The 72089-nt window shown below is 31.8% G+C and overlaps 3 protein-coding genes across 3 annotated transcripts; 1 reads left to right on the top strand and 2 right to left on the bottom strand.

Annotated features, from left to right (window-relative positions):
• The first annotated feature begins 23201 nt into the window (after window positions 1–23201).
• Window positions 23202–24990, top strand: LOC139840580 (UPF0481 protein At3g47200-like). The gene is made up of 2 exons (XM_071830840.1): window positions 23202–23810; window positions 24268–24990. Exons 1-2 carry the CDS (start codon window positions 23202–23204, stop codon window positions 24988–24990), a joined length of 1332 nt encoding a protein of 443 aa, XP_071686941.1.
• A 63-nt stretch (window positions 24991–25053) lies between these two features.
• On the bottom strand, window positions 25054–33834 carry LOC139843253 (protein SHORT ROOT IN SALT MEDIUM 1-like). Its single transcript, XM_071833322.1, has 21 exons — window positions 33712–33834; window positions 33387–33487; window positions 32169–32297; window positions 31470–31733; window positions 30888–30982; window positions 30086–30652; window positions 29953–29995; window positions 29318–29410; window positions 29181–29236; window positions 28957–29074; window positions 28578–28789; window positions 28433–28496; window positions 28167–28340; window positions 27972–28005; window positions 26807–27888; window positions 26603–26677; window positions 26415–26489; window positions 25784–26323; window positions 25655–25696; window positions 25501–25563; window positions 25054–25404 (listed from the first exon to the last, which is right to left on the bottom strand). Exons 2-21 carry the CDS (start codon window positions 33474–33476, stop codon window positions 25318–25320), a joined length of 3903 nt encoding a protein of 1300 aa, XP_071689423.1. The 5' UTR covers window positions 33477–33487; window positions 33712–33834; the 3' UTR covers window positions 25054–25317.
• Window positions 33835–34126: 292 nt separating this feature from the next.
• Window positions 34127–37355, bottom strand: LOC139840579 (uncharacterized). The gene is made up of 3 exons (XM_071830839.1): window positions 37145–37355; window positions 35932–37041; window positions 34127–35871 (listed from the first exon to the last, which is right to left on the bottom strand). Exons 1-3 carry the CDS (start codon window positions 37353–37355, stop codon window positions 34127–34129), a joined length of 3066 nt encoding a protein of 1021 aa, XP_071686940.1.
• Window positions 37356–72089: the final 34734 nt, after the last annotated feature.

Genomic DNA, 72089 nt, shown 5'->3' with positions numbered 1-72089 from the left:
CATGATGTGAATTTGAAAAAAGCTCCTAACACATACCTAAAAAGTTGAATTGTAAAATGGGCAGGTCGGGAATATTTATCTAACGGATCAAAGTAGGTACCTTTTGTTAGGCTCGGAATGGGTTAGGAGAGGTTCCAGAACGTTTTTGATAACCTAATCTCTTTTGATACATGATTTAGAGGGTCTTATGCACAATAATACACTTTTAACAACTTTATCCATTTGACTGACTTCCTTTCTAGCTTTTCATATGCATTACCAGAAGCTCGTTAGATGAAAACCAGTCCAAGTTTGAGAGATTCAATAGTAGTGGGTGAAAAAAACCACCTCCACTATGAATATATACAAATTGAAATGGTTCTGACAATAATATGTGGCAAAACGATCAGGTTCATTCTACCTGCATTTTTAACATATCAGAGGCATTGATTCGCTTCTTCTACCTGAAATTCCACATCATGGGTTATATTGTGTTTATAGATAAAGAACTTATTTTATCAAAAAATCAATAATGAATTTTATAAAATTCGATCATACATTCTATCAAATACCTGGCCCACATATCATATTATTTTATTTATTCACAACAGCTACAATCGTTAAACCCGTTATAGAAATCTGAATTAGTGGCTAGCTGAACCAGGGTCTAACTAATTTTGTACGGAGTATCTCAGTTGCATATCGCATAAATTGAAATAAAAGTACATAATTTCATAACAAAGACAAACCTGGACGAATTTCATTTGGATGATATTCATTAACAACCTCAATTGTGTAATACAATCAACAATCATCATCGATCTAAACTGATTTTTCTTTCTTTTTCGATCTGGTGTCAATTTTGTTGAAATATTGTTCATCTTCAATGATCGTAAGTATATTGATAAACTTTGCAGCACAACAATGTAGTGGACTTGATTATTGTTCAACTTCAATGATCGTAAGTATATTGATGAACTTTTCCACTCATGTTCAACCTTGGTAGCGTCGAGGATTTTAGGGGAAAGTTATGGTTGTTTTCTCTGGATGTTGTGAATGAAGTTCATGTTTGGGAACCCCTAATTTTGATTATCCCGTGTTTTTTCCAATAATCTTAAGGATGTTTTAGTCTCATTATTGCTAAACTTTGGGATTATGAGGTCATAATCATTACATGGCCTTTTTAAAGGTTTAGATTAAGTGAGAATTTATGAATGAATGACTAGGATTAAAAGTTAAAAATTTAGATGACCTATTTTTGTGTTTGTTTAAACGATGATAAAGAATATATTGCTTCCATCAAAGAAGTTCATCATTGGTCTACAGGAAACTCGTCCATTCACATTTCGTCTCATTGATTACATCTGATAGTCTTTCCTTTCCGGATCGTGTTTGGAATGAGACGTGCGATTTACTTTCTGATGATTTGACACGAGAATGCCCAGAGCGTTTAAGGTCTAACGGTATGCTACATTTATAATTAATATTCATGAAATTTTCAAATATAAATATTTTCAAAATGATTTAAAATACTAAATAAGTTAACTTTATGCAGATCCAGAAACATTTAAACGTGTGCTACACAATATTGCTCTAGCCAGAATAGGAAAGGAACTTAATAGTGCAGGGTACACCTTGCGTAACATACCAAATATGCCTTTTCCAGATTTAGAATTCATACAATCATCCTGTAACATGCTCATTCAAGATGAGATTTCTTATGATATTGATGCCCTTAAAGCAGAACATCAAAACTTGAAATCTACTATGAACAGATTCATGTATATGATACCATCGTGGATGCAGTCGATAAAGATGGTGGAGTATTTTTCCTATATGGTTACGGTGGAACAGGAAAGACATTTATGTGGAAAACACTTGCTGCTGCTATTTGGTCTCGTAGTGACATAGTGATCAATGTTGCATCCAGTGGAATTGCCGCTTTACTTTTAACTGGAGGTCGCATGTGATAACCCGGAAATTTCCAACCAAATTTAAACTTTATCTTTATATTATTCTGACACGATAAGCAAAGTTTGTTAAGTTGAATCTCAAGAATTTTAAACTGTGTCCATACATTCATTTAAACCTCGACCAAGTTCCAACGATTCACGAACCATTAAATTGAACGAACATGATTATATATGTATATGTGTATATATTATAACTTGAAAACATTAACAAAGTATTAGGTGTATAATACTTTATATAAACATATTTGTTTCAAAATATATTCTAATAGTTATCAACGGAATTAGAAGATAATATCAAATGACTGATTTATCAGATACATTGTGATATGATTACGGGTCTATGTTATGAGGTTCACTGTGATTTAAGAAATCTATTCTTTTTGACAACATTCGGAAAATGGTAAAGTGATTTATAAGTAAGAACGTGGAGTGTAAATAACTTAGATGTTGGATATCGACAAGTTAAGTAACTCAACATTTTTCATTAAGATGATTTCATACGTTTATTTAACCTTTGGACTTTATCTCATGCTTCACCAACAGACTGTAATTTAAAAACTTGAAACCTATTATGAATATATATGATTCTACTTTTCTAAAACGTTTTATGATATAACAATTTCCATTATTTTAACCTTTAAACAAAATAATTCTTAAATATATTTAGTTTTGGAAAACAAAATTATCATATTTATTTGATTTAGTTTTAAACGTACAAAAACGTTTTCAGTTTAAAAAGAACTTTATTATTAAAATGTATATAACTTTTATAAATATCTAGAATTACTTTTGACAACTCATTATTTAACCAGTATGATAAAGATAACGATATTTATATTTTATTTTATTAAGTATATATAACAATTTAAATTAATATTATATATATTTATACGCGTATTATACGTACATAGTTTTATACTTTTACTATACTTAAACTTTACATTTACTTTATTTTTACTTTACTTTAACTTTAATAATTCACTTTAATAATTCATACTTTAATAATTCACTTTAATAATTCATACTTTAATAATTCACTTTAATAATACATACTTTAATAATTCACTTTAATAATTCATACTTTAATAATTCACTTTAATAATTCAAAAATCTATTATAAATATAAGTCAATAGGTTTCATTATTTCATAGAAACTTGAAAATATTTTTTCTAAACTCTCTCAATCGATTTACATATATATATTTACTCCGTATTATTTCAAGATATTATTAGTATACATAAAATATTACGACGGAGTACTGTCTGAGTGATTTTGAAATTGTTTTTCGAGCGGGATAGAGCTAAGGAAATTATGGGTTATAGCTATAGAGGTTATGGGTATGGTTCGGAAGTATTGCTCGTAAGTCAAACTAGTGTTTATCATCTCCGTTGTGTCTACGTACTTTTCCTGCAATATTGAATCTCAATATTGATACGTGAGTACTCATAATTTAATTTTTATATATTAATAGTGTATCCCTGACTAGTGCTCGAGAATATAGGATTATGCATGCTTGTACTTTTGATATTGCCATTAGATAGGATATGTTGAATCCTGAATTAGTTACGTATGCAGTTGAGATAAGGTATAAGATATGCATGTCATTGGAAAGCTAGCGAAAAATTAAGAACTTTTCATTTAGATATCGAATGGTTTCGATGAACGGATTTGAAGTTATAGTCAATTGAATTTTTTATTATTATTAAAAATGATTATTATTATCGTCGTTATTATCGTCGTTCTAGTTTTATATTATTATTATTACTATTATCATTATCAATAAAACGAATTATCATTAAAAATTGTTATTTTTATTATTATTACTATCGTTATTATCGTTAAAGTTATAATTAGTATTATTATTATTATTATCTAATTATTATTATTATTATTATTATTATTATTATTATTATCATTATTAATATTATATATATATATATATCATTATTTAAAAATGGTTATTGTTATTGTTATTATTATTATTATTATTAATTATTATCATTAAAATAGTTATTAGTATTATCGTTAATAATATCATAGTAATTATCATTATTAGTATTATTGTAGTTAAAACTAATATTAGTAACACCTAATTATTTTGATTACTATTATTATCATTATTATGAACATGATATAAAAGACGATTAAAAGCTATTAAACGAAACGATTAGGAAATAATGAGTATGAGTATCATGATGAAATTAAAATATTATAAGATATTGATTTAGATAAAATTATCGTTCTTATTATTTTTATCATTACTATTATTATTAAAAGTATCGTTAGTATTAAAAACTATCATTTTAACAAAAATTATCATTTTAATAGAAATGTCATTGTTATTTTAAAATATCATTATTAATATCATTTTAAATAGAATTATTATTTTAAAGCTAATATTAAAAAGTATAGTAAATATTAAAGTTATCATAATTAGAATTATCATTTTATCATAATGTCATTTTTAGTAATTATAAATATTGATATTTTTATTAATAGAATAATAATAATTATTATTATTATTACAAAATAATATAACTTTTACTTACTATTATTATAGATATTATTTTATCAAATAAATATGTGATACAAACATATTTTACTACGTGTAATAAAATTACTTTAATAATACCTATCATATTATCTTTATGATATTAAATGAACTCTATAAATTTTATTACTTAATATATATAAAAGTATATTTTATTATATAAATTTTAATATAAAATTTTATTTATTAATAAATGAATTATATTATTTACTCTAATAAATCTTTTAAAAATATAAAACGACGATATTTAAACTATATATTAATCATGTATAGATTTTGGAAATTATTTTGAGTCAAATTGACTTTTGTTGACCTTTACATATTATTCTCGAGCATTAGGATTGTGATACACTATGACTTGACCTAATTTGTTAGACAAATATTGACCAACACATAAATATATATAATTAATTTAGGTTCGTGAATCCGAGGCCAACCTTGCACTTGTTCAATGACGTTATATGTATTTTTACTACGAAATACACTATGGTGAGTTTCATTTGCCTTTTTACCCTTTATATTTTTGGGCTGAGAATACATGCGAAATTTTTATAAATGTTTTACGAAATAGACACAAGTAATTGAAACTACATTATATAGATGAATGATCGAAGTCGAATATGCCCCTTTTGCTTGGTAACCTAAGAATTAGTAAACCGATCTACTAATTGACGTGAATCCTAAAGATAGATCTATTGGGCCTAACGAACCCCATCCAAAGTACCAGATGCTTTAGTACTTCGAATTCGTTTTTATCATGTCCGAAGGATTTCCCGGAATGATAGGGGATATTCTTATATGCATTTTGTTAATGTCGGTTACCAGGTGTTCACCATATGAATGATTTTTGTCTCTATGCATGGGACGTATATTTATGAGAACTGGAAATGAAATTCTTGTGGTCTATTAAAATAATGGAAATGAATGATTATGATAAACTAATGAACTCACCAACCTTTTGGTTGACACTTTAAAGCATGTTTATTCTTAGGTGTTAAAGAAATCTTCCGCTGTGCATTTGCTCATTTTAGAGATATTACTTGGAGTCATTCATGGCATATTTTGAAAGACGTTGCATTCGAGTCGTTGAAATTCATCAAGATTATTATTAAGTCAAATATAGTTGGATGTACTATGAAATGGTATGCATGCCGTTAACTTTCGTTGTAAAGAAAGTTTGTCTTTTAGAAACGAATGCAATGTTTGTAAAATGTATCATATAGAGGTCAAATACCTCGCGATGAAATCAACTATTGTGTATCGTTTATAATGTATATGAACGGGTCCTTTCAGTTGGTATCAGAGCGGTGGTCTTAGCGAACCAGGTCTGCATTAGTGTGTCTAACTGATAAGTCGTTAGGATGCATTAGTGAGTCTGGACTTCGACCGTGTCTGCATGTCAATGTTAGACGATTATTGCTTGAGTGCCAATAGCGTACATACACTAGAACTTATATAGAACATAAACCTAATGTAACATGGGCTAAGAGGCCCACTGGACTCAACATAATAATCGTCTAACAGTCAAAAGTTTTGCTTATCGTTTTTAGTCGGAAATCATCTGCTTATCATTCTTAGGAAATTACCTGCTTATCATTACTAGTCTAGACACGTCTTGCTACATTAATTGCATGAGTAGTGTATAGACAAAATTCATATCTTAGCGTATCTGCTAAATCATATCTTATCGTATCTGTTACTTTAAACTTTACCTGACATATCCCGCAAATTCCTCCATAATCTACGAAATCTTTCGTTCTATATCTATGGATATTCTATGTAATTAGAATACCATCCGATAACCGAAAATCATTTCATATCAAAAAATCCTTATTCAATCGTACGAAATGGAATTCATCATTAATTCAAGTTCCTCGGATTTCGAAATGGAATCCCACTCCAGCTCCAAAAGCAGTGTGACCGGAATGGATCAACTAATCAGCCATCATCTATTCTGGATGAATTGGGGATGGGTTTGTAGCCTCCTCAATCATTGGAGACAAGAAGAATGTCATCCCTTCCATCCACCACATTGCCCTCTTGACGAAGAACCTGAAGCACTTACCGACGAACCAATCCGAAACACCATTTTCTCTCTCATTTCCAGAGTATCTCGTCACGATTATATACTACATCAAATTCTAGATTTTATTTATCCGCTCGTCCGAACCGACAATCACCCCGGTGTAATAGAAGAAGTCAACGAGCTTCGCGCTCGGGTAGTGGATTTGGAGAATATGGTGCAAAGATTACAAACACCAGCAGCAGCACCAGCAGCATAACCAGTACCACCATCATCAACGCTAACAGTACCATTACCACCTCCAACCACAACCGCGTCGTAAACCTCAACTTCACAATCTGTCCCACGAGCATCAACGTCATACGCACCATAGATACCAAGGAGTACCAACAACAATAACTGACGAAGTATTAATTCATAACTTCATTGGAGAAACATTCCGTGGCGATTATGTGATCTCTAAAGTCTTAGAAATTATCTAATCTAGCCCTAATCATAAATCAGTTAAGCGAACCAAAATGATAGAAGGAAGAGTAGAAACCCTGACAAAAATGGTGTGTGGTTAACAAGCTAAACTTCTTTTACCAACAGCATCAACAGTACCGTCAGCGTCACCAGCATCGTCAGTGCAGTCAGCATCAGAATCAGCAACACCTATAACATCACAAACTCCGTCAGTTCAAGAATCACTGTGGACATCATTATGAATCAATAACGCGAATATTTTATCAACGAGTTATGAAGAATTAACTCATTCCCTCTGAAGAAATTATATGTATATTTTATATATATATATATATATATTTTGAAATAAAAATAAATCTTTTCGTGCTAAGCTATTGTGTGTGAATCTTAACTACTCGGTTAATTCATATTACAAATATGCAATAATATACGTCATTCGTCGCAACTTAACCATCGTTAACTACAATCTATGTCTCAATTCAACAAATTCCAATTCATAATAAATCAAGTATATATTTGATTTTACACTTTCATCATCGATGTACCCGAACCTTTTCAGATAACATCATTCGTACTTTGCGAAGTTCACAAGAATTTAACGAAAACCAACATCACGCCTCAACAAATAACGAAGTATTGATTCATAATTTCAATATTATTGAAGAAATACTTATATAATCTCTAAAGCCTTTAAGGGATTATTCAATTCTAGTTCCAACCGTATATCGAATGAGTTTAATTTAGTATTAACTCATTAAAATCTATGTTACATCTGAAGAGAATATATACATATATATTTTCATAAAGACTGTAATAAAAATTCTTTTGTACAAAATATTAATTGTGAATTTTTTTTTAACGGGTAGGTAATACCCGATAGATATATAAATTCACAATTAATATGTTACATTCTTCGAATCTGATTTAGCAAATAATCAACTATACTTTCTACTTTCACAATAATATACATTCTTTCATAGAAATCAAAACAACCATACTCATTCAAACTCAATTACATATTCTGATTTTGAAACCTCAGAATTCAATTCGAGATATAACCGGTACCATCACTTTTAGATTCCTACATCTTTCAGAGCTATACTTTGACTTCAAAACTGTGTTAGAACATCAAATTATATTAACGATTACAATGTGTGTTCAAACCCTTCGAAAAATTTCTGAAGATATTTCAAATAATGAGCAATCGAGATGATGATCCAACCACATATTACCCACAGTTATGTACTTAAAAAGCTCTCGAAACCAAAGTCATAATTCAACACATATCTGTGTCAGATCCTTTGGCATTTATTAGCAAAAATAACTTTGTAATTTCTTTTCAAAGTAGGAAATTCTATCACAGCTCCAGCAAGACAACTTCGATTTTTCATTCGGAGTAGTCTTATCATAATCTTGATATATATGATTACCCTTTTGTTACCAGAGAACCTTTCATATTCCACCACATTAGCAATAAACTTATTCACAACTTCACTGATCTTTGACCTTCTGAAGAATCATTATATTTACCGAAACCCCATCATTTAATCATTCGCATCTTGTAACGAGAATTGCCATACGAATCATCGGGAATTAGCAATCAGTATTTTGAAATCCCGCATCATGTCTACACCAACAGTTATATGCGTATATATAACGTCTATCTTCTGGACTTAATTTGAATGTGAAGTTTCTGAAAAACACTCCGAACTACGAATTGGTTCTCCGAAAATGGAAAAATACTGATGAAGCAGCAAAAACTATAAACGACTTTAACAGTAAAAGTTTGATGATAATAAATAAGTGTGCTGGCAAAGCGCAGAAAAAGAGAAGTCTTGGAACTGAAAATCGGATTGAGCAAAGTATGAAGGAGGCTGTGGACAAATCACAAAGACTGAACCTGACTTCAAAGAATCCAAATGATTCAGTACCTGCTGAAGTCATTAACGAATACCTTGCTCCTGACTCTAAACCCCTGCGGACAATATTCTTCATCATCCTCTGATATTAGAAATTCTAAGATATCATCGTATCTTTCATTATAAATATCCTCCATATTTCTGAAGATATTTTCATAATTATTCTTATCTGAAATCATTTACCTCTTCGCGCTATCTGTATTACATCATAAAAGAAACTATTTTTGTTTCTAAATTCTGAAACATTCGAGTTTAAAATAGGAATACTTTTGAAGTAGTGTTGGGAGCTGAAGCATGAGTTAGTATAATATAATGACACTTGATCAACGTGATTATATTACAGTAAGTCATGCCGAGTTTTTAAATGGAACATGATGATTCACAGATCATAACATCATCATGTGCCATGTTATACGACTCATGTATTCTACTTAATCTCTAAAAATATCAAGAAAATATTTTCTTGATGATTCGATCTTTTCTGAGGTATTCTGATAATTTGACAAATCAAGATCATGCCATTACGATTTCCTTCTTAGAACATTAACCATGTTTATTCCGAAATTTTTATCTGCGAATTATGGACCATTATAAGCGGTACTTACTCGCAAGAAGAAGAAACGAAAGGACAAAACTCCGAAACAGAAATTGGGATATAAATCGCAGTAAATAAAAGAGAGCATTAATTGGAGATGACAATGATTATAGAAGACATAAGCAAGGACATCGAAATATAAGGGAAGATATAAAACTCAACAACAACCCAGAAATTACAAACCATATATATCGATGCATATAGCAATATAAAGACACGAGAGAACTAAAAACACTATAAAACCAAGAGTATAGTAGAAGTAAATAGATTCTTCCGGCGGCAGATGAAAAAGACGAATGACAGATATGAAAGTTAGGAGTATATCAAGAATCAGAACTGGATGGAGCATATTAGCGAATGCTATAAAGTATGAATTGAGGGAGAAAAAATAAAAGGTGTGAGTTGTGGAAATAAGGAAACGAAGAGGGTGGATATATAGTAAAATATCTGACAGAGCAATCAAAACAGATTATCGCATTTAATCAAGCGGATCCTAACTTCCTTAATTACCAAAGAACCAAATCTTATTACGAATATTTTCTCTAAATTCCTTGAATTCCGGAAATCAACCGTGACTATGTCATTGGTTAAAAAGAACGTGCATTTACTCATTTCATTCTTTTGTGATAACTTCACTCATACTCTTCACAAAAATCAAATTGCTTTATCTATATTACTTGATGATAATAAAACTCTAATTTTCAACTCGTGTACGTTATGAAAACATACTTATTGTCAGCCATGACCATCCCATTCAAATTTCAGGACGAAATTTCTTTAACGGGTAGGTACTGTGACAACCCAAAAATTTCCAACCAAATTTAAACTTTATCTTTATATTATTCTGACACGATAAGCAAAGTTTGTTAAGTTGAATCTCAAGAATTTTAAACTGTGTCCATACATTCATTTAAACTTCGGCCAAGTTCCAACGATTCACGAACCATTAAATTGAACGAACATGATTACATTTCTATATGTGTATATATTATAACTTGAAAACATTAACAAAGTATTAGGCGTATAATACTTTATATAAACGTATTTGTTTCAAAATATATTCTAATAGTTATCAACGGAATTAGAAGATAATATCAAATGACTGATTTATCAGATACATTGTGATATGATTACTGGTCTATGTTATGAGGTTCACTGTGATTTAAGAAATCTATTCTTTTTGACAACATTCGGAAAATGGTAAAGTGATTTATAAGTAAGAACGTGGAGTGTAAATAACTTAGATGTTGGATATCGACAAGTTAAGTAACTCGACATTTTTCATTAAGATGAGTTCATACATTTATTTAACCTTTGGACTTTATCCCATGCTTCACCAACAGACTGTAATTTAAAAACTTGAAACCTATTATGAATATATATGATTCTACTTTTCTAAAACGTTTTATGATATAACGATTTCCATTATTTTAACCTTTAAACAAAATAATTCTTAAATATATTTAGTTTTGGAAAACAAAATTATCATATTTATTTGATTTAGTTTCAAACGTACAAAAACGTTTTCAGTTTAAAAAGAACTTTATTATTAAAACGTATATAACTTTTATAAATATCTAGAATTACTTTTGACAACTCATTATTTAACCAGTATGATAAAGATAACGATATTTATATTTTATTTTATTAAGTATATATAACGATTTAAATTAATATTATATATATTTATACGCGTATTATACGTACATTGTTTTATACTTTTACTATACTTAAACTTTACCTTTACTTTATTTTTACTTTACTTTAACTTTAATAATTCACTTTAATAATTCATACTTTAATAATTCACTTTAATAATTTATACTTTAATAATTCACTTTAATAATACATACTTTAATAATTCACTTTAATAATTCATACTTTAATAATTCACTTTAATAATTTAAAAATCTATTATAAATATGATTCAATAGGTTTCATTATTTCATAGAAACTTGAAAATATTTTCTCTAAACTCTCTCAATCGATTTACATATATATATATTTACTCCGTATTATTTCAAGATATTATTAGTATACATAAACTATTACGACGGAGTGCTGTCCGAGTGATTTTAAAATTGTTTTTCGAGCGGGATAGAGCTAAGAAAATTATGGGTTATAGCTATAGAGGTTATGGGTATGGTTCGGAAGTATTGCTCGTAAGTCAAACTAGTGTTTATCATCTCCGTTGCGTCTACGTACTTTTCCTGCAATATTGAATCTCAATATTGATACGTGAGTACTCATAATTTAATTTTTATATATTAATAGTGTATCCCTGACTAGTGCTCGAGAATATAGGATTATGCATGCTTGTACTTTTGATATTGCCATTATATAGGATATGTTGAATCCTGAATTAGTTACGTATGCAGTTGAGATAAGGTATAAGATATGCATGTCGTTGGAAAGCTAGCAAAAGATTAAGAACTTTTCATTTAGATATCGAATGGTTTCGATGAACGGATTTGAAGTTATAGTCAATTGAATTTTTTTATTATTATTAAAAATGATTATTATTATCGTCGTTATTATCGTCGTTCTAGTTTTATATTATTATTACTATTATCATTATCAATAAAAGGAATTATCATTAAAATTGTTATTTTTATTATTATTACTATCGTTATTATCGTTAAAGTTATAATTAGTATTATTATTATTATTATCTAATTATTATTATTATTATTATTATTATTATTATTATTATCATTATTAATATTATACATATATCATTATTTAAAAATGGTTATTGTTATTGTTATTATTATTATTAATTATTATCATTAAAATAGTTATTAGTATTATCGTTAATAATATCATAGTAATTATCATTATTAGTATTATTGTAATTAAAACTAATATTAGTAACACATAATTATTTTGATTACTATTATTATCATTATTATGAACACGATATAAAAGACGATTAAAAGCTATTAAACGAAACGATTAGGAAATGATGAGTATGAGTATCATGATGAAATTAAAATATTATAAGATATTGATTTAGATAAAATTATCGTTCTTATTATTTTTATCATTACTATTATTATTAAAAGTATCGTTAGTATTAAAAACTATCATTTTATCAAAAATTATCATTTTAATAGAAATGTCATTGTTATTTTAAAATATCATTATTATTATCATTTTAAATAGAATTATTATTTTAAAGTTAATATTAAAAAGTATAGTAAATATTAAAGTTATCATAATTAGAATTATCATTTTATCATAATGTCATTTTTAGTAATTATAAATATTGATATTTTTATTAATAGAATAATAATTATTATTATTATTATTAAAAAATAATATAACTTTTACTTACTATTATTATAGATATTATTTTATCAAATAAATATGTGATACAAACATATTTTACTACGTGTAATAAAATTACTTTAATAATACCTATCATATTATCTTTATGATATTAAATGAACTCTATAAATTTTATTACTTAATATATATAAAAGTATATTTTATTATATAAATTTTAATATAAAATTTTATTTATTAATAAATGAATTATATTATTTACTCTAATAAATCTTTTAAAAATATTTAAAAATATAAAACGACGATATTTAAACTATATATTAATCATGTATAGATTTTGGAAATTATTTTGAGTCAAATTGACTTTTGTTGACCTTTACATATTATTCTCGAGCATTAGGATTATGATACACTATGACTTGACCTAATTTGTTAGACAAATATTGACCAACACATAAATATATATAATTAATTTAGGTTTGTGAATTCGAGGCCAACCTTGCACTTGTTCAATGATGTTATATGTATTTTTACTACGAAATACAGTATGGTGAGTTTCATTTGCCTTTTTACCCTTTATATTTTTGGGCTGAGAATACATGCGAAATTTTTATAAATGTTTTACGAAATAGACACAAGTAATTGAAACTACATTATATGGATGAATGATCGAAGCCGAATATGCCCCTTTTGCTTGGTAAACTAAGAATTAGTAAACCGATCTACTAATTGACGTGAATCCTAAAGATAGATCTATTGGGCCTAACGAACCCCATCCAAAGTACCGGATGCTTTAGTACTTCGAATTCGTTTTTATCATGTCCGAAGGATTTCCCGGAATGATAGGGGATATTCTTATATGCATTTTGTTAATGTCGGTTACCAGGTATTCACCATATGAATGATTTTTGTCTCTATGCATGGGACGTATATTTATGAGAACTGGAAATGAAATTCTTGTGGTCTATTAAAATAATGGAAATGAATGATTATGATAAACTAATGAACTCACCAACCTTTTGGTTGACACTTTAAAGCATGTTTATTCTTAGGTGTTAAAGAAATCTTCCGCTGTGCATTTGCTCATTTTAGAGATATTACTTGGAGTCATTCATGGCATATTTTGAAAGACGTTGCATTCGAGTCGTTGAAATTCATCAAGATTATTATTAAGTCAATTATAGTTGGATGTACTATGAAATGGTATGCATGCCGTCAACTTTCGTTGTAAAGAAAGTTTGTCTTTTAGAAACGAATGCAATGTTTGTAAAATGTATCATATAGAAGTCAAATACCTCGCGATGAAATCAATTATTATGAATCGTTTATAATGTATATGAACGGGTCCTTTCATCGCACAGCACATTCACGCTTTAAAATTCCCATAAATGTACAAGAAGATTCATTTTGTTCTATTAGGAAAGATAGTGAACTTGTTGCATTATTGAATAAAGCTAAATTAATCATATGGAATGAAGCGCCTATGATGCATAGGCATTGTTTTAAGCATCTGACCGAATTATGTGTGACATAATAGTGTCACCGAATAGTAATGCTCCATTTGGTGGTACAACAAAAAAATTAAATTGTTTCATGGTGTGAATTTGAAAAAAGCTCCTGACACATACCTAAAAAGTTGAATTGTAAAATGGGCAGGTTCGGAAAATTTATCTAAGGGGTTAAAGTAGGTACCTTTTTTTTGGGCTCGGAATGGGTTAGGAGAGGTTCCAGAACTTTTTTGATAACCTAATCTCTTTTGATACATGATTTAGAGGGTCTTATGCACAATAATACACTTTTAACAACTTTATCCATTTGACTTACTTCCTTTCTAGCTTTCCATATGCATTACCAGAAGCTCTTTAGATGAAAACCAGTCCAAGTTTGAGAGATTCAATAGTAATTGGGTGAAAAAAACCACCTCCACTATGAATATATACAAAATGGAATGGTTCTGACAATAATATGTGGCAAAACGATCAGGTTCATTCTACCTGCATTTTTAACATATCAGAGGCATTGATTCGCTTCTTCTACCTGAAATTCCACATCATGGGTTATATTGTGTGTATAGATAAAGAACTTATTTTAAATCAAAAAATCAATAATAAATTTTATAAAAGTCAATCATACATTTTATCAAACACCTGGCCCACATATCATATTGTTTTATTTATTCACAACAGCTACAATCGTTAAACCCGTTATAGAAATCTGAATTAGTGGATAGCTGAACCAGGGTCTAATTAATGTTGTACGGAGTATCTCAGTTGCATATCGCATAAATTGAAATAAAAGTACATAATTTCATAACAAAGACAAACCTGGACGAATTTTGTTTGGATAGTATTCATTAACAATCAAATTGTGTAATCCAGTGAACAATTATCATCGATCTAAACTGATTTTTCTTTCTTTTTCGATCTGGTGTCAATTTTGTGGAAATATTGTTCATCTTCAATGATCGTAAGTATATTGATAAACTTTGCAGCACAACAATGGAGTAGACTTGATTATTGTTCAACTTCAATGATCGTAAGTATATTGATGAACTTTACCACTCATGTTCAACATTAGTAGCATCGAGGATTTTAGGGGAAAGTTAGGGTTGTTTTCTCTGAATGTTGTGAATGAAGTTCATGTTTGGGAACCCCTAATTTTGATTATCCCGTGTTTTTTCCAATAATCTTAAGGGTATTTTAGTCACATTATTGCTAAACTTTGGGATTATGAGGTCATAATCATTACATGGCCTTTTTAAGGTTTAGATTAAGTGAGAATTTATGAATGAATGGCTTGGATTAAAAGTTAAAAATTTTAATGACCTATTTTTGTGTTTGTTTTAATATAAGATGGTATTGATTAACAACCTCAATTGTGTAATCCAGTGAACAATTATCATCGATCTAAACTGTTTTTTCTTTCTTTTTAAATCTGGTGTCAATTTTGTTGAAATATTGTTCATCTTCAATGATCGTAAGTATATTGATAAACTTTGCAGCATAACAATGGATTGGACTTGATTATTGTTCAACTTCAATGATCGTAAGTATATTGATGAACTTTGCCACTCATGTTCAACCTTGGTAGCGTCGAGGATTTTAAGGGAAAGTTAGGGTTGTTTTCTTTGAATGTTGTGAATGAAGTTCATGTTTGGGAACCCCTAATTTTGATTATCCCGTGTTTTTTCCAATAATCTTAAGGGTATTTTAGTCTCATTATTGCTAAACTTTGGGATTATGAGCTCATAATCATTACATGGCCTTTCTAAAGGTTTAGATTAAGTGAGAATTTATGAATGAATGGCTATGATTAAAAGTTAAAAATTTAGATGACCTATTTTTGTATTTGTTATGTTTGGGAACCCCTAATTTTGATTATCCCGTGTTTTTTCCAATAATCTTAAGGGTATTTTAGTCTCATTATTGCTAAACTTTGGGATTATGAGGTCATAATCATTACATGGTCTTTTTAAAGGTTTAGATTAAGTGAGAATTTATGAATGAATGGCTATGATTAAAAGTTAAAAATTTAGATGACCTATTTTTGTGTTTGTTTTAATATAAAGTATAGATTTTAAAAAATTAACAAATAATTAAAATACATTAATTAAAATACCATTACAATAGATTTGAAAATTACACAAAATTTAAAACGATAAACCAACTTAAACATAAATTAGAAACAATAAAACTAAGCTTCGTCTTCGATTTCACTTCATCTTCGTCTTTATTTTCGTCTTCTTCATCTTGTTCGACTGTGATGGAAGCTACACGGAAATTAGGTAAAAATTATAAATAAATATAAAAAAAAACATTAATTAAAATTGCATTACAACTAGTTTAAAAATTACACTAAATTTTAAACAATACATTAACTTAAACATAGATTTAAAATAATAAAATTGTGTGTCATCCTCGTGTTCGTCTTCATCATCGTCTTGGTTTTCGTCTTCTTCATCATGTTTAAATTCAAATTCAATATAAGTCTTAAGGTGTGGCCTAGTGGTTAGTTCGTTTAAAATCTTCAAAGGTGGTTCAAATTCAATCTCCACTAATTAAAAGGTCATTGCCTTCTAAAAAATTAAATTAATATACATTCGTCCTAAAGTTGACTTGAATCATTCTTTCATAAATTTGAATTTAAATATTTGTATTACTTTTTATATAATTTTTGATTAATTAAAATAAAATGAATAGACCAGATTTTAAACGTATTTTCATTGGAATTTTCCATCAAATATTAATATAACTAAATAAAAAATAATTAATGTCAAAATGGAAACTAAGACAATTAATAATATATTAATAAATTGTTAATTTGTTCCTAATTAAAACAACACTACAAGCATTTGAAATTGAAAAACTAATAAAATATAAAATATAAATAATGTTAATTAAGATATTTGGATAATGGCAAGGTATTGGTGCATTGGTGGTTCCCATAAAAGAGGTTTCGAATGTCTATGCACTTGAGCCTTAATCAATCGAGTTTTACCAGCTCGTTTAGGAATATAATGCTCATCCCTGAAATAATCGGGTGGGTGGTGTCAGCACTGCGTTCAAACTCCGTCAATGACTCGTGACCCCCTTTAATAAAACTAAGATATATCGTTATTTAAGTCTTTTAACATATTTCCAATTAGTTATAGGCAGATGTCAAATTTTTCATCAAATATTTTTTTTTTTTTTTTTTTTTTTTTTTGAAAAGCAAGAATTTATATAAAAGAAAAACCCGAAGCGTACAAGATTGGGAATCCCTTACAAAGACATGAGACTACCCAAAAACTCGTAAAAGATACAACACGAAAGGTAGCGGAGAAAGCTACTCAAGTATTAAAATGCTATACAAGATCAAGATACACACGTGGATCAGACAACCATTGAAGCCAATCTAATTTCCTTCCTTTAAGCTTTAGCGATATCCACTCGAAAGATTTAACTTAAACTTCGTTGAAAGTAATCGGAATACTCCAACTTTTATTTTGGAAAGTTTTCATATTCCTGTTCTTCCAAAGTAAATAAGCACAAGTCCATACGACTACACGCCACACGTTCACGCCAATTTCACTTGCCGGAGACATTGGTTTACCAAGAAGAATACCGAAAGAATTTGAGTTTGGCACAACACCTTGATTCCACCAATTAAAGACACGAGACCACACATTAAATGAGTGATTACACGAGATTAAAATATGCTCCACCGTTTCAATATCATTGTCACAAATTAGGCATCGAACACTATGAAGATCAATCCCTTTTTTGTTAAGTTCAACCCGTACGGAAATCCTTTTCTTTAACGCTTTCCACATGAACACTTCGATTTTTTTTTTAACCAAATTGTTTCTAATTGTTGCTTGGGATGCCGGAACCAACTCTTGTACCTCCTGTATGCTGTTTCTAATTGGGCACCGTTTCAAATATATGGGTTTTACAAAAACTAATACTCCGGAGTAGATTTTATTGACCTCCCAAACATATGTATAAACTTAATTTGAATACATCTAATGTATAGTCATGTAGGTAAAAATATTAATTGTAAATAACCACGTCGTAGTATTTGTTCTGCTCAGAAAAATATATAGATTCTTAAAACAAATTAAAATATCAATTCTTTGAACATGAACATCAAAGAGCAGCATGGAAATTGTCATCAATGATGCCCAAGAATCCATGGGAGACTCGTAATTTCGTTAATATACCCAAATAACCTATTTTAATTAGTGGTTATAATTAGAATAGTTTACTCCGATGTTTTAACTAATTCAATTCAATAGATATAATAACAATGTACCAAATCGTGCTAACTAATAAAAAAATCTTGTAGAAAAACATATATAGATACTATCGATTCGATCTACACACTATATTGGACACATAATTTTCTTACTTCGAACAAACAGAATTTAAATTGCACACACCAAAATATCTATTTGTGTTACATAGTGATCTTACCAAATCTGATTGAATAGATCTAACGATCTTTGAATCCCGACAACATTGAAAACACACAAAAAACTATTGATACATCCAAAATTGGCGTCTTGTCACATCTACACTATCGAAGTCAACGCAGTGGTCAAACACATGGGGCAAAAATTCTTTCGTAACAACCAGTTCTTGATACATTCAACATGAAACGAATGTCCACAATCCAAAGTAGCCGTCGCGCCTTTTTCTACATAATCACCCAAACAAATAGCACAAATATCCCCTTCTTCGAAAACAACCGTTTTGCTCACATTCAGATTTTTTAAAATCTTTTTGTCTGATAACCCCGAACCACTAATGCCATCGTTCGCTGCAGATTCTTCGCATGAACTCGATGAATCATCTATTCGTTGATGATGTAAAGCAATAAGGTTGTTTCTTAATTGATTTAGTTTATTGTTGATGTCTAGATATTCATCAATCATGTCCTCTTCTAGTCGTTGTATCTTATTATGTAACTCTAACAGAGGATCCATATTCATCGAAAATTCGAAACTGAAGACAAGAACTTAATTAACCAAGAGAATTTATTTGAATAATGAGAAAATTAAGATTGAATCATGCAATATTGAATTGTAATGTAGTAGATATATATGTATATGATTTTGCCGTATGTTAATTTATCTACAAATTTGGTTGTTGACTTGTATTACAAGGAAAAAATCTCTAACTAAATCTAAAATATTTGGAATAAATTAATACGTGGAGTATTAGTTTTTTATACTTGACTGTAAATTTTTATTATAGATTCAATTTTCAATAATAATTAATTTATAAATTTATACGCAAAAAATTAGATAGATACACGGTTCATATTTATGGTAACTAATATGATGATTACATTTGACACAATCTAATAAGGGATTAGTAATAAAATTAATGATTTTTGTTTTTATTTCCATATTGTAATTAGCTTGTAATCCACTCCAATTTTTAATCCAATCCAATTTTGAAATGTACTAGTTTGTTGTTACATAGAAGATAAGGTTAGTAAACTGTATTATATATATGATGATTACATTTGATACAATCTAATAAGGGATTAATAATAAAATTAATGATTTTTGTTTTTGTTTCGATATTGTGATTAGCTTGTAATCCAATCGAATTTTGAAGTGTACCGGTTTATTGTTACATAGAAGATGAAGTGGGGATAAACCGCGTTAAATTCTTATGCTGTTTACGTTTATCGCTTATACTTTATTTATTCGTTTGTTATCGTGGGTTAGTGATTTTGATCAATCACTTGTCTTGTTTAGGATCTAAAAATTACTAACGAGTGGTACTAGAGGTTCAAGGTGATTAGACACAGTGGTGGATTGCGAGTGTGGTTATCTATATAGGTTGATGATTAGGATTTTCTTCAGGTGAACGAATGACGGATATAGGGTTTGTTTGCAACGTATATCGAGATAAAGGGACTTAGTTTATGTTGTTCGCGATGAACTCAATGAGTATACTCTATGTACTCAAAAGCCGATCAGTTAGGATTGGTCCATGATTTTGATTTAGTGATGACGTAACATAGTCGGTCACGTTATGTCGATGGCTGTTTGCCACAGAAACATAGTTGGTGATAGGATAGATTGGTTTTGTTGCAGGAGAATTTTTTTGGAAGATCCGAGTGTCGCATCTGAGTTCTCATTCTTTGTGATCCCCTTCGAAAGAATAAGTGTACTTTCACATTTGTATGTTCATGCGCAGCTGGAGGAGAAAGTTCATATCGGGTTCGTTAACCATTGGATCACCGTAAATTTTGGGTTGTAGGTAGCAGACACAGAAAGTACGTGGTAAAAATTTGGTGATGATCGGACAGTTAGATTTCATATATGAGTTTTCGAAGTTGATGCAATTTCTGGAAGGATAGGGTTTGATGACGAGAGTGACTAGACGGTTTTGTCGTATGAATTTCGGGTGATATGTGCTGGATTTTTGGATATATTTGTTTCTGCGGGAGGTCTGGAGGGTGTTTTCTTTCAGGATAGGACTATTGGGTAAAGAAGGGGAACACATTCGTATAAAAATTGGCGTTGAGAGTTATCGGGGAAGTTTGTTACTTGCGGGTTTTAAAACGGGATGACCAAGTGTTTGGTCGGAATTCCAGGCGTGTTAGAGCTTCTTCTCACCAAGGAAATTGGTTGTAAAAGGGTGTCGGATAGAACATGTTCGGCTGGCGGTAGTTTGGTTAACAGCTAGTACAATAAAGAAACACGTGTTTTTCTTCGAGTAACCAATTAGGTGATGGAGGGAGTGGATATTTTTGTAAGTCCCGGAACTTGAGCTTTATGGATTGTCGTAGATGTAGGAAACTCGGTGTGAGTTTCATAACCGGCGAAAGTAACGAGCTAGTGGGAGTTAAACGACTAGTGGAGTTGTGGAGATGGTTGTGCGACGTGGTTCTCCAATGTTCTTTAGTGCGTTGATTCAGGACTAAACTAGGACTTCAAATACTTGTTTTATCCTATAATGGAAAAGAACCAAGTGGGAGCGTGCTTGAGATTAAGGAAATGGGTTAGTGAAATTCATAGCGCTATGAGGGGGTCGGTGTACCAGCGCGAAAGCAAAAAGTTAAAAAGTGGGAGATTTCAAGGTGGTGAGTGCATTCTCGTCGGGTGCCTTGATGAATAGTCTACAAAGGCGTTTATCGGGAATTTATGATTGCTGGGAAGGAAAATCACATATAAACGGGAAATTATGTACTAGTGATCCTTGGCATGCCAGTGACATGGTTGGACGTGTCTAGATCAATGATTAGAGCAGTGTAGTCTCTTGGGTAAATCCCCTAATTGAAGTCTCGCACACTTCAATGTGTCTTCTAGTGTAAGAAGATGATCTTCTTGTAAGAAGATGATGGTGAGAAACCGAGATGGCTTAAGCTAGTAACTGAAGATTGGATTATTACCCGACTGTGTTTTTAGTGCCTAAATACTTCCTTCTCTCGTATTGTAGCGATATGGAAGTGCGGCATGACCAGGATAGTTTATCCGGGTTTATCAAAAGGAGTCATAGTTAGCTAATCGGGAATAATTATAATTAACAGTTGAGGCAGTTGTTGATTTCTGATTTCGACAAGGTGAGGTCGAATAACTCTTTATCGAAATCTGTCAGCCCGCGTAGGTTGGAGTGTGCGTGTCCAGAGTGGTCTTGGTGGTATACATTGGGTCCCTTGACGTTGTTGGAATAGAGATCGGTGTTCGGGGTATGTTCAACATCTTTAAGTGAGAGATTGTAGAGTGTGAAGATTAGAACAAAAGAAAAAAGGTTGAAGCATCTCGCGAGTCGCGAGATCAATCTCCTGGGGCGCGAGATTTGAATGGCTTTGGTCGAGCATTCTTACAGATTGCGAGGCATGGCTAGTATGTGAGGCACCTCTCGCAGATCGCGATGCTGCCTTGAGCATAAAGTCAAATCAGTTTAGGAACCGTTTTCGATTCTTCTGTATATTGTAACCCTTAGTCTTCTATAATTGTGTGCACGAAATTAATAGTGTATAAACTCCGATTTGCACATGTGGACTAAATCATTCTCCGTGTTTAGAGTTGAGATATAACCATGTTAAATCCTTGTGTCGTTTACATTTATGTTTATCTACATTTATATGTATCCTTTATGCTTTTTTTATTTGTTTGTTGTCGTGGAATAGTGATTGTGATCAATCACATGTCTTGTTTGGGGTCTACAAATTCCTAAGTCCTAACAATAGTTCATCTCAAGAAATGATCGAGTGAGTGGGTTTTGATATCACGTTCGAACCCCGTTAGTAACTCCTGATGGCCATTAAAAAACAATTACCCCGTACAACTTTATTCGGAATTTGTAGAATGTTTGCTTGAATAAAACTCACGTATTGATAGACTTGTCAAAAGTTGTGTCGATACTTGCAACCGTGATCTACCGAAAACAAAGAACGATTCTAAAACATGATTCATACCAAAAGTTTTAAAATTAAATTATTGCTTTAACAAATTCATTTATTCATTTATTTTATTTAAAAATTTAAAAAAGAGTGTATAATAGAAGCTAAGGTACAAAAGCTTGTAGGTTAGGCATTAAGACATATTCCTAAACCAATACGCAGTATTTTAAACATACCTTTTCCTTCCTACGAAGGCTAGAACACCATCCCTTTGAATCCCATATAAAGCAATTTATAAAAAATTAAAAACATCAATTAAATAATAGGAAAATGTAAGGAAAAAAATCTTTCTCCACATGTAGCTCACATATATATGATTATATATTATGCATATTCTTACTTGCTACATGAGCTAGTTACCAACTGGGACTAAACAACTAAATGGAGATCAAGTATTTTTTCCATGCATGATCATCAATAAATATATACACGATTTTAATTTGTATTCAAAATAAAAAGACAAATTACATCCCCAACTTTGCATTTGTGCACAAACAACAAATGAGAGAAAATGAGTGGGTGATGAATGTGAATCAAGAACTAAAAAACATGGGCGATTCGTCATCTGAAATGGAGCAATGGAAGAAACGATCAATTTATCGCGTACCCTCTTGTGTAACCGATCTCAACAAAAAAGCATACAAGCCACAATCAGTCTCATTCGGTCCATACCATTATGGCGAATCGAATTTAGAATCCATGGAAGAAAATAAACACCGAGCGCTCCTTCATTTTCTCAAAAGATACAAAAAGCCTTTCGAATGCTATGTCGATGCTGTAATGGAGATAGTTGAGGATCTTAAACACGCATACACTTCACTAGAGCAAAAGTGGCATCTAGACACGATTGGTTTCACGAAAATGATGATTTTGGATGGTTGTTTTATGCTTGAAATATTGCGTGTAGCGACTAGTCAAGATGGAGATATTGATAATCCCGATGATGAGGTTATTGATGATTATGCACCGAATGATCCAGTTTTTAGCAAACATGGAAAGCTTTATATCATGCCTTACGTCAAACGCGATATGCTCATGCTTGAAAACCAGTTGCCAATGCTGCTTTTGAATACACTCGTCGTTGATTCAAAAGACGGAGACCCTAACCAGGTATATTTCGATATGTCCTAAATTTATTCTCCACTTTCAATTTCAACCAGAGGCGGGGACAAGGGGGGACGTAGGGGTGCTCAGCCTCCCCCAAGACCCAAATAAAGCTCAAATCTTAGTTGTATTTTATGGCCAAATAATTATAAGTCTCTCTCAATGACCAAGTCTCAAATGTATTATTATGTCCAAATAGTTGTAAATTAGTTGGCCCATTTGGTCAAGACTCATATAATTTACAAGCAGTCCATTGTCACTTTTTAAATTAGTTTGTAAATTATAAATATAATATGTGTTTATCGAGTAAGCCACCCTCATCTCTCAATTCTGGCTTCGCCTCTGATTTCAACCAAGCATGAAAAAGTTTGTTAGTCAACATTAACTTTTACTACTAGTTAAAAGAGTGAACATTAGACTTATTCAAAACTGTGTTTAGACGTTTTACTTCATCTATATGCAGCACGATGAAGAATTAGTAAACCGAATGATGCAAAGATTCTTCTTCCCGTACACTCGGATCACAAAAATGGGACGATGCTTGCACCCATTGGATGTGTATCGAAGGGGTCTGCTATGGGAGAATCCACACCACAAGAAGAAAATTGTTGCAAAATCATACCACCGATTAGTCATTGAAGAAGGTGACGAGATAGTCAGATCAGCCACCGAACTATACGAAGCAGGAATCAGATTCAAGAAAAGCAAAACAAGAAGCTTAAAAGGTATAGGTTTTGAAAGCGGGGTCCTCAAGCTTCCTCCGATCTTGGTGGATGATGCAACTGAGTCGTTATATTTGAACCTGATAGCGTTTGAAAGACTCCACGTTGGTGCAGGCAACGAGGTGACGTCATACATATTCTTCATGGATAATATTATCGATAACGCAAAAGATGTTAGCCTTCTGCATTCGCAAGGTATAATCCAAAATGCTATCGGGAGCGATAAGGCTGTGGCCAAATTGTTTAATTCGCTATCGAAAGATATCACGTTGGATCCAGATAGCGCACTAGACGTTGTGCATAAACAGGTTCATAATTACTGCAGTAAACCATGGAACGAATGGCGCGCAAATCTCATACACACATATTTTAGGAGCCCATGGGCGATCTTATCGGTTCTTGCAGCAGTTTTGTTATTTGCACTCACTATTGTTCAAACTATCTACACTGTTTTCCCTAAGTAGCATGATTTCATTACTCAAAATCAGTAATGAAATGGAGTTACCTGTGAAAAACATCTTCACATTCGAATATAGCCTTCGTGATTGTGTTACAAATGCTTATAAAGATCTTATTGTTGCTCAACAATGTCAATGACCACACATTTGAACTAGATTCCGCTTACAATACAGATTGACAAAGACAAAAATAGTTAAAACAAACATAAAGGTACCAAATCCAATTAAAACACGTCGCTTTCTAAAACCGTCTTCATCAAAATAAAAAACAATCATAAAGCTACCAAATCCTCTTCATAACGAATGAACCAAGATCTACTAAACTTTATGAATTCAGATGTCCATCCTCACCAGTTTATTGTATAAAATGCGGTCATCCCTACCGGTGTTGCTTTCTAGAAGTGCACTTTGAACGAGATCCTGACAAATATAAAACATTCAACAAAAGTGTCAAGTTTTATCAGTGTAAAAATCATAATTGCGACTTCTTTTTCTTTAGCAAAAGAAAAAAATTACCTTGACGTCCCTGTGTGACAAGAAATTACCCAAATTGTGGATGATTAACCGCATATCTTCAACCTAAAAAGTAACAGAATCATTATTACTTAAACTTAGCCCAACCATGAACATGCAAAAGTTGGAGCTGAAATAATGATTCAATTCAACTTACCCTGATATAACCAACTCGATTTCGGTCAAAAAACCTGAAAGCCTGTTTCAAAGTAGAATCTAGATAATTACAAAGCGGAATACCTATTATCGAAAGACTACAACACCAAGATATACAAAGATAACAAACCTGCAAAAGCTCCTTGTCAACGTTCTCTTTCTTTTTTGTTTCCACCTTTTTCTTTTTCTTTTCCTTTTCCTTTTCCTCTGCATCTTCCAACTTAATATCTTTCACAGTTTCTTTAGCCTTCTTTTCATCATTTGCATCAGTTTTTGACTCGATATTCTGATTCTCTGTGTTACTTTCGGGGTTTGCATCCGTCATCTCTTCATCTTCTTCAACCTCTTCTTCAACCTCTTCTTCAACCTCTTCTTCAACTTCTTCTTCTTCATCTTCTTCAGGCTCTTCTTCATCATCTTCTTCCATATCCTCACCTGCAGATTTCGTGTTTTCTTTGTTCTCAGTAACCGTATTTTCTACCTTTGTATCAGCCTTTTCATCATTTGGTTGGGCATCTTCAACTGTTTCAGTTTTAACAGGCTTGCTCTCCACTTTGGAATCATCGGTTTTCGCACGCTTAGCAGGTGTTTTCACTTTTTCCTTCTTGGAACTTTCCTCCAACTGTCTCTTCTTTTGGTTTCTTTTTGTCACGAACTTGATTCGCAATTTCTGCAATATATAAAAATGAGATTAAAAACAATATAAATAAGGATCTAAAAAATGCATGTTTAATTGGTACTTTGTGCTGATTTAGACCAACCTGGAGGAACGTTAAAATCCGAGAACCCATTTGAAACTGAAGCATTTCATAAAACGTTTCAGCAAACAAAGATAACTGCCATAAAAGAAAGATGGAAGAAAAAATATTAGTTAACGGATACACAGTCAAGCAGTTATTTTATGAAAAAAAATGACAATACTGATAAAAGAGACGCATAAACAAGAGACCTCGAACGTTGATTCTTCAGTATCATTATCATCATAAGCCAAGAGAGAATCCAATGAAAGTGACAACGAACGCAACTGTCACATTAACAATACAACAATTGCATGATGTTAATTGTTAACACATATGTAAAAAAAGAAAGAAAAAAACCACCTCATTAAAACCATCATTATCATTATAAAAGAAAAAAAAATTGGATGACTTACTTTAGAGTCCTTGGTATCTTTCGTTTGAAGAATCAACCCAGGATGCCGAGGAATCTCCTCGATCTTTTTCTTATCTTTATCCTCCTTGCCCTTCACTTCAGTTTTACCGTCCTTTACTGTTTTCACTTTTACCTCCTTCGATTTCTCACCATCTTTTGATTTTTCATTTTTAACAATCTTTTTATTGGATGAAGAACCACCTTCTACATTACCTTTATTCTCTTCTTTTACACTAATCTTTTCAACTTTAACTTTAGTCTCATTTTCATCAGCATCTTTCTTTTGGTCAGTCACCACACTTGGTTCAGTTGACTTTGAGTCTGGTTCATTGACTTCTAATTTAACTTCACTTTCCTCCTGTTTTCCTACTTCTGCAGTTTGCTCTCCGATAGCCGCCACTCCTCCGCCATCTGCCGCCTTATCAGCATTGTTACCATTCTTAGCTACAATCTTTCTCTTCATAACCCTTTTGATTATCTTCTTCTTGACAGTTATCTTCCCACTTGCACTCTGCGGCTTAGTTTCAGAACCATCTTGTTCCTTAACTGGTGTCACCTCAGATTGTGTCGCTTCATCTTCTTTCTTAATAGCCTTCTTAACAGCAACCTTTTTCGCCACTTTCTTCTTTATAACTGGCTTAGCAGTCGAAACCGTATTCCCAATTGGTTCTTCAATCTGACCAGCAACCTCGGACACCTTTGTAGAATCTAATGCATCACTTTGTTCAGCCGTCTTTTCTGGCTTATCTTCTTCAACGTTGACTTTCGTAGAATCTAATTTATCACCTTCTTCAGCCACCTTTTCTTGTTTATCCTTTGCAACTACCTTCTTTTTCACAATCTTTTTTATAATTTTCTTTTTTCCAGTACCGGTTTTCTGACCAGCCACAACATCTACCTGATCCTTTTTACTAGAATTATCGTTTCCATCTTTCTTCTCTGTTGCTGCATTGCTTTTAGATACCTCTTTGCCAGATTCCTTGACTTTTTCTGTTGACTTATCGTTGACTTTTGATGCTGACCCAGATGATCCAGCTGCTTTCTTTCTCGGTTTCAAATCTTTGGTTTTAACAGGTTCCTTACCTGAACATAAAATAAAGTATGTCATAAAAGCACAAACGCACAATTTGTTATAATTCCATAAGTATGACCATATAGCTTCCTACCTTTCGAGCTTTCCTTATTCTTTTCTCGAGATGCCTATACAAAGCAAAACAAATAAAATAAAAATATATCTTCTTAGTATACAATAACAAATTGTTTATTTTCATTTACAGTGATAATGATGTTGATTCATTTCTACATTAATATTCACATCCGATTCTAAGTGAATGTTTAAAAAAAAAGGATTAAAAATCTACCTCTCGTTTAAGAGCTAGCAGACGTTCGCGTTCAGCAACAGCTTTCTTGTGGGCCAGCCACTGATCCTTCCATGCATCTAATGAAGGTAAGCAATTTGACAAATCGGGTAGATAGAGAACAGTCGCCTCCTTATGGCTAAACAATCCATTTTTCCCAACTCTATCATAATGAATCTACAAACATAACAATAAATTATTTAAGATATAAAGCTATATAAGCAACATACAAGTTATTATTTATTTTATCGATAAAAAGTGATTATTACCTCAAGGAAAGGATTCCAGCGTTGGCAGCTTTTCAAATCAAGTTCTGTCAGGTCTTTGGCATGCCTAAACAGCATAAAATAAAACAACCATTTAATAACAAGAAAATATGTAAAGAAAATTAAATCTTTTAAGTTAAAAGCAAACCTCAGAGCGGTCTGAACGAGAGTTGACTTGTCAACTGCAGGATCATTGCCATCAGAAGCTTCCCACGAGCCTCCTATCGCTATTAAAGAGTTACCATTCTTAAGACAAGCAAACCTAAGCATATTGCAAAAATGGGGGATTCGATCCTCATAATCTCTTTCGGATGATAGCTCCTCCAAAGCATTCTTGCTAAGCCCACTCATTAGTATCATCTGACTCATAAAAAAATAAATTACATTAGATATTACATTACCAAATCTTATCAAAATCTGTTCAATTTTAAGCAGTTCAATCATAGCAACTCTCTTTAAACATTTTGTTCCCTAGAAACCTAACATTTAGGGTCATTAATTAGTTCAAGCAACACTTTTTAATATACCTTTGCATTCCACCGAGTATTCCCATGTTCTGATTTAACAGGATCAACAACCATTGCTTCAGTGGATGCATCTTTATGCTGTGTTTCTGGATCAGCTTGAACAAAATCATGCTCAAAACTGTTTAATGATAACAACAATTGGTTAACTTTTTAATCCTAGAAAAGTCAAATTTCTAATAATTTTGTTGGGAAGCTAATAATGTCAAACATGACTCGTGCCAAACCTGACAGGAACCGTCAAAGGAATTTTAAGGTCGTCTTTTGACCAATTAACAATCACCTGCAGCACATCACCACTCAAGTTATTAAAATCATAGAAAAGAAATTAACATTAAGTAGTTAATTCAGAAGCCTAACATACCTTGGAACATTCTGGAGAAGTAAATAGCCTAGGATACCTCTTATCAATAGACAAATAGTCCCTCTCTACATCTAATAAGCTGGATGAATAAACCTGCAAAGATGGAAATTGAAAATATCAGGAATTTAAGAACGTGAATCTTGATATCCTGCATAGATACAAAAACGATTAGCAGCAAGGCAGAACAGTTCAATCAAGGCGTAGTTCTTATCAGAGCTCAAGTCAACAACCCAAATATGAAGATGGCCCAGACTACAATAGCCAAAAAAATCCACCAAAAATCACTTAGATCAACAGAAGATCAAGATCTGAACGCACATAAGAGTTTTTTAATTTAGGGTGTGAGAGCGAAAGGAATCTAAGTGGTTCTGAAAAAAAAAATGGGTTACAAAAGTATACCATAAAGTGTACGAAACATTAAGACAGAGTAAAACAAGAAACGGGACTTGGGGTTTTTTTTTACAGAGGGTGTGAGAGCAAAAAGAATCAAAGGTTATTGGGTTACAAAAGAATACCATAAAGTGTAACAGGAATGGGTGCAAAAGGGGACATGCAAACCAAGAAAGAAAGAAAAGTTGACAAAAGAAGAGAAGATTAAAATCATTGAATGACATGGATCATATGTTCCTTTTTACCTTGCAGATATAATCTCGTTTTTCTTTCACGAGCGATCGACGCCTTCATCATATAACAGAACACAACGTTAGTCAATGAGGGCTGCAAAAGACGGTATCAGGTATTCAAATAAAATTAAGCAACAAAATCCACCTAGGCAAATCTCGTGTCAATGATACAGCCTTTGTTGATGATCCACCTCGGTCCCTAGAAACCCTCGGTGGGGTCCGTTCACGTCTAACTTCAACAACCCGTTTCGACTCCCTATCTCTATCTTTTTCGCGGGCCCGTTCCCGTTCCCTCTTACGTTCTCTTTCTCTTTCTCGTTCCCGTTCCCTTTCCCGTTCTTTTTCTCTATCACGCAAAAGTTCCCTACGATGATCTCGTTCACGATCTTCGTCCCGTTGTTTGCGATCATAAGCAGCACGTGCAAGATAATCTGACTCGAGAGGTATACCACGAAGACCCTTTCCAGAACCGTAGTCCCTGCCAGGTGGCAGGCTAACTCCATAACCAGGATTATTTGCAGAAGTATGAGTATACAAAAGATCATCCAACTCTCTACGTGGGGCCGCCCCTAATATTGATGGAGCGTGTTGTGCACGATGTGATAGACCACTTAACATTGACAACGCGTTCGGATCAGTATCAAGTCTCCCATTATAAGGCAAAAGTTCTTGACCAACATGAGCCGCCCGAGCTGCTAGATAATCAGCTTGTCTGCCATAAATGTTTTGCTACTTAGTGCTTCAAGAAATATATCAGATTATTTATATTTATCTTCAACTGTTACGTCTTTAAAAGTGGTGGTCGTGTAATAAGCACAACAAAAGAGGGACATAAATGGAAATATAACTCGCAACAAAAAACAATGACCGTGGTATTAGTTTCCACAAAGATGTGTAAACGAAAAACAATGTGATTTAACTTAAAATAATAAGTCTGTACAGGTTACCTAGAACTTCCTTCGATAGGAGATTGGAGTGCCTGAGCAAGTGCCAGTTCTTTGCGAAGCGTTGATGCAGCATCCAATCGATCATATAAATCCGCCTGTTCCGAAAAAAAAGTAGGCTCAAAACCATAAATATCAGAGAGCAAATAAACAAGCTTTCTTAGAACAAATAATAATACATTGTGGTACAATATAAAACAAAAGGTAGAAGTTGCTATTTAAACCCATTTACATACGAATAGCTTAACTGAAATCATAATTAACAGGAATGGAACACATCAAATAACTTAGCAGAAAATATAACACACTAAATGGTCGAACAGGTTTACAATTGCCCCCAAAGTCTACTCCAGTGCCTATGACAACTTGTTCTATTCAAAAATTTAAATTGATATTGTGATATATGTCTTTGTAATTATTTGTAATATGGCTCTAAGTATTTGTAGGACATGATAGTGTTTAGTGCTTTGATCCAGTCATTTATGACCGGCAGTAGACACAATTAATGCCTTTTGACCCATCACCCACCCGCCCATCTTGCCACCTGTAATACATAGCAACCGTCTTTAGAAAATAATGAGCAACCTGATGATGATGACCATAAGCAACTGAATCAGCAAACCTAGAACTTGGTTCATTCTGCGAATCTCGAACACTATAAGCACCAGGCCGTTCCACATACTGTCGTCTATCCCCAGCTGAGTAATCAGCCTCCCCTTTTTGATACTTTTGGCTAACTGCTGAATAATCATCAGCTGCATACTTTGGTGAATCTTGGATGGATGAACCATATCCACTTCGACCTTCCAAAGCAGATGATCCAGTTCCTTTGGAGCTTGCACCAGCAGCCTGCAGATGTATACATTAATTTTACATGAAACTATGTTTGGTGAATCCGTTGTATTTGGTTCACTGGTTAAGAATCACTACACATTCCCTTTATTAGTAGGGTAGATCGGGAAAGGGCGAGATTATTTAAAAAAGTAGTTTTTTGACAGGTTTGGGCATTGCTATTATAACTTAGAAAACTTTGAGGGGGAAAAAAAATGGGGCTTAACAAACGATTAAAAAATTGAACAGAAAATAAACTTTACATGGGTATACATCCTATAATATAATTTCCAGACCTATCAAACAGACACATGGAATGGGTATCATTGTCATTCCATAATTCCTAAACTCGTGATACAAAGATCCCCATAATATAGATATATGAGAAACTTATCAACTAACTATAATACCATATGAAAAATTAAGTTAACAGCAAGTCAAATGTTTATTAACCTGCAGTGCACCCGACCCATACACAGAGCTATATTGACCACCATAATGAGCTCCAGCAGACGGATGAGCAGCTAACATGGCTGCATGCCGTGAAGAGATGGACAGCTGAGAGGCCCCACCATCAGGCTGCTTCAACCAAACAAATGTGAAGTCAGAAGTAGAAATCAAGTTAATATTGAAAAATACATGTTTCACCAAATAAAACGAATCAGAGACTGAAATACCTCATTTTACACACGTGCCTAAAAGATAGACTGGCAACAAGTACATAAAGCATTAATATGTGTTCTTAAGTTTCTTCAAAAACTTATTTATTGGGCTTTATTATCTCACCACTATACTTAACATTTTACTCCCTATCGTAGACACTGCAAGTTTTACTTTTGACGTCGAAGTTCAAAGTTAATCAAAACATTATTAGATCACCGAAATCTGAATGGTAAGGTGAATGCATTAAACTCAAACCCCACGACGCCAAGTTAAAGAAGCCTATTGCCTATTTGTTCCCAGAATAAATATATGAACTTTTGGCATTGCAACTCTTATGATTTAAGACTGCTTCTATCGTCTTCCATTTCTTATGTTTTTCATACAGAATTTTGCAAACTTAACATTCACTAAAAAAATCTAATAGTATTTAATGGAAATCATATAAACGCCACTATATAGACCTCCATTTTAATGCTGTTGTTTAAAATATCTTTTAAAAGTGTTCAATGTCAATAAGTTACTACATCTTTGTAATTCATATTTAAATAGCAACATTTGTTTGTAAAATCTTGTGACTTATTTTTTTTCGTAATCTTAACTCTTATGCAAAAGGCTATTACTTGTTTTAAGATGAACCGACTGAGCAAGTATCACAAAAAACTATTTTAGCTATTAATTTTCAGATAATCAATGGCTGTTTGTACTTGAAAGTGTATAGCTTTCATTGTAAATGAGAGTTTTATAAAATTGCATTATATCAGTCAAGAAAATACACAGTAGTGGTTTGGCCAATAAATCATGCATTTTTAACCAATAATGTCAACTTTGTAAGCTTGTCTATTAATATGATTCAAATTTTGTGATTTAAATATATTAAAGATGTTCTTACATGATGCTTACCTTATCTATAGGTATATGTGCCAGTTTATAAACCCTAAGAGTACTCATGAAAGAATTGAAAATTCAGTCTCTTTGTTCCATCAATATTGCTTAAAATAAAAGGCTTACATTTTGACCATAAGAAGATTGACCAGAGTAACCTTGCTGTTGTTGTTGTTGCGTTCCATAAGCAGTATTATTACCTCTTGAAGGATACATCCTGAAGAAACCTAAAATTAAAAGATAAAACCCTAAGCAAAATTAAACACATCTAAATTTATTTTACGAAAACCAATCATTCAAATAATTATTCATCACTTCAATCGCTGATGGTTTCAATTTCAAGATTTGAAATTGCAATTGATCAAAGTACAATCGATTTTAAGTTTGTGTTTCAAAACAGCATTAAATAAATTGTGAATTTTCATATAGATAGGGAGCGAAATTACGTTACCAGGTGAAAACACCGGCGACGGCGAAAACTTTGCCGCTTGCAGAACTGATGAATTGAAGGTAGTTGACGAAAAAATCAAGTTAGATGTTTGTTGTGTGTGAATTGGGAAAAATTGAAGCCCTACCCTATATTAAACGGGTATTTGAAACTTGGCCCGAATAGAATTAGGTTTAAACTCATCATTTAAATTCTAAATTGGCCCGAATATAATTGGGCCTGTTCGTATTTATCGATTTATTGGTTATTGATGATTGACAGTTGAATTTCATGTGTTTTTTTTTTTTTTCGGCGAAGAAGAACATTTTATAAATAACAAAGCTCTTTCATCAAAATGATGAAAAGAACAAGTACAAAGTAATACAGGCGAACGACCAATCTGTTAACAAACTAATAACAAGCCTATTACAAAAGACTATCAACTTGAATGACACAAAAGCCCGGGATTGATATCCCATACATAAGATTGATGAGCATAACACAACTTGAACGAAGTAGCCCACAAAAAGACTTTGAGCTTGATTTGACGAACGATGGAAGCCCAACAAGTGTAGTTCCCGTTAAAAATAAAGTCATTTCTTGTCAACCATATTGCCCAAATAGTCGCCGGACCTATTAATCTCCAAAAATTTTTATCACCAATACCCATACCATTATACCAATCGGCCGAAAAACTCAAAATGGAACCCGGAATAATCCATCTAATATTCCACCACTGAAAAAGGGCGGACCAAACTTTGAACGTCCACGGGCAATGAAGAAGAAGATGTTCAATTGTTTCTATCTCGGTTTCGCACCAAACACAAAGAGTTGAGTGATTTTGTGGAAGTATATGCCTTCGAATGAGAACATCTCTAACCGGAATACTTTTTTTACAAGCTAGCCAATGGAAAATTGAAACTTTTGAAGGGACTCGATTATTCCAAATTAATTTCCTCCAATTTGTACCTTGTGAGTTATCGGAAACCACCATGATTCTAATTGCCTCGGCCACACTAAATTCTCCGGAAGTCGACGGATTCCAAATCACGGAGTCCTCAACAGAATCATTCAACTTGAATGAAGATAACAGACCCTTTAATTCTGCCTCATAAATGCTATCGAATTCGATTAATGGACCATAAAGATTAAGGTTCCATGAAAATTGGACAGTGTCTACATTAAAGGGCCATCTAAACTGTCTCACGTTTCCATTTTGAAATGAGCAAATTCTAAAAAGATTAGGAAAACGTACCCGTAGAGAAAAATGCCCGACCCAATGATCGTTCCAAAAGGAAATTTGTAATCCGTCTCCTAATTTCCAACTCCACGTATTGTCTCCAATAACATGAGCCATACTATCTTCATGGTGTAACTTTAACAAATCTTTCCAAATGGAGGAGGTTTTAGAGGTTGAAATCATGGAAACATTATGCATTAATTTACCAGAGAATGAACTACCAAAAGAGGTGCAAACTAAAGCTTGCCAAACATGTTTTTTGTTGGAGTTCATTTTTGACCACCATTTTGCTAAAAGAGCAAAGTTCTTGGAACGAAGGGGTGTGATACCCAAACCACCCATATCAACCGGCAAGCAAACCGATTGCCATTTAACGAGAGATGGTTTCGATTTTAAGCAATCACCACCCCAAAGGAAATTCCTCCGAAATCTTTCAAGTTGAATAATGACCGAAGAGGGAGCTTTATATATAGCCATGAAATGAAGGGGTAAACTTGAGAGTACCGCTTTAACCATAACAAGACGTCCTCCAAAAGAAAGACATCTACCTTTCCACCCGGCTAACTTGCGTTTGAATTTTTTAATAACCGGATCCCACATAGCTATTCGACCACTATTAAACCCAATAGGAACACCCAAATATTCTAACGGGAAATCGCCTATTTCACACCCGAAAGTGTTGGCAAAGTGTCTCAAGTCGGATCTTGAAACGTGAATACCATAAATCATAGTCTTTGAATGATTTATTTTAAGACCCGAGACTTGAGAAAATAAAGCAAGAATCTCTTTCAGGCGATTCAATTCTTGTAATGAAGGATGTGCGAAAAGAATTGTATCGTCCGCAAATTGTGAGTGGTTTACCTTATTATTATTTGCGATGTTAAAACCTTGAAGAGCACCGGTACTTAAATCGTTAGAAAGTAATTTACTTAATACTACCGCCACTAGAATAAAAAGGAAGGAAGACAAAGGATCGCCTTGTCATATTCCTCGAAACATAATACCTTCTTTTGATGGAGAACCGTTTAAAAGTACCGAGAAATTAATTCCAGAAATACAACATTTGATCCAAGAAATGAACCGATTAACAAAACCCATCGGAGATAGAACTTCTAATAAAAACTCGTGAGAGATGCTATCATATGCCTTAGAAAAATCTAATTTGATCATTAACAGTGGACACTTTGTTTTCTTAGCTAGATTGGCTACCTCACTAACAAACATAACCCCATCTAATAAGGCCCTTGACGGAACAAACCCATGTTGATTTTCACTCACAATACATGAAACCACAAACTTCAAACGATTCGCTAAGACCTTTGCAATGATCTTATACGGTGCATTAATAAGGCTAATAGGACGCATTTGCTCAATCTTCTTGGACAAGTTGGATTTGGGTATTAAAACTATGAAAGAAGAATTGAAACCTTTTGGAAATGACGGATTCGAAAAAAATTGAGAAAACATTTGCACAACTTCGTCCTCTAAGAAATACCAAGCCTTTTTAAAAAAGGATAATGAAAACCCGTCTGGACCGGGGGTTTTATTACCATCGAACTCATTAATAACATTGAAGATTTCATCAGCATCAAATTGGGCCTCCACTGTACGGGCCTGCTGGGCTGAAATTTTGCTCAGATTGATTGTGTCCCAGTTTAAAATAGTGGGCCTGTTATTGGCTGTAACAGAGAACATTTGTTTGAAGAATTGCAAAGCACGATCCTTAACAATGGAAGGATCTTCCACCCAAATATTATCAATTGACATTCCGGCAATGAAGGATGATTGTTGTTTAATACGGGACACGAGATGAAAGAACTTTGTGTTTTTGTCCCCGAGTTTTAACCATTTAACTCGAGAGTGAAGACGTTTTTTCGATTCTTCATGAGTTAAAATTTGTTTTTTGCGTTTTTTGCAATCAAATAAAATAACTCGTTCGAAATCATTAAGGTCGCGTGATTGATAAATACATTTGATTCTTCTTATCTCGTTCTCACAATCTAACAAATCTTTCTTTGAGATAACGACCTCATTAGCCTTCCAGTCCCTTAAAAGGGCTTTAAGACTACGAAATTTCTTTTGTAAAATAAAAGCCGCCCACCCTTCAAAAGACACTGAATCCCAATGTTGTTTGCACATATCAACAAAGCCATGTTGACTCAACCATAGGTTATTGAAACGAAAGGGTTTTGGACCCCAATCTTGCATTTTTTTTACCCCAAATGATAGGCCTATGATCTGATAACTTAGGAGCCCCAGCTAACAAAATGGAGTCCGGAAAAAGTTGCATCCATGGCCCATTAACCAAAACTCTATCAATACGTGACATCTTACCATCCGGACCTTTCCAAGTAAACTCCTCATTACAAATAATTTGATCAATCATATTAGAGGAGTTAATGAAGTCGTTGAAATTTGAAATGGCCATATGATCAATAACCTCTCGGAATCTTTCATCCGAATTACATACCGAGTTAAAATATCCCAGGAAACATAAAGGACCCGACCATTGATTAGCGATAGAAGATAATTGCTTCCAAACAAACAACTTATCGTGTTCACTTTGAGGGGTATATACATTAATAATAAGGATAATTCTTTGGTTAGAAGTATACCTTAAAAGAGTGGCAATCCAAAATCTATTACTCCAATGATCCAACAAGGAAAAACAATCCTCCCGCCATATTGAAAGGAGACCTCCCGATCGTCCGGATGAACTTACTTAATCCTCTTGAAACATAGAATGTTTCCATATAGAGTTCAAAATGGGTTGTGAGACTTTTTTAACCATGGTTTCTTGAATTGCTAGGAATTGAACTTGGAAGTGGTTTACCATTGAACCCGCCATACGACCTTTGTCAATGTTCCCGAGGCCGCGGGTGTTCCACGAGGCTAACCTCATGGCTTTGACAATTTGGATGGCAACTCCTCCGCCGTCGTTTTCCCCATAAAAATGCCAAAAATTTTGAGTTCTTCTTTGTACGAAGTTTTTGGAGCCACTGATTTGTGATTATCGTGTGGCTGCACAGTTGAACTCGTGCCCTGATCAACACTGTTACTTCTAATTTCACTTACAGTATCAAAAATTGGAGATTTAAATAATGAACCTTCATTTTCTACATGGGTCTCACTAGCACCTGCTTTTTTTGACACATAATTGGTGATCTTACTGTTTTCTTTGGAAAGTTTAATTTCCACACCTCTCTTTCGAATTGCATCACAGAAAGTTTGACATTTATTATCAACACTTGATTTGTTAGTTTGTACTTTGATTGGAGAAACTGAGTTTGTGTTTGTATTTGAAGCAATCTGAGAATTGACAAAGGTGTTCTTTTTTGATTGGTTAAGTTTCAAGGTGTTAGGAGAGAGGATTGGGAATTCTTTTTCATTGTAGTCAAACACTGTTTTGGGAATAGAATCAGTCCCTTGGGCACCACCAATACCGGAATTTAAATTTAAATCCATATTACCAAGGTTGGGAAAAGCAGAAATGGTAATGGAAGTACCTTTCTTTTTGAACTTGTGGGTAGAAAGTGCTTTTTGGGCCTTTTCTAATGAAAGGTGTAAGTCTACAGCTTTGTCCTTTTTAACACTTTTTGCAGCAGGCGTGTTCACCACATCACATGCTTCATTGATACAACAGTCCTCATCAACGGCTATAGCCTCATTGACTTTTGTGTTTTCAAAATTATTGTCATCATCACGGTTATTACGTATTGGAGAAGAGATCATTTCAGGCGTAGGGCTGCCGGTATCATATACCTGTTGAACTTAATCTTCCTTTTTAATGGAAGAAGATATTGGACACCCATTGCACTCAATAAGAGAGTTGTACTCCTGAATAACCTCATCTGATACGGCTTCAATAGTTACCCTTTCGTTAAATTCTTGGACCCATACCTTACACGATTCTGTATTCGTAAGATTAACCGTGACATATTGGTTTATAGGTGCCGGATCTTTAACCTCAACAATACAGAATAAGGACTCGCCGTGTTTCAAGTTTGTGGAATTAGGGTCAACCCATATAACATCACTAAACGTCCCTGTTATCAAATTTAATGAATCAATAGACGAGCATTCAAAAGGGCAGCCCTTGATTTCCAGTCGAGTAAACCTGGAGTATTTGAGGAGACGTTGATCCATTGGTTGGACTTTTAAGAACTCCAATTTGTTTATAGTTGGACCCATTATCATACGATTGAAGCTTTCCGCATCTTTGCACTCTACAATGTAACCAAACACGCCCCAAGTGCAAACTGAAACAATTGAAATATTTCTACTTCTTAGCCATTTAAAGAGTTTAACAGCTTTCATTGGCACCTTGTCAATAATTAATGCGGATCTCTTTAAACGGTCCTGGACATCTTCATTAACAGTAAGAATAATGTCCTGTTTATGAAGCCTTTTACAGTTGTTGGACTTCATCTCCATGGATTCTTTAATAAACATCTCCAATTTAGCGAACCCCACATTAATCCTTCTACCATTCAGGGTTTTTCCATTCATAACCGAAACCGCTTTTGTAGCCGTATTAACATTATTGAACTTTGCAAAAGCGTAACTTCTGCCATGTTTCCAAGAAATACCTTGAATAATACCAAAAGATTGAAAGGCGTTTTTGATAGTGGTTGGATTTGAAAATTTCGAAATTCCACCAATAAAGATGGTAGATTTCTTAGTGAAGGAGGGTTTTTGGGTGGAAAAGGGTTATTGATTTTTGAAGAATTGAGATTGAAAATTGGGGTAAACTGGGATACAGTTTGGGAAAGTGGGTTGGAAGTTTTGAGAATAAACCATGGTTACCGTTGAATTTCATGTGTAGATGAAATACTCCGTAAATTTTTAAGGCTAAATATATGTATTCAAGGATCAAGTAATCGGTAACCTGTATAATATCTTTGATCTTTAATAAATCTATAATGTATTTTTGTATTTAATTAATCTAGGTAAATATAGTATAATGTTTGATGAGTTAATATAAATAACAAAAACCATCACACTAACCTACTAGTTATGATAGGTACGGTGTCGATCACATGTTATGAACTAAACTATTGTTCATGTGTGATGTAGTAAACGGTTTTAAAAATAGTTTGGTTTGACTGAGAGGGTGTTTAGATAGGATTTGAATGAATGTGATTTAGGTTTTTAAGATACAAATAATTAGTTAATAGTTTTGGTAAACAAATTTGAAAATCATTTTTTTACGTTATGAGATGATGAAAATGCATTTACTATGAAGTAAGCTATTAACTTGTGAGCATAGCCAACGGTTCTTTCATGTACTTTGTGTCATGGGATAAGGAGAGGTCATGGGTTCGATCCTTATGGATGACATGATTTTATTTAAAAACAATTGAACACCAATAATGGTGGTATATATTGACCCTATAAGGAGGTTTTACCGGATTCGTTTATGGGCATCTACCCAGGAACACTGCCCGAATGGATGTGTTCCCGGGTACCGTCAATCGGGTTTGGGTTTCCGCCCGAACATGTGTGATACATGCAAATGATGAGGGTCATTGAAATCAATGATCTTATACTGATGCCAAAAAATCGTCGTTTAAAAAAAAGTAAGCTATTGATTGCCGCAGCAAAAACATGATATTGAATTAACTTGTTTGGTCATGCAAATTGCAGCCCTACTAAAACGACTCGTCCATATTACTATAAACATGATACGTTATTCATTGGTCCCATAGCGAGGTATTTGACCTCTATATGATACGTTTTAGAAAATATTGCATTCGTTTCATAAAAAGCACACTATTATTATACATAATGCTTGTTTTAAACAATTGGGCGATTATTTAAGTAATAATCCCCATAATACATCGATTTTCAAATACTACACACGTGACATAACAGTCAAATATAATACATGACAAAGGTTTTATTGAATGCAACACTTTATTTAATTAAAAGCATGAGACTCCATGCACAGCTTGCTCAGATAATGCAACAGCGGACGACTTCCTTAAGGACCTGAGAATAAACATGCTTAAACAGTCAACACAAAGGTTGGTGAGATATATAGGTTTAGTATCGATATAAATATAGACCACAAGATTTCATAGTTATAAATATATGTACACTCACAAGTGTATAAAAGTATTATATAAGTTGTTGAGCGCTTCGGTAACCATACTTAACCATTAATGTAGCATATTCCCTTTATTATGAAATCTCCCTACACTGTACGAAGTGTAGTAAAAACGAAGTACTATGCAACCGTTTACGATACTAGAGCGACTAGTCCGGTTGGGGTTGTCAAACCCGATAGATCTATCAATAGGATTCGCACTTACATGTTCTTACAACATGTAAATATTAGTTACCAAGCTATTAGGGAAGATATGCAATGTGGTACAACTCAACGTAGAATATATTTTAAGTACTTGTGTCCTTGGCGTAAAATATAAAATGCATGTATTCTCATCCCAAAATATTTTTAGAGTTTAAAAATGGGACTATATACTCACGGTAGTAAAAGTATATTAATAATAAGTTTTCAACTTATGAAAAATATGGCCGTCGTTCTTGAATTCACGAACCTGTAACAAATATATATTTATATCAAAATGTAATACAACTATTATTCATATCATATCTTCGATCACATGTGATTATTTAAGTTCATATTTTCAATCACGTGTGATTGTTTAAGTTTATATTTTCAATCACGTGTGATTGTTTAAGTTGTCAAGTTAGCAGTCCAACGTTAGTAGTCCACAATTAGTAATCCATAGTTAGTAGTCCACAGTTAGTAGTCCACAATTAGTAGTACATACTATACACGTGTTGTATAAGACTCAATCATGACCCACAATAACGCTATTGTAGTTACATGTATTGTGTATGTGGTGTCTTTTGATTTATCCGGCATATTGTGTAACCATGACATGTTAGAATACATGTATAATACAAGAAAAGTTAGCTAGGATATGGTTAGTATAGATTTTAATGAATTAATCCCGTAATCAAATTATCCATTTCTAACCAATATTGTTTTGCCCATAAATTCTTCGTTATAAATCCGTTTTGAGTTAATCAAATTGCTATGGATTCATAACGAACTATAATTTGTGAAACTAAACTGAAACAGTGGTGGTTTATAGTCGAAGTTACAAGTTATAATCCATATTTGTAAGAGGTAGTCATTTTCGTCGAAAGAACGACATCTTGATGACCATTTTGAAAAACATACTTCCATTTTGAGTTTAACCATGATTTTTGGATATAGTATCATGTTCATATGAAATATCATTTTCCCAGAAGAACAACTTTTAAATCAAATATTATGATAGTTTTTAATTATCCAACCCAAAACAGCCCCCGGTTTTACTATGACGGCGTATGTCCGATTTTAAGGTGTTCTTCGTGTTTCCAAGTTTTAACTCATTAAGTTAGTATATCATATAGATATAAAATATGTGTTAAGTTGTTTTTAAAAGTCAAGTTAGAAGGATTAACTTTGTTTGCTAACAAGTTTAGAATTAACTAAACTATGTTCTAGTTTATAAACTCTTATATAGATAGCTATAGACATATAAATTGAACAAGAGTTGAAGTAGAGTTTTTACCTCAAGTTTAGAATGTAAAATTGCTGGAAAGAAGTAGTAGAACAAAACTTGAGATAGTTCTTGCAAGTGTGTGTGAAAATTAGAAGTAAAATTTAGAAAATGAATGTGTAAAAATGAGTTAGAAATGGTGCTTATTTATAGGCTTGAAAATCTGGTTTTTAGTGAAAATATCTAAGATAAGTTAAAATGTATTAAGTCATGGATGACATATTAAATTGATTAGGTCATGGATGACATATTACACAAATAATTGCAGATTTCTATTGGTATATACCAATAGTAAATACTTCTAGAAGCTGTGTATAATACAGGTAAATATACCGTATGAATGCGAGTAGAATTCTTGAAGAAATTGAACGAAAATATGAGTGTAGCTATCCTTTATATGTATTGGTATATTATAAAGTGTATTTAACACTTGTAAGGATGTATTTACACTCGTAATACTTTATATGTAAATACATTTTAACATAAGTTAATTACGTCGTTTAAATAGTAACATATATATTGTTCAAAAACTCTTTAAATTAGTAGTATGAAAAAATATATATAATACTTTGTTAATATACTTAATGAGATATTTAATTATCATATTTTCAAGTTAAATCTCTCTCTCTCTCTCTCTCTCTATATATATATATATATATATATATATATATATATATATATATATATATATATATATATATATATATATATATATATATATATATATATATATATGTATGTATGTATGCACACATATATATATAATTAATACAAGTTATGACGTTTGTGAATTGTAAGAATAAAAGGATGGTCAAGCGTTTATATAAATTTGGTGATGTAGCGTGAGGGTACGAAATAGTATTATTTTTACTAGGAAATACTACAAAATATGACACAAGTTTTACACAAATTATTTATTTATCGAGTGGATATACCTAAACCTTGCTACAACAATTATAGGCAGTGTACCTAATCGTAGAGTAGTGTAGTTTTTAGTAAGTCCGGTTCGTTCCACAGGGAGCTGGTGAAGTTAACGCTATATTATTAAGTTTATTTGTAAAAATATATATATAAATAAGTAGTAGTATTATTATAAAATGGGGGTTTTACCGTTTAATGACCGGTTTGTCGATTTTAAGCGTAAAAATAAATGACAAAAATTAAAGTGCGTAAAATAAATTGCGATAAATAAAATGACAGAAAATAAAATTGCGAGTAATAAAATGACAGTAAATAAAGATACGATGAGAAATATAATAAAAGAATTATGCTTATTTAAACTTCCGTAATCATGATGTTTGACGTGTTGATTTTAATTTATTACCATGGGTTAATTGTCCTTTGTCCTGGTTTATTTGATACGTCTATCTGGTTTTTGTCCATAATAGTCCATCGGTCATAAATATAAAGTGCGAGTATCCTCGTCAAATTACCCTTATACCCGAAGTCAAATATTCCAACTGATTAAGGATTTAAACTGTGACGCAGTTATCACTTCTGTCAACAATTACATCAGTTATCACTGTATGTAATCCACCCCTGTTTTAATTAGTTTATGAATATTAATTCATCCACTTGATCAGAATGAATAATCAATTACCCAACCCAATTGATTAATTAAATGATTATAACAGATTCCATATGAACATCACTAAATAAGACAACCATAATCATTATTAATTATTAGGTTAATTAATTTGAAGATAGGTTCGACAGACTCCAATGAGTTGTCACTCAATTAGACAATACCCCCCATCTATTAATAGTCAATAGTTCAATTTCCACAAGTGTCGGTCTTTTGTCCAAACCCCAATTATGGTACAAAGCCCAATTACCCAATTTTTAGTAATTAGCCCAACATCATGAGTACTTCATTTTAAATAAGCATAATAACGACTTAGCTACGAGACATTAATGTAAAAAGGTTGAACATAACTTACAATGATTAAAAATAGCGTAGCGTTACACGGACAGAATTTCGACTTACACACTCAAACGATCTCTATCATAAATCTTATTATTATCATAATTTAAAATTAAAATTAAGATTATTGTTATATCTGATTACATTAACATTATGATAGAGAATTATAAATATAGATATTGATATTTGATAGATAGAAAAATAAGAAAAAGATAGAAGAAGAAAAAAAAAGATCGGAAAAAGTCTCTTCCTCTCCATCGTAATACATCGTTCCTTTTATAGGAAAATTAGAATTCAAATTTTCATTTACGACCCCTGAACTATGCTCAATTAACAACTTTTTATTATTTAATATTATTCTTATTATGAATTATTTAAATATTATATTTTATTCTTGTGCATAGTTGACTCGTAATTTTTACACCGTTGCGTCGAGCGCTGAAAGTTGGTTCATGCCTCGGTTCCGGATTTTCGAACGTCCTTTCGTACAATTTTATATCTTGTACTTTGTGTTTTGTAACTTGTACTCTTGTCATTTTTAGACGTTCTTCATCAATAAATTGAACCTTTTGAATTGTATCTTGTACATTTGAGCTTTTTGGACGTTTTGGTCTTTCAAATCTTCGTTTTTGTCTTTAAATCTTCATTTTCGAGCGATTTGCGTCTTTCGTCTTCGCACTTATTTATTTAACTATTACAACTAAAAATAAGGAAATTACATTTAAAAACTTTACATATTGGAACGATATTGCTACTAAATATATGTTCATTTGGAGCACTATCAAATATCCCCACACTTGAGCGTTGCTTGTCCTCAAGCAATACAGAACTTGAAATAAAAACATACATGAATTACTTTTTTATTCATCACATTTTGTACATCAGTGATTTTGATATAGCGGTATAAACAATGACAGTAATGATGGTTAAAGGTGGGTGTGTCATCCACAGTTGCCTCGGGTTTAGGTCAACGACACTTGCAATCAAATAGCCGATTTACTTTCGGTTTCCAAAGCAAAGTGCACATTTGAAAGGCGGTTTACAGTCCCACATGACTATAAAAATTTAGATCCTTTAAGGAAATTGGATCTTTATGAAAACATTTGATCTTTTGAAGATTCAAGCTAGATTTTACCCTAGATAAGTTTTCTGATTTGATCCACCATTGGTGTTGCAAAATATATTTGTGGATCAATATTTTGGCTAAAAACATTTAGGTTTGTGTAATCCACTGCTATCCCGGTATCGGAAAGCACACATCCAGTTTACGTGTTCCGTATATTACCTTTCGGCAAACTACCGTCCGGTTGTAAAGGAAAGCGATGAACAAGAAACTGTTAAGGCAATGTCCCGTGACATGCATTTGATTATGGTCTTTTAACGTGTCGGATGCTAGAACTATCCTTGGTAGGAGCGATAGTAAAGATCATCCTATGATTTTTCGGTCTGGCACAAGGTCCTGTCTCCGACCATGCTATGCAACCACCGTTCTTACGGTTGACACCCGATTTGGTTCAGGTGACCTAATGAATTCCAGGTGAATTCCTAGGATTTTACGTTCAATGGTAATGAACGCATTGAAAATGGGTTTTCAGAAAACAAATCGGTTTGTATTTTTGATCAAAATATTTTCTCGTTCAAGCTCGAGTTTAGATATCATTGAATTCCATGAGTTTGAATTCTCAATCTTTAAGGTCAATCTCAAGGATTGAGTAATATCAGTCTTAAAAGCTGATTTTTAATCTTTAAGGAGATTATCCTTTCTGGGGATCTGATTCATTAGTCTTATCAAGCTAATTTGCACGGTGCCTCCCCATTGTACGAGATAAATCCTTCTCATGGTTAGGATAAATCTGACCACTTGGCGACCCTGTTTGATGCTGAGGTCCGTGGATTTCCTGCTGATTTTAGAGATGACTTTTCTAGATTTTTCGTCAACCTACAGCTGGTCTGGACGACAACTTCATGACCTAAATCAAGAAGCGCGTGTCTTTTTCGGAAGACTTTACTTCCTTCAAATGATGGAATTGATTCATCGTGTAGATCCATCTTTCTTTCAAATGTATTACAGTAAACCGGGTAAAACTGATTAGTATCGTCCAAAGCAAAAGTACCTGCAATAATCTTGTACAAAAATATGTGATATTTGTTTTAAATTGAATAACTTGGTACATTCTTCCCACACTTAGTTTCTTTCTTTGCCTTTTTATTTTCTTTTATTTCATTTTAAATGAATTCAAGCATTTTAGGGTGTTTCTCAATTTATGTCCTTTCCGAGGTAACGATAATTTCGGTATTATCACCTAGTTTTCACCGTTCATAAATATGTATAAACATGATTTTAAATTCATTTAGTTGAAAATTTTTCAAATTTTCACAAAATTTGGCAAATAAACTAAGTGCAAACCCGAGAGAATTTATAACCCTTCCCCACACTTGAGATCATGCAATGCCCTCATTTGCATGAAATCAGACTATAATTATAAATTCATGAGGGTGATTAGTGTAGAAAAGTGATTAAAAATACCGAGTTTGCAAACATATTGTTATTTCACATTTGATATTTTGCTTCTTGTCGTCAAAATCAGTAGCTATTGCTGAACTTAATGTTAGTCTTTGAAAGTGCTTTGTTCTACCCTGTTTTGTACATAATATAAAATACAAACATATATATACATATTTTTGAAGTTGGGTATATTACCCCACGTTCAAAAATTTATAAAGTCTAATATCTTTTTGGCATACTTTAGATCAATAAAATTAAAAATAATGATAACAAAATTTGCCGTCCCACCCTCGGGTAAAGCAATTTCGGCTTAATGACCTAGTCTTCAACTCACGACGAGTTTAGAAATCATTTTTTAAACTTAATGAATTAAAGTAAATTTTGTTTTTAAAATCACACAAAACTTAAAAGCATATTAATTTCATATAAAACCTAAAAAAAACAAAAATTCAGAATGGGGGGAGAAAACTAGTTCTTTAGTGTCTGCTAGCGGAAAAGACCAATCGAATTCCATTCTCGGAACTACACGAGAACAGAACAACTAACTACAAACAGCATTTTCTTTTTAGAATATTTGAATCTCCTCACACTTAGGTAGATGTGGTGTCGAAATTGTGATTAACTTCATCGTTAATTTCTCTTGGTCCATAATCAACTTGCATATCCGTGACTTTTTCTTTAAGCCATTGGTCGGATTCCTGTGTAATATCCACAATTTCAACTAGTTTCTCCTTTTCTTTAGGTGATAGATTGGATACTAACCGGTTACATAACTTAAAGTTCCCCTTGGTTCTAGCATCGCGAATCCGTTTAATAAGTTTCTTCATTGAACTATTAATAACGGGATTATTTAATTTCGTATCAACAACGGGGTTCTTTGTTATCAAGTCATCATTAGGTTTTACTTCATTTTCCCCACACTTAGGCGTTTTATTATTATTAAGCACTACCGTTGGAGTTGGTAAAACAACATGGTTGTTACCAATCGTTTTTGCTGGTTCAATGGTTTTGGTTGGTGGAGATTTAGACTTTCGAATCATAAAGGTGATCGATTTGTTACCACTACTAAGTGTCATTCTTCCATTTCCTACATCAAATAACGCCCCGGTGGACGCTAAGAATGGCCGACCTAAAATTAGAGGAATGTTTGGGTCCTCTTCTATGTCAATGACAATGAATTCGACTAGAAAGGTTAAATTACCTACTTGAATGGGTAGGTTGTCAGCAATTCCAACTGGGTGCTTAATGGTTTGATCAAAGAGTCGAACACTCATATCCGTTGGACTTAACTTACCTACACCTAATCTCTTATATAAGGAAAGAGGCATAACACTTACACTCGCACCTAAATCTGCTAGTGCATCATACATGACACAATCACTAAGTAGACAAGGAACAATAAATTCACCCGGATCACCTACCCTAGGTGGAGGTTTTGGTGGAACTGTCTTCACCGGGTTTATATTTACGGCTTTTGTTTCTTGCACTTTCTTATTTTTTTTCTTCTTCTTCTTTCCAGAGGTATCACAATCTTTATTACCTATCACTTGCTCATACTCAACTCTTTTTCTTGGAAACGGGATGGGTGGTTTGTATGGTGCCACCACTGGCTTTACATACTCGGGTAGTGGTGGTGTAACTTCTTCATTTTTATTCTCATCTAAAACCTTCCCATCTTTTGGTGCTGGTTTTTCAGAATTCGTTGAAACCATATTAACATTCTCATTCCGAGGATTTACTTCAGTATTACTCGGTAGCTTTCCTTGTTCCCTCTCACTCATCATGCTAGCAAGAGTACCTACATGTTTTTCTAGATTCAAAATGGAAGCTTGTTGAGTTCTTAATGACTGATCAAACCTCTCATTCGTTTGGGTTTGAGATGTAATAAATTGTGTTTGAGATTCAACTAGCTTGAATACCACGTCTTCCATATTTGACTTTTTCTCTTCGGTTTGTTGTTGTGGTTTATATAAGCCAGGTTTTTGTTGATTGAAAGTGTTGTTTTGAGTTGGTTGGTTATTCGGACCTTGTTGGTTATACCAGTTATTTTCGGGTCCTTTTGGATTGTAAAGAATGTTTTGATTTCGATTGAAGTTTAGCTTTGGCGGTTGATAATTATTTTGATAATTATTTCCAGGCCTTTGGTTCATATAGGAAACATTCTCTCGTTGTTCCAATGTTGGTTCAATGTGACAATCTTTCAATAAGTGTGGTCCACCGCATTGCTCACAACTGATTCGTATTGCGTGAATATCTTTATTCATCTTTTCCATTCGTCTTTCAAAAGCATCTATTTTTGCGGAAACGGAATCAAAGTCAGGGCTAGAATCGGCTCTAGCCGCTTTAGATGATCGAAAGATATCTTTTTCTTGGTGCCACTCATGCGAGTGGGAGGCTGTGTTATCAATAATTTTGTAAGCTTCAGTTGCGGTTTTCTTCATAATGGATCCACCAGCGGTTATGTCGATGTCTTTTCGTGTGGCGATGTCTACGCCTTTATAGAAGATTTGTACTATTTGAAAAGTATCTAATCCGTGTTGAGGACATCCTCTCAACATCCTTCCGAATCTTGTCCACGCCTCATATAATGTTTCATTTGGCTTTTGCGCGAACGTAACAATTTCTCCTTGAAGTCTCACGGCTTTAGATGCCGGAAAGAATTGTTTAAGAAATTTTTCAACTAAAACATCCCATGTGTCAATCGCCCCTTCAGGTAACGATTCTAACCAATCTTTGGCTTCTCCCTTTAAAGTCCAGGGAAACAACATGAGATAGATCTGCTCATCTTCCACTTCTCGGATTTTGAATAGTGTACAAATTCTTTTAAACGTACGAAGGTGTTCGTTTGGATCTTCATTCGGCGCACCACTATATTGGCACTGATTAGTTACCATGTTTAGAATTTGTCCTTTGATTTCATAATCTGGAGCATTAACTTCTGGCTTAATAATGGCGTGACCTTGGCCCGTGCGTGTGGCTCTCATTCGGTCTTCCATACTTAGAGGTTCTAGATTTTCCATGATTGGAAGTGTTGTATCTGAATCACTAGAGGTTTCTGATTTAATGGTTTCTTCCTCAACAATCTCTGTTTGAATGATTGGTGGTTCCGGAGGAAAGTTTAATGGTTCGGGATCTACAAACCGTTCCTGAATATTCTCCGGATTCTCAATTGTGAGGTTTGTTTCAAAAACTGGATTATCGGAAATTTGAGTTTGAGGATTTGGTCGACTTGATGACGATTCTAAAGAAAAATCAACGGCGACAATATTTGCTAGATGTCTTGATCGAGTTACAGGTGGTGAACGTATGAAAGGTGGTGAACGTTTTGCTCGGTGCATTCACTGAATATCCTATTAGTTTTTAAAAAGGAAAGAAAAATTATAATAAGTTATCCAATTAATAGACTTTTCTGATTTTGCCCACGTTTCGAATAGCCAAAAGATGCAGCAGAGGGGCAGGATTCGTTTGGTCTCAATATAATTGAGGACTGTTTGGCTCCAATAACCCGGTCCACGTACAAATCCAACTATTACTACGAACCAGAAAATTTTGATGTCTATCAATTTAACAACTTAAAATAAATTTTCGTAATTTTAAGAAATTTAGAGAAGAAGTAGAAAAAATTCTAAGTCCTAAAAACTAGAATGGCGAGAAATAAGAGAGAAATAGATTGCGCGCCGAAAAATGTCGAAAAATAAAAAATGGTTGAAAAATAAAAGGTGACGGAAAAATAAAAGAAACTTATCAAAACTTAAAAATACTTAACTAATTTAACCTTATTACTACAACTAACTTAAAATTATAATCGCAAATTGAAATTACTAATTGGAATGATAATTGATACATAGTAAAAGGTCTAAAAATATTAAAGCTTACAGGAAAAGACTAAATCCCAAATGGAAATAACTTAAAAAGAAACTAAAACTTAAAAAGGCGTCGCAAAATTCTAAAGCACCTAAATCTTAGTCTAAAGAAAAAAGCACTTAAGGAATTCTACGGCAAAGCCTAAAAATCTAGGAGTAAAAATAACTATAGCAAAAACTAAGTTTAAAATTAAATATGAGCTAAAAATACAAAAGTTACGCTACAACGATTAAAAAGGTACAAAATATAAAAATATACAAAAAGTTGTAAAAAGTACAATTTTTATAAAAATATTATTTTATATTATTTATTTAATAAAACTATTAATTTTACAATTTAATAAAAACTTATTTAAACTAAATACATAAATAAAAATAAAACTTAAAACTAATAATAATAATAATAATAATTAGGTTTTAATAATAATAATAATTAAAAATAACCCGTGATTAGGGTTTTTGTCCGTGTGTCAGAAGGCCTCCGCGAGTCGCGGCAAATAAAGAGGAAAACTCCGCGAGTCGCGGGGTTCAGGAATTCAGTTGACAGCTTTTGTTTTTACGCGTTTTTCTTTTTTTTTTTTTTTTTTTTTTTTTTTTTGTTTTTTAATTAAATAAAAGATATTAAAATTAAAACTAAAATAAAAATAAAGAAACTTTTAAAATTTAACTATTTAACAAAGTCTTAAAAATACATATATTTTTTTTTTTTTCTTTTTTATATTTTTTTTTTTTTTTTTTTTTTTTTTTTTTTCGTTTTTTTTTTTTTTTTTTTTTTTTTTTTAAAAAAAAACGATTTTTTTTTTTTTTTTTTTTTACAATTTTTTTTTTTTTTTTTTTTTTTTTTTTTTTTTTTTTTTTTTTTTTTTTTTTTTAAAAAAACGATTTTTTTTTTTTTTTTTTTTTTTTTTTTAAAAACGATTTTTTTTTTACAAATTAATAATTTTTTTATAATTATAATTTTTTTTTAAAACTCTTTTTTTTTTAATTCATTTACTATTCATGAATAGTAAATGAAAATAAATTAATTAATTTACTATTCACATGAAAGCGACATGATAGCAATTATTAATTATAAGTTACATAATATACCCCTGAAGTATTTAATAAATACGACTTTTTTTTTTAAAATTTACGTAAAGATTCTTAAATATTTTTATATTATTATATTCTATTTCAATATTATTATATTATTATATTCTATTTCAATATTATTATAATTAAAAATATAGCGTTTTAGCGCTCCCCGGCAGCGGCGCCAAAAACTTGGTGATGTAGCGTGAGGGTACGAAATAGTATTATTTTTACTAGGAAATACTACAAAATATGACACAAGTTTTACACAAATTATTTATTTATCGAGTGGATATACCTAAACCTTGCTACAACAATTATAGGCAGTGTACCTAATCGTAGAGTAGTGTAGTTTTTAGTAAGTCCGGTTCGTTCCACAGGGAGCTGGTGAAGTTAACGCTATATTATTAAGTTTATTTGTAAAAATATATATATAAATAAGTAGTAGTATTATTATAAAATGGGGGTTTTACCGTTTAATGACCGGTTTGTCGATTTTAAGCGTAAAAATAAATGACAAAAATTAAAGTGCGTAAAATAAATTGCGATAAATAAAATGACAGAAAATAAAATTGCGAGTAATAAAATGACAGTAAATAAAGATACGATGAGAAATATAATAAAAGAATTATGCTTATTTAAACTTCCGTAATCATGATGTTTGACGTGTTGATTTTAATTTATTACCATGGGTTAATTGTCCTTTGTCCTGGTTTATTTGATACGTCTATCTGGTTTTTGTCCATAATAGTCCATCGGTCATAAATATAAAGTGCGAGTATCCTCGTCAAATTACCCTTATACCCGAAGTCAAATATTCCAACTGATTAAGGATTTAAACTGTGACGCAGTTATCACTTCTGTCAACAATTACATCAGTTATCACTGTATGTAATCCACCCCTGTTTTAATTAGTTTATGAATATTAATTCATCCACTTGATCAGAATGAATAATCAATTACCCAACCCAATTGATTAATTAAATGATTATAACAGATTCCATATGAACATCACTAAATAAGACAACCATAATCATTATTAATTATTAGGTTAATTAATTTGAAGATAGGTTCGACAGACTCCAATGAGTTGTCACTCAATTAGACAATACCCCCCATCTATTAATAGTCAATAGTTCAATTTCCACAAGTGTCGGTCTTTTGTCCAAACCCCAATTATGGTACAAAGCCCAATTACCCAATTTTTAGTAATTAGCCCAACATCATGAGTACTTCATTTTAAATAAGCATAATAACGACTTAGCTACGAGACATTAATGTAAAAAGGTTGAACATAACTTACAATGATTAAAAATAGCGTAGCGTTACACGGACAGAATTTCGACTTACACACTCAAACGATCTCTATCATAAATCTTATTATTATCATAATTTAAAATTAAAATTAAGATTATTGTTATATCTGATTACATTAACATTATGATAGAGAATTATAAATATAGATATTGATATTTGATAGATAGAAAAATAAGAAAAAGATAGAAGAAGAAAAAAAAAGATCGGAAAAAGTCTCTTCCTCTCCATCGTAATACATCGTTCCTTTTATAGGAAAATTAGAATTCAAATTTTCATTTACGACCCCTGAACTATGCTCAATTAACAACTTTTTATTATTTAATATTATTCTTATTATGAATTATTTAAATATTATATTTTATTCTTGTGCATAGTTGACTCGTAATTTTTACACCGTTGCGTCGAGCGCTGAAAGTTGGTTCATGCCTCGGTTCCGGATTTTCGAACGTCCTTTCGTACAATTTTATATCTTGTACTTTGTGTTTTGTAACTTGTACTCTTGTCATTTTTAGACGTTCTTCATCAATAAATTGAACCTTTTGAATTGTATCTTGTACATTTGAGCTTTTTGGACGTTTTGGTCTTTCAAATCTTCGTTTTTGTCTTTAAATCTTCATTTTCGAGCGATTTGCGTCTTTCGTCTTCGCACTTATTTATTTAACTATTACAACTAAAAATAAGGAAATTACATTTAAAAACTTTACATATTGGAACGATATTGCTACTAAATATATGTTCATTTGGAGCACTATCAAAATTCTATTTCAATTAATCAAGTCTTAACAAGTTTGATTGATTAACATGTTGGAAACACTTAATTGTGTAAACATTAATCTCATATATATTAATTAAAAAATCTGGGTCGTTTTACACATAATTGTTCGTGAATCGTCAAGAGCAGTCGATGGGTAAATGAATACATGAATACAGTTCAAAGTTTTTGAGATTTCAACATTACAGACTTTGCTTATCGTGTCGGAAACATATAAAGATCAAGTTTAAATTTGCTCAAAAATTTTCGGGTTGTCACAGTACCTACCCGTTAAAGAAATTTCGTCCCCAAATTTGATTGGGATGGTCATGGCTGACAATAAGTATGTTTTCATGACTCTTATGAGTTGGAAATTAGAGTTTTATTGTCATTAAGTAATATGGATAAGACAATGTGTTTATGTGAAGAGTACGAGTGAAGCTACCACAAAAGAGTGAAATGAGTAGGTGTAGATTCGTCATATCTCTTGACGTAGATAGGATTGATTTCCAAGTTCAAGAGATTTGGAGAAAATCTTCGTAATAAGATTTGATTCTTCGGTAATCAAGGGAATTAGGATCCGCTTTAAATGCGATCATCTGTTTTTATTTCTCCGTCAGATATTTTACTATAAATCCACCCCCTTCGTTTCCTTACAACTCACACCTTCTATTCTTTCTCTCTCAACTCACACTTTAAAGTATTCATCAATATGCTCCATCCAGTTCTGATTCTTGATATACTCCTAACTTTTATATCTGTCATTCTTCTTTTTCATCTACCACCGGAGGAATTTATTTACTTTTACTATTACCTTGGGGTTATAGTGTTTTTAATTCTCCCGTGCCTTTACGTTGCAATACGTATTGATATGCACGGTTTGTAATTTATGTATTGTTGTCGGGCTTTATATTTTCTTTTATATTTAAGAGTTTCATGCTTTTGTCTCCTCTTCCCGACTTCAAGTCAAGTGAGTAATGGTCTAGAATTTGTAGGTATGAAGCTTCGGATGAACAATACTAATGTTCTAAGAAAGAAATGGTAATAGCACGATCCGACATGTTAAATTACCAGAAAATTACGGAAAAGACCGAATCATCAAGAAAAATATTTTCTTGAAAATTCTAGAGGTTAAATAGAATGAAAAAGTTATGTAACATGGCACATGATGACGGTATGGTCTGTGAATCATCATGTTCCATTTGAAACTCAGCATGACTTACTGTAATATAATCACGTTGATCAAGTGTCATTATATTATACTAACTCATGCTTCAGTTCCCAACATTACTTCAAAAACATTCATACTTTACACTCAGAGGTTTCAGATGTTTAGAAACTAAAACAGTTTCCTTTATGATGTGCTACAAATAACGCGAGGGGATAAATGATTTCAGATAAGAATGGTTATGAAAATATCTTCAGAAATATGTGTAGTGACCCGAACTTTTCCATGTTTATATATATTAAATGAAATTGATATTTACATGATTAAGTGTTTCCAACATGTTAAGCAATCAAACTTATTAAGACTTGATTAATTGGAATAGGTTTCATATAGACAAATGACCACCCAAGTTGACCGGTGATTCACGAACGTTAAAACTTGTAAAAACTATACGATGACATATATATGATTATATATATAGTAACATGATTTTATTATAAGTATGTATCTCATTAGGTATTTTAACAATGAGTTATATACATAAAAATGAGACTATTAAATTAAGAAACTCGAAAACGATATATATAACGATTATCGTTATAACGTCTTACTAGGTACATATGAATCATATTAAGATATTGATACACTTGGTTAATTATGTTAAATGATAAGTAAATATATCATTAAGTGTATTAACAATGAACTACATATGTAAAAATAAGACTACTAACTTAATGATTTTTTGAAACGAGACATATATGTAACGATTATCGTTGTAACGACATTTAATGTATATAGATCATATTAAGAGATATTCGTACATCATAATATCATGATAATATAATAATTTAAATCTCATTTGATATTATAAACATTGAGTTAACAACATTTAACAAGATCGTTAACCTAAAGGTTTCAAAACAACATTTACATGTAACGACTAACGATGACTTAACGACTCAGTTAAAATGTATATACATGTAGTGTTTTAATATGTATTCATACACTTTTGAAAGACTTCAAGACAATTATCAAAATACTTCTACTTAACAAAAATGCTTACAATTACATTCTCGTTCAGTTTCATCAACAAATCTACTCGTATGCACCCGTATTCGTACTCGTACAATACACAGCTTTTAGATGTATGTACTATTGGTATATACACTCCAATGATCAGCTCTTAGCAGCCCATGTGAGTCACCTAACACATGTGGGAACCATCATTTGGCAACTAGCATGAAATATCTCATAAAATTACAAAAATATGAGTAATCATTCATGACTTATTTACATGAAAACAAAATTACATATCCTTTATATCTAATCCATACACCAACGACCAAAAACACCTACAAACACTTTCATTCTTCAATTTTCTTCATCTAATTGATCTCTCTCAAGTTCTATCTTCAACTTCTAAGTGTTCTTCATAAATTCCAAAAGTTCTAGTTTCATAAAATCAAGAATATTTCCAAGATTGCAAGTTTACTTCCAAGTTTTCTAAATCCATTCCAAGTAATCATCCAAGATCAAGAAACCTTTGTTACTTACAGTAGGTTATCTTTCTAATACAAGGTAATAATCATATTCAAACTTTAATTCAATTTCTATAACTATAACAATCTTATTTCGAGTGGAAATCTTACTTGAAATTGTTTTCGTGTCATGATTCTGCTTCAAGAACTTTCAAGCCATCCAAGGATCCTTTGAAGCTAGATCCATTTTTCTCATTTCCAGTAGGTTTATCCAAGGAACTTGAGGTAGTAATGATGTTCATAACATTATTCGATTCATACATAAAAAGTTGTCTTATTCAACGTTATAAACTTGTAATCACTAGAACATAGTTTAGTTAATTCTAAACTTGTTCGCAAATAAAGTTAATCCTTCTAACTAGACTTTTAAAATTAACTAAACACATGTTCTATATCTATATGATATGCTAACTTAATGATTTAAAACCCGGAAACACGATAAACACCATAAAACTGGATATACGACGTCGTAGTAAAACCGGGGTCTGTTTTGGTTGGGATAATTAAAAGCTAAGAAGAACTTTGATTTAAAAGCTATACTTCTGGAAAAATGATTTTTCTTATGAACATGAAACTATATCCAAAAATCATGGTTAAACTCAAAGTGAAAGTATGTTTTTCAAAATGGTCATCAAGATGTCGTTCTTTCGACGAAAATGACTAACTCTTTCAAAAACGACTTGTAACTTGTATTTCCGACTATAAACTTATACTTTTTCTATTTAGATTCATAAATTTAAGTTCAATACGAAATCTTGGCCACTGGAATCACTCAAAACGGATTAGAAACGAAGAAATGGCAAGTAAAACAAGATTGATAAAAACTACTCATTTTACCTACGTGAAAGTTAGTAATAAATCTATTCAAACCATAACCTAATCAACTTATATTGTATAATATGTAATCTTGAGATACCATAGACACGTATACAATATTTCGACCTATCATGTCGACCCATCTATATATATATTGCGGAACAACCATAGACACTCTATATGTGAATGTTGGAGTTAGCTATACAGGGTTGAGGTTGATTCCAAAATATATATATAGTTTGAGTTGTGATCAATACTGAGATACGTATACACTGGGTCGTGGATTGATTCAAGATAATATTTATCGATTTATTTCTGTACATCTAACTGTGGACAACTAGTTGTAGGTTACTAACGAGGACAGCTGACTTAATAAACTTAAAACATCAAAATGTATTAAAAGTATTGTAAATATATTTTGAACATACTTTGATATATATGTATATATTGTTATAGGTTCGTGAATCAACCAGTGGCCAAGTCTTACTTCCCGACGAAGTAAAAATCTGTGAAAGTGAGTTATAGTCCCACTTTTAAAATCTAATATTTTTGGGATGAGAATACATGCATATTTTATAAATGATTTACAAAATAGACACAAGTACGTGAAACTACATTCTATGGTTGAATTATCGAAATCGAATATGCCCCTTTTTATTAAGTCTGGTAATCTAAGAATTAGGGAACAGACACCCTAATTGACGCGAATCATAAAGATAGATCTATTGTGAAAGGACCCGTCCTAATCCATCCGGACGAAGTCCATATCGATTATAAATGATTCACAACAGTTGATTACATCGCGAGGTACTTGACTTCTATATGATACATTTTACAAACATTGCATTCGTTTTGAAAAGACAATCTTTCATTTCATCTAAAGTTGACAGACATGCATACCATTTCTAAATATATCCAACTATAATTGACTTAATAATGATCTTGATAAACTCAACGACTCGAATGCAACGTCTTTTGAAATATGTCATGAATGACTCCAAGTAATATCTTTAAAATGATCAAATGCACAGCGGAAGATTTCTTTCGTACCTGAGAATAAACATGCTTTCAAGTGTCAACCAAAAGGTTGGTGAGTTCATTAGTTTAACATAAATAATCATTTCATAATTTTAATAGACCACAAGATTTCATATTTCCATTTCTCATAAACATACGTCCCATGCATAGAGACAAAAATATCATTCATATGGATTGAACACCTGGTAACCGACATTAACAAGATGCATATATAAGAATATCCCCATCATTCCGGGACACCCTTCGGATATGATATAAATTTCGAAGTACTAAAGCATCCGGTACTTTGGATGGGGTTTGTTAGGCCCAGTAGATCTATCTTTAGAGTTCGCGTCAATTAGGGTGTCTGTTCCCTAATTCTTATATTACCAGACTTAATAAAAAGGGGCATATTCGATTTCGATCATTCAACCATATAATGTAGTTTCAATTACTTGTGTCTATTTCGTAAAATAGTTATAAAAACTGCGCATGTATTCTCAGTCCCAAAAATATATATTGCAAAAGCATTTAAAAAGGGATTAATGAAACTCACACATATAAATATTGTAAAACAGTTAATAAAGCATTTGCATGTATTCTCAGCCCAAAAATGTAATGAGTAAAAAGGGAGCAAATGAAACTCACCATACTGTATTTTGTAGTAAAAATACATATAACTATATTGAACAACTGAACAATGCAGGGTTGGTCTCGGATTCATGAACCTATATCATGTATATATATATTAACACATATAATAGTAATCGAACAAATTTATATATATATTATTATTAGTTGTTATTTTAGTAACTTACGCTTCATTAATGGCTTAGTTAACTATATTTATTTTATATACTTTAGATAAATACTTAGTATTTATCTTACGAACATCAGTATATTTATGTTATATGTAATAATTATATTTTTCTTATATATAATAGTACCCTTAATAGTGATAATGAAAATAAAAATTTTTTTTTTAATAATAATGGTCAAATTTGTTTGTAGTAATAATAATATTGTAATAATGATAATAAAAGTAATGTAAATAAAATTATGTAAAAATCATGTTAATGAATGTAATAATACTGATAGTAATATTTTTAATTATAATGTTAATTATAATGTTAATGATAATAACAATAATAATGATAATGATAATAATAATAATAATAATAATAATAATAATAATAATAATAATAATAATAATAATAATAATAATAATAATAATAATAATAAGCATACAACCTTAAAGAATAGCTTCCGAAAAAGATGTCGCAGCCCGGGCTCGAACCCACAACCTCTCGCTTCCTAAATAAATCTCTAAACCATTGAACTATTTCTGTTTTCCGGACTTAAACCCATATGAATTATTTATAATTCGTATTATTTTGGCCCATTAGCAAATCACATCCGGCCTAACAGTAAAATTCTAAACCTAAATGAAGCCCAAGCTTTGCCCAGACAGGTTCTATTGTTTAAAAAAAATCTTGTACTGTCGCCTGGATTCGAACACAGGATCTTTCGTTTAACATAAACACTCCAAACCACACCTCTATCTGCTTCTTTCTGAAATAAATCGAACCTATAATCTATTAAACCCATATTTCTGTTTCATCTTCTTTCTTCACCATTTATATGTTCATTGCAACATCATCATCTATGATTATCATCACCATCAATATTTATTATCATTATCATCCGTATCATTTATCATCAAAACGTCATCATCACGTACATCACTCATCATCATCATCATTTATATTATCGTCATGATCATCCTTGTTATCAAAACCATCATCACCGCTATTGCAATATTATCTTCAACTTAATCTATCATCATAACTCCATCATACTTGACTTAATCTATCATTATCATTCGTGTACCTATTTTATTTGAAATGGAAAAATCCCAGCAGCAGCAGAAGTAACTCGTCAATCAAAAAAAAAAAAGGATGGGCCCTCGGTATATTTTTTTTTTCTCGATTAAGACCTTAATATCTAGATCATAAATATATTAATCATTACCGCTACTTCCTTAAATCACGGATCATCATCAATCTAATATCTATCCTACTTTTGTCTGTCAAAAAAAAATTCTCCACTTGATAATATAAAAAGAACTCGTTATATATATCTATATTCCTATTTATCATCATCACATTACTACATATATAAAAAATAAAAGCAAACCAAGACTTCCCTTTTTGTCTCCCACTGTGGTCGTCCACCGAGAAAAAAAAGAAAAAAATATAAGTGGCTCGCATACATTTTGAATAGCTGGATGAGATTTTTAAATTGTTGTGATAGTTCGGTCCTACTGCAACCAAAAGAGATATATATATATATATATATATATTAAGCATGGGTGTCGGGTTCGAAAGAAAAGGAAGAAAATATAAGGTAGCGGTTAGAATATCAAAACATTGGTGGTGGTGATTTATATGATCAAAGATATGACGGTTTGAAGGTGGTGCAAGTCATGGGTCCATGTGGTAGTGTTTCAACGAAATTACACAGGAATTGTAGTGAGAGAGAGAATAAGAGAAAGAGGAAGAAGATGATGGTTATTGGAGATCTAACAAGAAGAGAACAGAAAAAAAATATTATGAGTCGTGTAGTGGCGAATTGGATCTGGTGGACAAGAAATCGAAGCAAAATCAGTAACCATATCATGAAGTGGTACAAAACTGAATTGCAGAAGCTGCAATTTAATGGTTTGCATCTTATGATGAGTTGAAGAAAGGGAGTGATGGTTGTTATTGTGATCAAGGTGGGTTTCATAAAGGTAGTGGATATGATGGTGGTTTGTTGTGTTGGTGTTCTATAGAGGTGAAATGGTTTGTTCTCGGTTGTCAAGGTTGGTTCACAGAAATAAGAAGAAAGAAAGAATGATGGGTTGTGGTTATCATTATTGTTGGTTTGACAGAAGAGTAAAGTGATAGATTAAATGATTTTTTTTTTTACATTGCAATTGGATTGTTTTGTATCCAATAAAGGATCGAACAGAATATTAATCCAGAAAGAAAGATACAAAAAATTTAAAAGTAGAAAGGGATGTCAAACGAATTTTTGTTTGTTAATGTAATTATTTGGAATCAATTCGTACCAATTAGTAGACATAAAGCAAATCCTAAAACAGTTTGATAATGAGAGACAACTGATTCCCATAATAAACTCGTTTGTTATTATTTTCAATAAATAAATGTAAATATATATTAATAATAATAATAAATGATAAATATTAATAATAATAATAATAATAATAATAGGATAATATCAAAAAGGATAATGATAAAAATAATAATGGTAATAATATTTTTGAATGAAAGTGATAATGAATAATCATAATAATAATAATTAGAATTAGTTTTAATCATTCTTATAATAATATTTATATTTAACTTCTTTATTTTGATAACCTTAAAATTATAATTATAACAATAATAGTAATAATATTATTCTTAGTACTACTAGTATTGATATTAATAAAAGTAATAATAATATTACTATGACAACTTATATATAAATTTCATATTCATATGTTGTATATTGAAAATAATAATATTAATAATACTGATTTTAATATTTATTAGATATATATATTACAACATATAATATTTCAAATTATAATTTCAATTACTAGGTATATATATACACACACACATCTATTTACAATTAATTGTTTGTGAATCGTCGAGAGCAGTCGAAGGTCAAATAATTTCATAAAAACAGTTCAAAATTTTTGAGACTCAACATTACATACTTTGCTTATCGTGTCGAAACCATATAAGATTCAAGTTTAAATTTGGTCGAAAATTCCCGGGTCATCACAGTACCTACCCGTTAAAGAAATTTCGTCCCGAAATTTGGGTGAGGTCGTCATAGCTAATAATAAATATGTTTTCCTGACGAATATGAGCTGATAAATAGAGTTTTATCATTATTGAATAATACAGATAAAATAATTCGATTATTCGAAGAGCACGAATGAAGCTATCACAGAAGAGTGAAATGAATAAGTGAAGTTTCGTTTTAACTTTTGACGTTGCCTTGGTTGAATTTAGAAAATAAGGTGCGTCTTAAATTTTTACAGAGTCAGGGTTGAATTCTGGAATTCAAGAGATATAAAGAAAATCTTCGAAATCTAAAAGATTTGATTCTTCTACGAGTAAGGAAATCAAGATCTCTATAATTAAATACGGTGATCTGCCTCGATTGCTCTGTCTGATATTCCCATTATAAATAAAACGTTTTTCCATTCCATTAGTTTCACCATTCCTATACATTCTTTCTTAGTTCGTATATTCCAAAAGATTATGAAAATGCTTAATCCGATTCTAATCCTTGATATTTTCCTAATTATTTTTTCTGTCACTCTTCTTTTCAATTTTCCACCAGAAAAATCTGTTTACTTTTACTATTACCTTGGGGTGATACTATTCATAATTATACCGTGTCTTTATATAGCTATTCGTATTAATATCCACAGTTCGTAATCTCCGTGTTGTTATTGGGCTTTATATTTTCTCTTATATTTCGGTGTTCCTGCTTCTGTCTCCTATAATCATTGTCATCCACAGTTAATGCTCTCTCTTATTTTCTGCGATTTATACCCCCTTTCTATTTCGGAGCATCATGCTTTTGTTTTCTTTTCGTAAGTATTGGTCCAGAATTTGTAGGTATGGAGTTCCGAATGAACTTAATGTTCTAAGCAAGAAAGAACGTAATAGCACGATTTGATTTGTCAAATTACCAGAATCACTGAGAATAGAACTATCAAGAATATATTTTCTTGATATGTTCAGAAGTTAGTTTGAATGAAAGAGTTGTGTAACATGCACGTGATGACGATATGATCTGTGAATCATCACATTCCATTAGAAACTCAGCATGACTTACTGTAATATAATCACGTTGATCAAGTGTCATTATATTATACTAATTCATGCATCAATTTCTTTACATTTCTCCAGAATTTATTCGTAAATTAAACTTAGATTTTTCAGAAGTTTCCAATATAATGAAACACATGAAGCACGAAGAGGTATATAATTTCGGACGAAAATATTTATGAAAATATCCTCAAAAATATCGAAGATATTGATGATGATATTTTTTGGAATTTCTAAGTTCGATGGTGGATGGAGAAAGATTTTCCGCAAGATTTTTACATGACTTCGGAGCAAGATCTTCTCCAAAGATTTCAACGGATCCAGAATTACCTGAATCCTTTGAATATAGGGTTTGGTCCTTGTATTTGTCTTTGGTCTCCTTCATGGTTAGCTCAATCCGTTTTCCAATTCCAGCGTTTCTGAGCTTTGCCAACATACAATTCTTCATCATCAACTTTTTGGCTGTTGAGGTCGTTTACAGTTTTTGTTGCTTCATTCAACTTTTCAAAATTCAGAGTATTAATTCGCAGACTTGGGTGCTTTTCAGAATTTCAGAAGGGAAGATCATAGTTCTAAGAGATAAATGTTATATGGATACATATAACTGTTGATGTGTAAACGTTGCGAGATTCACAATACATATTTGCTGATTCCCGGTAATTGGTATGGCAATTCTTGTTACAAAATACGGATGAGTACATGATGAGACTTCAATAGATAAATATAGTGATTTGTCGTAGAGATTTAAGCCAAGGAGCAACGAGGTTGCTGATACATCTGCTGGTAATATGGTGGAATATAATAAAAGGTTCCCCGGTAACAATAAAAGAGCACACATATAAATCAAGGTTATAATAAGGTTTTTTCGAACGAAAAGTCAAAGTTGACTTGCTGGAGCTGTGATAAAATTGGCTACTTTGAAAAGGGATCGCAAAGTTATTTTTGCTAATAAATGCCAAAGGATCTGACGAGGCTACATGTTAAACTTTTACTCAGTTGCCGAGAGTTTCTCAGGTGCATAATTATATGCATAAATCTTTCCTTCCGTAGATGAAGTGCGGTTGATTCATCCTATCGATTGAGGTGTTTTCAAGAATCACGAAAGGTTTGAACGCAGAATGTAATCGTGAAGATACAAATGAGGTTTAAGACGAAATCAAGTGGCAAACTTGAAGAAATGTTTAGTCTCATATGTTATATTCAATATTTTAATTCATTTCAATTGTCCAATGTTATTAGTCCACAGTTGACAGTCCAATAATTCATATATAATTTAATATATAATATTCTAATTAATTAATACGTATCGTGACCCGTGTACATGTCTCAGACTCGATCACAACTCAAAGTATATATATTATTGTAGAATCAACCTCAACCCTGTATAGAGAACTCGATCATTACTGCATATAGAGTGTCTATGGTGATTCTAAATAATATATATAGATGCGTCGATATGATATGTCAAAACCTTGTATACGTGTCCCGATATTTAAAGTGCGTAAAATAAATAACAGAAAAATAATGACGATAATTAAAGTGCGTAAAGTAAATAACAGAATTTAAATAACGTTAAATAAAATTGCGAGAATTAAAATTTGCGATAAAGTAAATTGCGATAATTAAATTGCGATAAATAAAATGTAATATGGAATTAACAATTAGCTAGGAACAGTTAGCTAGGATTTTGTTAGCGTGGTTTCTTAACAAAATTTTATATTGTCAATTAGTCTGTTTCTAATCAATTTTTATTATGTCTATTATTTCTTCATTATGCCACTTGTTGGATTCTAATAGGTCAAAATCTAAATATGAAATTGGATGAATATGGTTATTCTGTGGTGAACGGATTTGTATATCAGTGGATGTAAGTAGGATAGTAAACGACTGTTGAATCAGCTTCGAAGAATGTACAGTGTAACTTATTAATGTGAAATCTGAATATTCCTCGGGTATTACCTACCCGTTAAAATATTTTTACCATTAACAGTTTGTACAAGAGAATTTTTAATTACAATCTTTATGAAAACATATATACATATATATTTTCTTCAAATGTATTCATGGATTTAATGAGTTAATATGATATTAAACTCTTTTGCTTTTCGGTTGGAACTAGAATAAATAATCTCTAAAACTTTAAAGATTACATATTCGCCATGTCGAACGAAGATAAATGAGGTAGAACGATACGTAGGACGAAGATCATACTCAAAGTACAGATGATGATATTGAAGCATGGATTGTTGATGGTACTGGTGCTGTTATTGATGGTTCTGTTGGTGCCGGTGATGTTGCTGAAGCTGGTAGATTTTGCACCATATTCTCTAAAATTGATTATTCGAGCGCGAAGTTCGTTGACTTATTACTCCAGGATGATTGTCGGTCGGAACGAGCGGATGAATAAGGTTCAGAATTGTGGATAGAATATAATCTTGTCGAGTTACCTTGGAAATGAGACTGAAAATGATGTCTCGAACAGGTTCGCTGGTAAACGCTTCAGGTTCGTTGTCAAGAGATGAATTCGGTTGATGGAAGGGATTGCCTTCTGCGCGTTTCCATTAATTAAGTCGACTACGAACTCATCAGATGAATTGATAATGGCTAATTGATTGATTCATGCCGATGACGCTGTTTTCGGAGCTTAGGTGAACATCTATGTCGGAATAGCTGTCGGAATAACTATCGGAATAGCTATCAGAATCTGAGGGACTCGAACTGATTGCAGGATTCATCTCGTACGATCAGATGAAGGATTTTCGATAAGAAATAGATTATAGGATGTAGATTAGTACTCTGCAATACATAATTTACATATGCATATATAATGCTAAAATCCCATAAGTTACGGAGGAATCTACGGAAGTTGTCAGGCAAAGTTACAGTAACAGATACCCTAAGATATGAAGTAGCAGATACGCTAAGATATGAATTTTGTCTATACACTATTCATGCAGTCAATGCAGTAAAACGTGTTTAGACTAAGAATGATAAGCAAGTGATTCTCTAAGAATGATAAGCAGGTAATTTTTGACACAAAATAATAAGCAAAACTTTTGACATACAGACACGGTCGAAGTCCAGACTCACTAATGCATCCTAACGATTTATCAGTTAGACACACTAATGCAGACATGGTTCGCTAAGACCAACGCTCTGATACCAACTGAAAGGACCCGTCCTAATCCATCCGGACGAAGTCCATATCGATTATAAATGATTCACAACAGTTGATTACATCGCGAGGTACTTGACTTCTATATGATACATTTTACAAACATTGCATTCGTTTTGAAAAGACAATCTTTCATTTCATCTAAAGTTGACAGACATGCATACCATTTCTAAATATATCCAACTATAATTGACTTAATAATGATCTTGATAAACTCAACGACTCGAATGCAACGTCTTTTGAAATATGTCATGAATGACTCCAAGTAATATCTTTAAAATGATCAAATGCACAGCGGAAGATTTCTTTCGTACCTGAGAATAAACATGCTTTCAAGTGTCAACCAAAAGGTTGGTGAGTTCATTAGTTTAACATAAATAATCATTTCATAATTTTAATAGACCACAAGATTTCATATTTCCATTTCTCATAAACATACGTCCCATGCATAGAGACAAAAATATCATTCATATGGATTGAACACCTGGTAACCGACATTAACAAGATGCATATATAAGAATATCCCCATCATTCCGGGACACCCTTCGGATATGATATAAATTTCGAAGTACTAAAGCATCCGGTACTTTGGATGGGGTTTGTTAGGCCCAGTAGATCTATCTTTAGAGTTCGCGTCAATTAGGGTGTCTGTTCCCTAATTCTTATATTACCAGACTTAATAAAAAGGGGCATATTCGATTTCGATCATTCAACCATATAATGTAGTTTCAATTACTTGTGTCTATTTCGTAAAATAGTTATAAAAACTGCGCATGTATTCTCAGTCCCAAAAATATATATTGCAAAAGCATTTAAAAAGGGATTAATGAAACTCACACATATAAATATTGTAAAACAGTTAATAAAGCATTTGCATGTATTCTCAGCCCAAAAATGTAATGAGTAAAAAGGGAGCAAATGAAACTCACCATACTGTATTTTGTAGTAAAAATACATATAACTATATTGAACAACTGAACAATGCAGGGTTGGTCTCGGATTCATGAACCTATATCATGTATATATATATTAACACATATAATAGTAATCGAACAAATTTATATATATATATTATTATTAGTTGTTATTTTAGTAACTTACGCTTCATTAATGGCTTAGTTAACTATATTTATTTTATATACTTTAGATAAATACTTAGTATTTATCTTACGAACATCAGTATATTTATGTTATATGTAATAATTATATTTTTCTTATATATAATAGTACCCTTAATAGTGATAATGAAAATAACAATTTTTTTTTTAATAATAATGGTCAAATTTGTTTGTAGTAATAATAATATTGTAATAATGATAATAAAAGTAATGTAAATAAAATTATGTAAAAATCATGTTAATGAATGTAATAATACTGATAGTAATATTTTTAATTATAATGTTAATTATAATGTTAATGATAATAACAATAATAATGATAATGATAATAATAATAATAATAATAATAATAATAATAATAATAATAATAATAATAATAATAATAATAATAATAATAATAAGCATACAACCTTAAAGAATAGCTTCCGAAAAAGATGTCGCAGCCCGGGCTCGAACCCACAACCTCTCGCTTCCTAAATAAATCTCTAAACCATTGAACTATTTCTGTTTTCCGGACTTAAACCCATATGAATTATTTATAATTCGTATTATTTTGGCCCATTAGCAAATCACATCCGGCCTAACAGTAAAATTCTAAACCTAAATGAAGCCCAAGCTTTGCCCAGACAGGTTCTATTGTTTAAAAAAAATCTTGTACTGTCGCCTGGATTCGAACACAGGATCTTTCGTTTAACATAAACACTCCAAACCACACCTCTATCTGCTTCTTTCTGAAATAAATCGAACCTATAATCTATTAAACCCATATTTCTGTTTCATCTTCTTTCTTCACCATTTATATGTTCATTGCAACATCATCATCTATGATTATCATCACCATCAATATTTATTATCATTATCATCCGTATCATTTATCATCAAAACGTCATCATCACGTACATCACTCATCATCATCATCATTTATATTATCGTCATGATCATCCTTGTTATCAAAACCATCATCACCGCTATTGCAATATTATCTTCAACTTAATCTATCATCATAACTCCATCATACTTGACTTAATCTATCATTATCATTCGTGTACCTATTTTATTTGAAATGGAAAAATCCCAGCAGCAGCAGAAGTAACTCGTCAATCAAAAAAAAAAAAGGATGGGCCCTCGGTATATTTTTTTTTTTCTCGATTAAGACCTTAATATCTAGATCATAAATATATTAATCATTACCGCTACTTCCTTAAATCACGGATCATCATCAATCTAATATCTATCCTACTTTTGTCTGTCAAAAAAAAATTCTCCACTTGATAATATAAAAAGAACTCGTTATATATATCTATATTCCTATTTATCATCATCACATTACTACATATATAAAAAATAAAAGCAAACCAAGACTTCCCTTTTTGTCTCCCACTGTGGTCGTCCACCGAGAAAAAAAAGAAAAAAATATAAGTGGCTCGCATACATTTTGAATAGCTGGATGAGATTTTTAAATTGTTGTGATAGTTCGGTCCTACTGCAACCAAAAGATATATATATATATATATATATATATATATATATATATATATATATATATATATATATATATATATTAAGCATGGGTGTCGGGTTCGAAAGAAAAGGAAGAAAATATAAGGTAGCGGTTAGAATATCAAAACATTGGTGGTGGTGATTTATATGATCAAAGATATGACGGTTTGAAGGTGGTGCAAGTCATGGGTCCATGTGGTAGTGTTTCAACGAAATTACACAGGAATTGTAGTGAGAGAGAGAATAAGAGAAAGAGGAAGAAGATGATGGTTATTGGAGATCTAACAAGAAGAGAACAGAAAAAAATATTATGAGTCGTGTAGTGGCGAATTGGATCTGGTGGACAAGAAATCGAAGCAAAATCAGTAACCATATCATGAAGTGGTACAAAACTGAATTGCAGAAGCTGCAATTTAATGGTTTGCATCTTATGATGAGTTGAAGAAAGGGAGTGATGGTTGTTATTGTGATCAAGGTGGGTTTCATAAAGGTAGTGGATATGATGGTGGTTTGTTGTGTTGGTGTTCTATAGAGGTGAAATGGTTTGTTCTCGGTTGTCAAGGTTGGTTCACAGAAATAAGAAGAAAGAAAGAATGATGGGTTGTGGTTATCATTATTGTTGGTTTGACAGAAGAGTAAAGTGATAGATTAAATGATTTTTTTTTTTACATTGCAATTGGATTGTTTTGTATCCAATAAAGGATCGAACAGAATATTAATCCAGAAAGAAAGATACAAAAAATTTAAAAGTAGAAAGGGATGTCAAACGAATTTTTGTTTGTTAATGTAATTATTTGGAATCAATTCGTACCAATTAGTAGACATAAAGCAAATCCTAAAACAGTTTGATAATGAGAGACAACTGATTCCCATAATAAACTCGTTTGTTATTATTTTCAATAAATAAATGTAAATATATATTAATAATAATAATAAATGATAAATATTAATAATAATAATAATAATAATAATAGGATAATATCAAAAAGGATAATGATAAAAATAATAATGGTAATAATATTTTTGAATGAAAGTGATAATGAATAATCATAATAATAATAATTAGAATTAGTTTTAATCATTCTTATAATAATATTTATATTTAACTTCTTTATTTTGATAACCTTAAAATTATAATTATAACAATAATAGTAATAATATTATTCTTAGTACTACTAGTATTGATATTAATAAAAGTAATAATAATATTACTATGACAACTTATATATAAATTTCATATTCATATGTTGTATATTGAAAATAATAATATTAATAATACTGATTTTAATATTTATTAGATATATATATTACAACATATAATATTTCAAATTATAATTTCAATTACTAGGTATATATATACACACACACATCTATTTACAATTAATTGTTTGTGAATCGTCGAGAGCAGTCGAAGGTCAAATAATTTCATAAAAACAGTTCAAAATTTTTGAGACTCAACATTACATACTTTGCTTATCGTGTCGAAACCATATAAGATTCAAGTTTAAATTTGGTCGAAAATTCCCGGGTCATCACATATTGGGCCTAACAAACCCATCCAAAGTACCGGATGCTTTAGTACTTCGAAATTTATATCATATCCGAAGGGTGTCCCGGAATGATGGGGATATTCTTATATATATGCATCTTGTTAATGTCGGTTACCAGGTGTTCACCATATGAATGATTTTTATCTCTATGTATGGGATGTATATTGAAATATGAAATCTTGTGGTCTATTGTTACGATTTGATATATATAGGTTAAACCTATAACTCACCAACAATTTTGTTGACGTTTTAAGCATGTTTATTCTCAGGTGATTATTAAGAGCTTCCGCTGTCGCATACTTAAATAAGGACAAGATTTGGAGTCCATGCTTGTATTATATTGTGTAAAAACTGCATTCAAGAAACTTATTTCGTTGTAACATATTTGTATTGTAAACCATTATTTAATAGTCGTGTGTAAACAGGATATTTTAGATTATCATTATTTGATAATCTACGTAAAGCTTTTTAAACCTTTATTGATGAAATAAAGGTTATGGTTTGTTTTAAAATGAATGCAGTCTTTGAAAAACGTCTCATATAGAGGTCAAAACCTCGCAACGAAATCAATTAATATGGAACGTTTTTAATCAATAAGAACGGGACATTTCAGTTGGTATCCGAGCGTTGGTCTTAGAGAACCAGAATTTTGCATTAGTGTGTCTTATCGAGTTTGTTAGGATGCATTAGTGAGTCTGGACTTCGACCGTGTTTACTTGAAGAAAAAAAAAGATTGCTTAGCAAATTTTGTTGGAAACTATATATTTTTAACATGTGAATATTATGTGATATATTAATCTCTTAACGTGTTTGATATTATGTGATAGATGTCTACCTCTAGAACTAGTCCCATTGACTCACCTAATAATAATGAAGAGTCAAATGTAAATTGGAATGATTCGTGGACTGATTCACAAGTTCCCGAAGAGGAACCGGAAGAAGAGTCGGAACCGGAAGAAGAATCGGAACCGGAAGAAGAATCGGAACCGGAAGAAGAACCAGTGGGGGAAATAATAAAACGGTTAAGTAGAAGAAAATCCTCAACCAACCGACCAAAGTTAATTATGGTCAACGGTGTTTCCGCCAAGGAAGCAAAATATTGGGAGGATTACCAATTCTCCGATGAATCGGATCCCGACGAGGATTCCGATGATGTTATAGAAATTACCCCAACTAAATTTAAAAAGGCAAAAGAGAACAATAAGGGAAAGGGCATAAAAATAGAGAAATCTGATTCTAACCCCGATGAACTTTATATGTATCGTCAACACCCGTATTTCTTAAGTTGTAACAATAACCCGGGAACCTCTAAACCACCAGGTTTTTCTAGACCAATGTGGAAAATGACGGCTCGTATTAGGGGAACATCATAT

This window comes from Rutidosis leptorrhynchoides, chromosome 4 (genome assembly GCF_046630445.1).
Source record: "Rutidosis leptorrhynchoides isolate AG116_Rl617_1_P2 chromosome 4, CSIRO_AGI_Rlap_v1, whole genome shotgun sequence".
In the NCBI taxonomy this organism is placed as follows: Eukaryota; Viridiplantae; Streptophyta; class Magnoliopsida; order Asterales; family Asteraceae; genus Rutidosis; species Rutidosis leptorrhynchoides.
The sequence above is the reverse complement of the archived record's forward strand: the minus strand, read 5'-3'. Positions and strand labels throughout refer to the sequence as shown.

Bases quoted from the DNA above. Each gene is read 5' to 3' on its own strand.
- LOC139843253 (XM_071833322.1), bottom strand. From the start codon at position 33,476: ATGTATCCTTCAAGAGGTAATAATACTGCTTATGGAACGCAACAACAA. The intron at 31,734-32,168 runs GTTAATAAACAT...ATACATCTGCAG, and splicing joins ATGGGTCGGGTGCACTGCAG to GCTGCTGGTGCAAGCTCCAA. The intron at 30,983-31,469 runs GTTGCTCATTAT...TTTTCGGAACAG, and splicing joins CTTATGGTCATCATCATCAG to GCGGATTTATATGATCGATT.
- LOC139840579 (XM_071830839.1), bottom strand. From the start codon at position 37,355: ATGGCCATTTCAAATTTCAACGACTTCATTAACTCCTCTAATATGATT. The intron at 37,042-37,144 runs GTAAAAAAAATG...ATTGGGATTCAG, and splicing joins TCATAGGCCTATCATTTGGG to TGTCTTTTGAAGGGTGGGCG. The intron at 35,872-35,931 runs GTATTATGTTTC...TTTTTATTCTAG, and splicing joins CGGTTCTCCATCAAAAGAAG to TGGCGGTAGTATTAAGTAAA.
- LOC139840580 (XM_071830840.1), top strand. From the start codon at position 23,202: ATGAGAGAAAATGAGTGGGTGATGAATGTGAATCAAGAACTAAAAAAC. The intron at 23,811-24,267 runs GTATATTTCGAT...ATCTATATGCAG, and splicing joins AAGACGGAGACCCTAACCAG to CACGATGAAGAATTAGTAAA.